Source organism: Musca domestica, unplaced genomic scaffold (assembly GCF_030504385.1).
Source record: "Musca domestica strain aabys unplaced genomic scaffold, Musca_domestica.polishedcontigs.V.1.1 10, whole genome shotgun sequence".
Lineage (NCBI taxonomy): Eukaryota > Metazoa > Arthropoda > Insecta > Diptera > Muscidae > Musca > Musca domestica.
The window spans coordinates 11918168-11990256 of NW_026712115.1; the positions used below are offsets into that span (position 1 = coordinate 11918168).

Sequence of the window (72089 nt, forward strand, 5' to 3'; positions counted from 1 at the left end):
GAAAATGCTGTTTTTTCTATATCTTGTTGTCTTAATGGGATCTGATGGAAACCGCTTTTGAGATCTATAACCGAGAACCGTTTTTTATTACCTAACTGCATCAATATGTTGGATATTTCGGGTATAGGATATCTATCTGCTATAGTTATCTGATTAAGTTTTCTATAATCTACTACCATGCCAAACTTTCTTTTTTCGGAAGCGTCTAGTTTTTTAGGTACTATCCATACAGGAGCGTTGTATGGAGATCTTGATGGTCTAATTATACCGTTTGCAAGTAATTCGTTAATTTGTTTCTCCACTTCTTCTTTTAATGAAGAAGGATAGGGGTAACTTCTAGAATAGACTGGCTTGTCTGAAGTAGTTCTTATTTCGCCTTTCACAATTGTTGTGTATGTCAATTTTTCATCCGGGTCCAGAAATAATTTAGGATATTTTATTGTTAATTCTCTGATTGCATTTTCCTGATCTAGAGTCATATGTTGGGTTCTAATTCCTATAGTATTTACGTCACTAGTATATTGTTGGTTTATTTTTATTTTCTTTCCACCTTTTATCACTAATAAGCTGCGCTCTATGTAAATTATTGCTGAAAGTTGTTTTAAACTGTCGTTCCCTAATATGGCATGAAAAGATTTGAGTGTTGGAAGTACAAAAAATTTTATTGGAATTTCAGTATTTCCAAAAAGATTTGTAAAGACATGGTGGGTAACTTTGATAGGACCTCCTATTGAATTAGCATAAAATTCGTTTTCATTTTTGATAATGCTGTTTGATAGGTTTGGTTGAATGTAGTTTTTATTTGAACCTGTATCTAAAAGAATTTTGAGAAATTTTCCATCGTTAGTCCTACAACTATTATAGGGTAACGAGGATTGCGTTAGCCTAAAAAATGAATATCTGTAAAACTTTCTTCAGAATTTTGTAAGTTTTCTTGATATTCTGGGAAACTATTAATATATTCCTGTAAGGTTTGATCTTGGTTTAGATCATCTTCTATTTCATGTTTTGCCACGGTGTGGAAATTTCTTTGCACTTTTAGAGGTGGTCTAATTTGAAGTGATTGTTGTGGTGGTCTTTTCCCTTGGAAGTTTTGCATAGGTCTTGGTCTGTTTTTATAATTTATGTTACGAGTTCTTATACTGTCGTCAACTTCGATTGGTTGGAGTGGTTTAGGAGCAAAAGGTGTAGGTGGTGGTTGTAGGTTATTTTGGAATGGGTTAATTTGGAATTGATTATTTCTTGACTGATTGTTTTGGAATGGGTTAGGTTGGAATTGGCCATTTCGTGATTGGTTATTTGGGGATGGATATGATTGGAAGTGTCCGTTTTTTGTCTGAAAAGTCTGATTTCTAGTGTCAAACCATGGTTGGTATGGTGACGTCGGTTGATACGAAAATTGTGGATAGTTTGTTTTTGGTTTATTATATCTTGGAGGCAATAGTGGCGACTGAACAAATTTCTTTATATTGGTGCGTGAATTTTGTGCATAGTTAGTTCTAAAGGTTTGGTTTTCCAATTTTTGGCACAATGCAAGTGCTTGTGGTAAGTCTCTAGGCTCCTTTATTGCTAAAAGTCTTGGCATATCGCCATTTAGACCCCTAATGAACGTATCTAAAGCTTTTTCTCTGTATGTTTTAGTTAAAATGTTTGTAGCTTCATTCCCTATTTCTAAGGATGATAATTTATTTAGGATAGGGTTAGGCATCCATATACTTCATGGTAAAATTCTTGGATATTTTGCCTACATTGGGTCAAAGAGGTTAATTGATATTCGAGAGATGATACATCTCTTTTATCGGCGTAATGTGTTAGAAGACAATTTGATATACAATCCCAGTTTAATGGAGTATTGTATGATTCTAATACGTTGTCTGCTTGCCCTGTGATCTTGTTTCTTATAACGCTAATAATTCCGTAATATTTGGCAGTGCCCTTTATCGGTTAATAAATTTGAAGAATTCCCTCAACGCTTTTTTCCATGATATAAATTCCATACTGTTACCTGAAAATTCTCTTAGACATTTTACGATATCTGGAATTTTATCTAGGTCTCCTATATTAGCCCTATGTTCTTGATTTATAACCAGATCCGTCCCTGAGAATTCATTTGAATTTTGATTAATAATTGAATTAAAAATGTTGTTTTGATAGTAGGATCTAGTGCGATTCAATTCAAACACATAAATTTGAACTGACACTTAGTATCCAAATTAATTTCCTTCCAAGCACATGAACTTGAAGGAAGCCGCCTAGATAGTAATTAAAACTCTTAGTTTAGTCACTACAAAAGACGACTGAATTTTCTTTATTTCTGGCTGTCTTTATATACAAAATTTCTTAACATAATTAATTAAAAAATGCTATTGATAAATGCTGATATAAATTAATTGTAATGTAGGTCGGTTACTAGTAGACATTAAATGCTATGTAAGCAAAATAAATAAATGTGTTAAAGAAACTTAAAAACATTGCAAAAGTGAATGAACCAATGGCCAATGAACTAACATAAAGAAAATTAACTGTAACAATAAAATAGTCCAAATATGTGATATAATAATGCTGTATAAGCAGTTTAAAACTTATAAATATGTAGGTGTGTTTGATTTTTGTATTTATTGTTTGTTTTTGGTAATTAAATCTAAAGTATGTTTATAGAACAATAATAAAAAATATTTATGTATGTTTTAACATTCTCCGCCGCGTTGACATTGTTCAATGATTGCGCTTGGGTTGGATGCATGTGGGAATGACTCCATTGTAACATCGATTGTTGATTGATGAGATCTTATAGCTGGTGTAGGTATGAATTGAGATGGCTTCTTAAATTTTGTGTGGATCCTCCAACTCAGCTGGCCAAGTAAAATAAGAATGCAGCAAACTAAAGATGCGTAGCTAACTGCATGATGATGTTGATTTAATGAGTGAATTAATTGTGGTAGGTGTTTTAGAGTTGATTCATGCAACTGTTTTTGTATATTATCCAATTCTTCTTGATGAATCTTGTAAGAGGTGGTATTGGTATTTGTTGAAACCTTTTCAATTTCCTCTTGTCGACTTATATATTGAATGCCTTTCAATCTTACATAGGATGTATGTAAACTACTGGAAGCTGCAAAATGTCCATGTATCGTAACAATTTTGTTTTTTATTACGCAGGTAGGACCAATTTCCATTATTCCGGAATTTTTAATGATGATGAGGTTGGTTTCAGATCCGCATACCATTGAAGATTCAATATCGGCTGTAGTAGCAAAGATCCATTTATTTTGATGATGTAATTGACTCCAAACTGCTGTTCCAGTAATTTTGTGAAGACAGCAATTGCTAGTTGATTGGTTATTGAAGATATTGATCTCGCAAGTGTTAACAAGTGCATTTTTCTTGAGCTTTGACTGCTGACTTCTGCAAATATATTCATCATCGTTTGGTTTGAGGCAGCTTGAAATATCCTCTGATTTGACAAGAATACATTCTTCTCTATGTGCATCGGTAGATATGTATTCCGTTTCTGGTTGAATGGCGATTAAGGTGTCATTTTGTATTGTTGGAACTGCAACTATTTTGAACAACTCAAAAAACTGTTGGTTAACTAAGGGTATCTTCACTTCAAAAATGATTTCATATTTTGTAACTGCCCCTTTAACACTCATAAGCTTATAAAGTTGAATCAAATTGTCACCTGATGTTGGCAAAGCATGTGAAATTGGAAGATTAGCCATAATGACACTAATTTCTTCTTTCAATTGATGAGGAGCCAATAACAGGGGACTTATTTTTCCATGATGAGTATCAGTAAGCACATTAATGATTTCGGCCTGTGTTCTCTGTAGATTTATTGCGGATAACATCAAATGCGTTGATAGAAGTCCAAACAGTTGAGAATTGTTGAATTGGTCGGATTCTTCAGCTATATCGTTATTGTGTTTGTTTTCTTCATGAACTGTCTTAAATAGCAATTTCACCAAAGGATCATTATAAGGCAATATCATTTGGTGTTTCGCATCCATTTGTAGCATAGCATGTTCCAATCTTCCTCCAACGCGAAGAATGCCTTCATCATCCAAAAACGGTGATAAACTGCATAGCGAGCTATGCTTATTAATCTGCTTTTCAGCCTTCAATGCGTTGATATCAGCTGCAAATTCGGATGATTGTACGGCTTGAATTATTAGACGAAGGGAGTCGTCTAATTCGTTGGAAGACACTGCTATATGTTGAGGCCGGTGTGCCTTTTGCATACGTGCATTGCCGGTGAATCTAAGCACGTATGCCAAAATTCTTTGTAACTTCCTGAATGAATTTTTGTGCTCGATCATATGTATTAGATGCATGTCAGAAGCTACTATTGACGTCGTAGCTGCAGTCTTTAACTCCATGCTATTTGTTATATCCTCTTGCGGAGAGAATTTGGTCGGCCATAGTTCTTCCTTTCCATGAAGAAAAACTGGACCATGAAACCATAATCGGCATTTAGGAAGATCAGCTGGCGAGAGTCCTCGGGATAAAATGTCGGCAGGATTTTCTTTTGACTTAACGTGGTTCCATTGTTCTGGCAATGTTAAGTTTTGTATGGTGGATACCCTATTAGCCACAAAAGTCTTATATACGTTGGACTTTGATTTTATCCAGGCGAGTACTATTTCAGAATCAGTCCATAAAAACATCGGACTATTCTGAAGCCTTAGGTCATTTTTCACCCTGGTAGCCAGTTGAGCTGCTACCACTGCGGCACATAGCTCTAATCGCGGTAGAGTTTGCTTTCTCAAAGGAGCTACCCTGGATTTAGCACAGATCAGACGTACAACTACTCGTCCATCTTTTCCAATAAAACGAATATAAATAGCCGCGCCAAAAGCTCTTTCCGATGTATCGGCAAACACATGCAACTGGATTTTCGTCGGGATCTCCCCACAGAATACATGTCGCGGTATCTTAAAGTTGTTGAGACCTTCCAATTCCCTTCGAAATGTTTTCCAAGTGGCACAAAGTTTTTCGGGTAATGCTTCGTCCCAATCTAATGTATGTTGCCACAGCTGCTGAATAAATATTTTTGCCTTCACCACAATCGGTGCAAGTAGGCCAAACGGATCAAATAATTTTGCTAGTTCAGACGTAACTACTCGTTTTGATATGATTTCATTATGATCAATGTTTGTTTTTACAGAAAATTGATCTGTTTGCGGCGTCCAATATAATCCCAAATTCTTTATTGTTTGAGATTCGTTGAGATCCAGGTTCACTTCTCGATCGCTATGTGGTATGTCCTTCAGCAATTTTGGTGTATTGGATGACCATTTCCTTAGAATGAAGCCGTGTTGTTTCAAGATTGTTATTAACTCCTTTTGTATTTCAATAGCTGTACTTAGGCTATCTGCACCGCCGAGACCGTCATCCATATAAAAAGTATCTTTCAGCATTTGTGAGCCTAATGGACAACGCTCCATGTTCTCGTTTGCAATCTTTTGTAAGCATTTTGTAGCCAGATACGGTGCTGAACGTGTCCCATATGTGACCGTATTAAGTTTGTAATAACTGACTGGATGGGATGGATCCTCTCTCCAGATAATTAGCTGATACCTTTGATCATCGGGATGCATTAAAATCTGCCTGTACATCTTTTCAATATCGGTTGTGAAGACGAATTTTGGCAATCGAAACCTCAGCAAAATAGAAAACAATTCACTTTGTACGATTGGTCCTGTATACATTAGATCATTTAACGATTGACCTGATGAAGTTTTCGCTGATGCGTCAAATACAACCCTAAGTTTTGTTGTTGTACTATCGGGCTTGAGAACACAATGATGCGGAATAAAATATTTAGGATTTGATACGGTACACACGTCAATCTTTTGCATGTGTCCTAATTGTTCATATTCTCGCATAAATTTAATGTACTGACTTCGGATATCTTCCTTCTGTAGAAGTCGGCGTTCAAGGCTCATAAATCGGTTATAAGCCATTGCATGTGATTTCCCCAATGCTGTTGGAGATTCTTGAAACGGAAGGCTGACGATGAAACGACCATTCTGATCCGTCTTAACATGTTGATTGAAGTGAGATTCGCAAAGAGTTTCTAATGGAGACATGACCTTTTCAGTTGATTCCACTTCCTCAAGTTTCCATAATTTTTCGATAGCTTGTTCCAGTGATGTTTCACTAGAAATTGCGCATGTTAGCGCTGCTGATGTGTCGTCCGTTGACGATTGTTGAATTAAACCACCTACAATCCAGCCAAGCGCAGTATTTTGGAGTATGGGTTGATGACCATATAGTTTTATTGTGCCTGGTTGCATTAAACTGAAGTAAAACTCAGCTCCGAGTAAAATGTCAATTTTTCCTTGAACGTTAAAATTAGGGTCTGCTAATCTAATATTCTTGGGAATTTGCCAGTTTTGTATATCCAAATCATGATTTGGTTGCGGAGGTATAATTGTGGGCAAAACAAATGTTTCCAAATTTGTGGAAAATTCAGAATTGCTTGATAACATTTGTATGTTTACCCGATGATAAGCCTTCTTCTGAATCCTTCCGACTCCGGAAATAGATAAAGAGGCATCTGCTGTTCTAAGTGACAATTTTTGTATGAGTCTTTCCGTCACAATGTTCACTTGCGAACCCGAGTCTAACACCGCTCTAAATTCGCCTGACATACCGTTAGTCGCTTTGATGATGACTCTAGCCGTTGCTAGAATTACATTTTTCTGATCTTCTGCTGATGCCGAAGAAACTGCAGTAACGTTGACTGGTGCGATATCGATTTTTGTTGGTGGTGATTGATTTGAGGCCTTCGGAGATGGTTGAGACTTTTTTGGCAAATGTAGCAATGTATTGTGCTTATTACTACATATTTTGCAGTTGCCAGAAAAACAAGTTTTTGCTGCATGGTCCGATTTGAAACAATTTACACACAATTTATGTTGCTGTATCCATTTCAATCGCTCACCTTCTGTCATTGCCAAGAACTTCTTACAATGATAAATTGGATGGGAGTCGTTCTTGCATAGTTTACAACTCCTGTGATCCTCCACTGATATTACGGACGAAACAGTTTTGATTGAACCCTTGTGCGTAGATGCCGCTTTTCCAATCGATTCCATTGATTCGAATTGCAGTTCCAAAAATGAAAACAACTCTTTCATAGTAGGAACTTCCTTCGGATTCGCCAGTGATTGCATGAATCGTATGTACAGAGCGTGATCCAATTTCTTTGTGATCAATTGAATCAATAGAGCATCCCAAGACGTTGTGTCGATTTGAAGATTGTTGAGGGCTAGCATGCATTCCTTTGTAGTGTCATGCAGAGCCTTGATGGAGGCCGTTGATGAAGTTCCATTTGGTTGATTCAAAATCCGTTCTACTAGAGTGGAAACAAGAACCCGCTTATTGTTATAACGTTCTTGCAGCAACATCCATGCCGTTTTGTAATTATCCTCTGTCAAGTATAGACGACTGATTAGTTTACCAGCCTCGCCAGACAAATTGGTTTTGAGATACCACATTTTTTGAACACTTGGAAGAGACTGTTTGTCTACCATCTCCAAGAAAAGTTCATAGAACTGACGCCACTTCAAACAATCCCCATTGACTTGAGGAATTGTTACCTTTGGTAGTGGGAGTGAACTGTGTGCTATAATGTCACTCCCTAATTGAGGTGCAATGGTCACGGTTTCGCTGCATTTGTCTTTCAAGACTGCTAGTTTTATTAAGTTGTCTTGTACCGAATCTTCCAGCATATCGTAGTTTTCTTGACTTAATCCAATTTTCGATGGATCTTCAATCTGCTGCAATATTTCATCGTAGAGCTCCGTTATTTGATTCCATAGCTTTTTTATAGTATCTTCTTTGATGCTATACAATTGCTTCGGCTGTTCCGCTTCGATTGTGCCCAAGCCTTGCAAGTGACGACTAAGGGCACTCATTCGAGCATTTATCATTCTGACAAGCCCATCAACACGGGAAGGTATTTTGTCTCCTGCGACAACTTCAGTCGATTTCTCTCTCAAGGTGGGAACTGGCTTACTTTTGGCTGACCTCAGTTTCTTCATTTCCGCGTCTATATATTCCATTGTTGAGCTGAACTTCTCTCCAATTGTTCTATATAGATTCCGAGCAATATACGGATCATCCTCTGACAATGATGGATCATCGCTAATTCTGTTTTCTGCCTTCTCAAAATTCTGCCATAACAGCCTTAGTTCATCAAGTTTGCTCTTGTAGAACTCTTCCGTTCTCCTTTCAAGAGGTGCCTTCTTTATAGTAGAGACGAATTTTTCGAAATTGCTGCCTCTTTCTTCTTGCTGAGAAATAAGCTCTTGGACGTTTGTCATTATTATTTGTTGATTTATCAGCGAGTAGCAGCAGTTGTTGTATGATGATTAGTTACCGGCAATTTCCTCCTGGTTTTCCTCCAGAGCTCCAAAAAGGGGTTTTTGAAATTGGTACGCGTGCGTTACGTCCTCACACCTTGTGGATAACGTCACCAAAAACTTTTCGGTTTAGTTACCGTCAGGATCACGTCGGGGTCACCAAAAAATGTTTTGATAGTAGGATCTAGTGCGATTCAATTCAAACACATAAATTTGAACTGACACTTAGTATCCAAATTAATTTCCTTCCAAGCACATGAACTTGAAGGAAGCCGCCTAGATAGTAAATAAAACTCTTAGTTTAGTCACTACAAAAGACGACTGAATTTTCTTTATTTCTGGCTGTCTTTATATACAAAATTTCTTAACATAATTAATTAAAAAATGCTATTGATAAATGCTGATATAAATTAATTGTAATGTAGGTCGGTTACTAGTAGACATTAAATGCTATGTAAGCAAAATAAATAAATGTGTTAAAGAAACTTAAAAACATTGCAAAAGTGAATGAACCAATGGCCAATGAACTAAAATAAAGAAAATTAACTGTAACAATAAAATAGTCCAAATATGTGATATAATAATGCTGTATAAGCAGTTTAAAACTTATAAATATGTAGGTGTGTTTGATTTTTGTATTTATTGTTTGTTTTTGGTAATTAAATCTAAAGTATGTTTATAGAACAATAAAAAAAAATATTTATGTATGTTTTAACAAATGTGTTTTCCCTCTGTTCTATTTGCTTGTGATACTATTCCTGTTATTGCATTTCTAAGATTGACTGACATACATCTTCAGGTCTATTTTCTGGGGGGTTGAGTAATGGTGGTCGGATAAGATTGTTGGGATTTGACATGATGGAAGATGGGTTTTTTATGTTCGGGAAAAGGATTTTAAAATTAAATCTTATAAACTAATTTTAATAAATTTTTATTTGTATGTATTTGATAAGTCGTTATTTTACTAGTTCTTTTTTCTTTTTAGGGTTGTTTTTATAATTATGGTTTTGAATTGTTTCTTTATATATTCAGTTTGTAGTTTTTAATGAAAATTATTCTTTTCTTCTTGTGTTATTTAATAATGTTTAAATTAAATTGTTTAATAATTGTCTTAAAATTAGAACTTACAAAATGAATATTTTAAGCTGCATCCCACCGCTGGTTCCGATTTTGTCCTTTTTGCGACTGCTACTTGGGATCTTCTTCCAGACACTTATGAGGATGCCCTGCGTTGAAGAACTGCAAGATGTAGAGTTCCGGGTTGCTGTGTCACGATATTTTTTTTAATGTTCGATAATATGCTTCTTCACTTTCTTTTTTGTTTAAAGTCGAAGCAATTAACTGATTTGGATTAGTGGTGTTTCTTTTATTCACTTGATATTTTCCCAGTTAGCGATTTAATTACATTGTCTTTTACTGGTTAAAGTTTTAGAATGTCAGTTAGTGATTTATTTATATATTCTTTTTTTTTTAATTTGAAACACCGTTTAATCGCTATAGACACTTAGCTGAACCCTCGAACGTTGGGCGCCAGTTAATAAAACATAACTTTCGAACGTTGGGCACCAGTTAATAAAACATAAACTTTATTTTATTAAAAAAAATTATTTTTATTATGTTTAATGGGAGTGAACCTCCTTTATTGAGTGATATTTTTAACAACTGAAATAAACTTATAGTTACATTTGCCATTATGGTTATGATTATGTTTACTTAAATTACAAAGAAATCACCTGATGTGATAGCAGACATGGTGTCAGCAAATTTTGGTGAGAACAGATATAAGAACGGATGCTCGTGTTAATGCAAGTATTGTGGGAAATGCTTATTTTTGTTTATTACAAGAAATGTTAATATTTTTAATGATAACTGGCATAAACAGTTAACAACAACATGCATGCACAAGTGAAGCTAATGCAGTCGTTAGGTACAAAATAGTAGCAACAACATACATGCGTAAGGGAATTGAAAGCGCGCGAATAACATTTAGACCTAAGATCTTTGGTTTAAAAAAAATTAAAACGAGTTCTTAAATGAACTTCACGAATTGAGTGTTGATTTCAGACTGACTTTATTTAAAAAATGATTTTACATTAATTGCTTAATTCGCTAAATTTGCTTATTTTGCTAAATTAGTAAAAGTTGTATTAAGTTACTGTCTGGCTTTTTTAGTTATGGAATTGATGAAGTCGTCGAATTTATCTTGTTGTTGGGTGTTTGCATATGTAACTACCCTCCCCTTTAAATCAGAATTCTCTCGAATTCGACTATTTATTTTAAATGTTATTCTTTTATGTTTATATAGTATTACAACGATAATTAATAAAAGTATAATGTTACATCCATAATTCCATTTACTGTAATATTTCAATAGGTATATATTCTTTACATTAATTTCATGATCTTTTACAATTGTTTCAAATGATATTTTATGAATAAAATGTGTTGTTTTATTTATTTTTTTTTTTGTTTAATATTATTGGTATATACATTTTTGGCATTTTTTACAATTATTGTATCTACATCTAATTGAATAATTTCTAAATCTTGAGTCATTTTACAATTATTTTTGATGATACAATGTTTACTTAATTTTAGGTCTTTTAAGTATGTATTTTCTTTAAATGTATATGTTTTATTTTGTAATCAAAAATTTGTTCAATATTATAATCAATTTCACATTTATCATTATTTGTTAGTGGTACAATTGTTCTTACTTCAATTTTAAGTGTTAAATAAGTGTCATAAAAATATGCTGTTCCTGTTTGGATGTATTTAATTTTATGATAATTAATATCGTATTTCATTAGTTGTCAAAATACTTGGATGTACTAATCCATATTTAGAAGATATAATATTGACCTGAATATGTTCTAATTTATTTTTTATTAGTTGGATATTTGTTAACTGTTCTAAATAGGCTGTTCTGTCATTTTCTTCGTCTAAAAATTTATTTATCGAATTTAATTCCGTTTCTCTTAGTATACGATCATTTTGTATTACTGTTTTTAAATGGTTTAAAGTCATATTAAAGAAGTCATTAATTATTACTTGTTGGTTATTGTTTTCTCTTATTTCATTTATATTAAACAATTTATTCTGTATAGTTTGTCGGTCTTCGTCGTCCATTGTGCCAAATAAATATTTTGAAAGTCCTCCTATTCCATTAATTAGTCCACGTCTATGTCTGCAATACTTAGGCTTTATGATTGAAATTTTGTTTTTTATGTCCATTTTTTCTAATTGTAATATGTCTTTATTTGTGATCTTTGATAGAATAATATTTTCTTTCATTTGTTCTACAATGTTTTCAATTTCTTCTAATTTTATTATATGTACTATTATATCAGTTTCCTTTACTATGTCTTGTGGTTTTATACTAATGTCTATATATCCAGATTGTTCAGTCAAACGTGTTGTTGTCATTGCTGTTTGTATTGTTGGTCAGGGTCATTATTATTAGGATTACCCAGATCTGTAAATTTTAATGGTCGTTTAATATTGATAGGATGAATATTTTTTAATTCTGCTTTTTTTATGTTTCCTTTTTTGTATCCTTTTCTATTTTCTATATATTCTTTCCTAGATCTGTTTAATTTATCTATTGTTTTAATTTTATTGTCTTCAATATTCTTTTTTACTTTCATTTCATCGACTTCCTCATGTTGGATCTCTTTAGGTGGATATTTTGTTACCGAATGATATCTCTCATTATAATTTCTAATTGCTCTTTGGATAAGTTGTCTAATTGGTATGTCTTTACTTAATTTGTATAAGATTTCAAATTTTTCTGCAATTGTATTATGTAGACGCTCTATGTCTGCATTTCCTGTATGACTGTTTGGCTTTGTAAGATGTTCTCATTTTGTAAAAATTCTTTTAATCTTATGGAATTAAATTCATTATCTGCTACTATCTTTTTTGGTTTACCTATTCTTGTAAAATGTTCCCCTAATTTTTCTATAATGGTTATAATATTTCTATCATTTAGTGTATAAGCTGTTGCAAACTTTGAAAATTTGTCTATTATTGAAAGGAAATGAAATCCTTTCATTACGTAGGTATCCATATAAATAATTTCATTTTTAGTAGGAGTTTCTGTTTTATTAAATTTTGCTTTAATGGGATGCCTATCGTATTTTACTTCTTGACATATATCACATTGATTTATTACAACTTGTATTAATTCTTGTAATTTTGGATAATATATTTTAGTTTTAATATTATTGTATGTCTCAATAATTCCAGAATGTATACTTTCTCTAATATGGTATAAAGATATTTGTTTTATGGCTTCGACTTCAGTTTCAATATCTTGTGCTCTCATTGTAAATTTTTCGAATTTTAACTGCGTATTATTTGAAAACATATCTATTAATTTTTGTTGTACAATATTGCACTTAGAATAGCTTAATTCAGAATAAATTCCTACCTTTCCTTTTGTTATATATTTCCTAAATATTTCACCCATTATTTCAAAATCTGATTCTGATATGAAAATTATTTTCTTTCCATGGATAGTTTTTAATTCTTCCGTTTTATTATTAGTGATAATCAGTTGAGTCCTGTATTTATTAACTATATCTTCCTTTATAGCAAAATGATTCATTAAATTTTCTTCTGCTGAATGAACTGTTACTAAGGTTAAATTTTCTTCTACATCATTTATTATATTCTCAATTGTTTCTTTATCTATTTCATCATGTGTTTGTGATGATATTTCATCATGCTCTTCATTGTTAATATCTTTGTTTTGTTCAATTCTACTTAAAAAATCTGTTACGTTATTTTCTTTTCCTTTAATATAATCTATGTTGAAGTCATATTCTCCTAACATAAGTAACCATCTTTGATGTCTTGGAGAGATGTCTTTTCCTTTATATTTAGAATGTAAATATTTGATTGGTTGATGATCTGTTAATATTTGAAATTTCCTTCCATATAAGTATAGTCTTAAATAATTTACGCTCCATAGTATAGCTAAGAATTTTTTTACCAGTCGCTGAGTAATTTCTTTCATGGTTATTTAATGTCCTAGATACAAAACAAAATGGATGTCCTTCTAGTGAAAGAACAGCGCCAATTGCATAATTTGATGCATCTGTAGTTAATGTAAACTTTTTCTCAAAATTAGGATATCTCAAAATTGGACGTGAGTTGATAAGTAACTTTAATTTCAATAGGCTTCAATATATGTTGGATCTTTGGTATTAATTTGTATTCCCTTTTTTAGGTATTTTGTAATGGGTTGTGCTACTTTTGCGTAGTCTTTAACAAATTTCCTATAATATCCCGTTAGTCTTAAAAAACTTTTTATTTGTTTTTCTGTTTTTGGTAGTTCCAGGTCTTGAATGACTTTTATCTAAGTGGGATTAGGTTTTAATTCGTCCTTTGTTAGAATGTGTCCAAGGAATTCTGTCTCTTTTTTTCATAAAATTGCATTTGTCTATTTGTACTTTAAAATTTGCCTTTTCTAACGTTTTGAAAATGTCCGTTATTCCTTTTACATGTTCTTTAAGTGAGGTGCTAAATATAAGGATGTCGTCTAGATATACAACTCACGTATTGTTGATAAAATCTTCCATTCATCAAATTTTGGAATGTCACCGTAGCATTTTTTAGTCCAAACGGCATTCTAATGAATTCATATAGTCCATGGGGTGTAACGAAAGCCGTCATTAAATATTGTGCCCTTCCTAGTTTGTCTAAAATTGAATTTATATTTGGAAGCGGGAAACTGTCGTCTATAGTTATCTCATTTAATTTTCTGTAGTCAACAACGATTCTATACTTCTTCTCTCCAGAATTATCCATTTTCTTCGGAACTACAATTAATGGACTTGCGTATCTCGAGCTACTTTTTGAATTATTCCTTGCTCTTCCATTTGTTTTATTTGTCTTCTTACTTCTTGTTCGTGTTCTGGTGGATATCTATATAATTTAGCCTTCATTTATTCATCTGTCGTTGTCCTAATTTCATGTTTTATGTCCATAGTGCTAGTCGAAATGTCACCTTCCATAAAAAATAAGTTTTTGAATTTGTTAACGATTTTTATAATTTTATCCAATTCTTGTTTTTAATGTCCTAATTCAATTCTATTCCAGTCAAATTCTGATACTTCTAATGAACATATTTGAATATTTTTATATGGATTTATAACAAAGTTTGTTATTCGGTTATTGAAAGACATTTTGCTGTCGAAAATATTAATTACTGCATTAAATGCATTCAATAAATCAATACCTATTATAATGTTATATAATATTATTTGTCCTTTTCTACACTCAAATTGCTCTGGTATTTCCGTATATATTTCACTTTTAATTTTTATATCTTTTGAAATCCTTTATATTTTCGTCAATAATGCTAATGCTTGCACTTGTATCTATTAAGGCTACGTAATGTTTATTCTTTATTGTTAAGTTTATCATTGGTAAAAAGTCTGATGTTGTGTTCAAGAATATATTATTTTTTTATCATATCCTGTTTCTCATCTTGATTAAAGTTGTCTTTTATTTCACACTGATTTACTTCTTCATTATTAATATTATTCTTGCTTTCTGTTAATCTATAAAAAGATCCTTCTTGTGGAAATCTTCTTGAATTCTTTGCTTCTATATTATCGACTTCCATTGGCTCAGCGTGGTCTTGCCAAGGTTGATTTCTGCAATATTGACCGGAATATTGCCCTGGGTGTCCTACCTGTGCTAAACGATGAAAATGTTCTGAATTGTTGTTCTGATTTCTATATTTTTTGAAGTTTCCTGAATTATTATTTCTATTTCTAAAATTTCCTGAGTTATTATTTTGATATCTATTAGATTCTGCTCTGTTAGGTTGTCCGTTAAAATGTCTGTTATAATTATTATTATTATAAAAATTATTATTGTTTCTATTGAGGTTATTATTATTATTATTATTGAAGTGGAACTCTTGAACTCTATTCATTTGATAAAAGTTTCCTCGATTTCTATTTTTAAAATTATTATTATTAAAATTGCTATTGATTTTTTGAGATTTAATTTTTTTGTATTCATCTCTGTTACACGCATTTTCAAAGCATCTTCTTGTTAGTATTCTTAGGATGTCATTTATATACTTTTCTTCATATATTTTGTCTAATAACACACCATGTGTCACCTCTTTAACTGTATTAACTAGCAGACTGTCTATATTGGATAAATCTATATAATTATCGTCTTTATAATAAATAATTAGTTCATTCGTTTTATATTTTATATTTTGAATTTCTACTATAAGTTCACTTACCACTTACTTGCGATGACTTTATAGAGTTGATGTGGTTCGATGGTTGGCCTGTATCGCAGCTTTAGCGTCTCCTTGATAAGTTTCCAGTTGTCTGGTACGGGTATACTGCGGCAATAACATTTAGACCTGAGGTCTTTGGTTTAAAAAAAAAAATAAAACAAGTCCTTAAATGAACTTCACAAATTGAGTGTTGATTTCAGACTGACTTTATTTAATTTTAAAATGATTTTACATTAATTGCTTCATTTGCTTATTTTGCTAAATTAGTAAAAGTGTGTTTCGAAACAGACAGGAAGTTGTATTAAGTTACTGTCTGGCTTTTTTAGTTATAGAATTGATGAAGTCGTCAAATTTATCTTGTTGTTGGGTGTTTGCATATGTAACTCGCGTTTGGGCATAACCAACAAGCAACAACATGTATGCGCAAGTGATGCTAATGCAGTCGTGAGACGTAAACAAGTAGCAACAATTTGCTTATACGAAGGATTCCAATGGACGTGAAGAACTAGCAACAATAAGCCCTTTGTTGCTAATACAACGCAGAAGACTATAAAAGCGGCCCGTCATAACAGAAAAAGGACGGTCAGTGAATGTAAAAAGTGGTGGACACATCAGTGAGTCGTGAACAAAAAGCATCCTGCAACTTGTGTGTAGAGTGGTTGGAGTTATACAGAAGACTCAGTCTTTTGTGCGGGTATTTGCAAGATTTGATCCGTGAATTTATCCGTTCGTATAAGTGTGTTTCGTACGCCACTTATAATTCCCAGTTAAGCCGTTTCCTATAAGTGTGTACGCCACTTATAAATCCGAGTTTAGGCATTTGGTATAAATATGTTTCGTACTCCACTTACCATCCGAGTCCGACAGTTTCCAATAGGTGTACTTCGTAGGCCGTTTATATTTCGGGTCCACGCTTAAGGAAGGAGTGCTTCGTACGCCGATCCCGAGTTGCCATATACATTCATCCATCACTCCAAAGCCACAACCAACGAATCACCACTGCCAGCGATCTCGCCTCGACGTGTGTTCTCTTCGCCACGTCTATTTGCCCTTTCGAGCCGCAGGAAGCCCTGAGGATAGTAACCGAGTTCCGTATAAGGTCTCGATGCTAAGCCTACGGAATATTCCCGTTGGATCTCTGTCAAAAACCCAGAATAATAAAAACCTGAAATAAAATTGACCACAGCATTGAGATTTTTAGCGCAATGACGGAAATGCCATCAATATTTCCATTGTATAACCCACTGTGGGAGTTGTATTCAAGGAAATTTCGGACTGACTGACTTTGGATGACTTTTTAACATTTTTTTCTGAACGCGTTGTTACATCAGCGCATTCCAACAGGACTCAGCACTAGCGCGCCCAAGAGTGGTTACAAAATGAGGTTCCTCGCTTCAATTCCAGCGCACAATGACCACCAAAATCTCCGAATACCAATCCTTGTGTCTGAAGTATTTTGAAAAGCAAGGTTGGCAATAAAAACTACCAAAGTGTCAATCACCTAAAGCAAGCGCTTCGCCGGGAATGGGACAAAATACCGCAGAGCAAAATTTGGACAGCTTGTGGCGGTTTTATTGGCCGTTTGAAGGCCATAAGGTGACCAAATAAAACAATTCTAAACATATTCTAAAATTTGATGTTATTTTCCACATTTACTCCCTGGAAGAGAAATGTCTAGATATGTCCACGATATCGTATAGCCCACATACAATGGTACGACCCGATATTCGATATTTTGATATTTTAGGTACAATATTCACCGAAATTGCTTGAAATTTCGTATTTGAAGTTCCTAATAGGCAGAAAATTGTCTATGCATGTCCAGGTCTTAGTGTAGCCCCAATATGACGGTACCTACATTGTTCACCGCATTTTTTAAACCCTCCAGCATACATAGTATGTAGGGTATATTAAGTTCGTCATTCCGTTTGTAACTCATCGAAATAATAATTTTAGACCCAACAAAGAATATATATTCTTGATCAGCGTAAAATTCTAAGGAGATGTAGCCCTGTCCGTCCGTCTGTTGTAATCACGCTACAGTCAAAACGAATAAAGATAGGAAGCTAAAATTTTTGCACAGATCTGTCTTTTGTCTGCAGGCAGGTCAAGTTCGAAGATGGACTATATCGGTCCACGATATCGTATAGCCCTCATATAACGGTATCCCTCGATATTCGGTATTTTAATGATTTTAGCCACATATTTCAACGGAATTGTCTGAAATTCTACACAAGGAGTTCCTTGTGGGCACTTTACCCCCTGAAAGAGAATTGTCTATATAGGTCCACGATATCGTATAGCCCCCATATAACGGTACCCCTCGATATTCGGTATTTTGATGATTTTAGCCATACATTTCAACGGAATTGTCTGAAATTCTACACAAGGAGTTCCTTGTGAGCACTTTACCCCCTGAAAGAGAATTGTCTATATAGGTACACGATATCGTATAACCCCCATATAACGGTACCACTCGATATTCGGTGTTTTGATGATTTTAGCCACATATTTCAACGGAATTGTCTGAAATTCTACACAAGGAGTTCTTTGTGAGCACTTTACCCCCTGAAAGGGAATTGTCTATATAGGTCCACGATATCGTGTATTTTGATGATTTTAGCCACATTATTCAATGGAATTGTCTGAAAGTCCACACAAGGAGGTCCTTGTGGGTATTTCACCCCCTGCAAGATAATTGTCTATAGTGGTCCACGATGTCGTATAGCCCCCATATAACGGTACCCCCGATATTCGGTATTTTGATGATTTTAGCCACATATTTCAACGGAATTGTCTGAAATTCTACACAAGGAGTTCTTTGTGAGCACTTTACCCCCTGAAAGGGAATTGTCTATATAGGTCCATGATATCGTGTATTTTGATGATTTTAGCCACATTTCTCAATGGAATTGTCTGAAATTCCACACAAGAAGTTCATTGTGAGTACTTTTCAGACTTAGATTTGTCTGTATAGGCCCCCAGACGTCCTATAGGTCCACAATATTGTATATAACCCCAATATATCGGCACCTTACGATATTCGGTATTTTTACGATTTTAAGAGAATTTTTAATTGATTTAATTTTTTTGAAAATTTCCTAATTCGTTCCAAATGGTGGAGGATATTCAAAGTCCGGCCCGGCCGAACTTACTGCTTTTTTACTTTTTTTCATGTTTTGTATTTGAATATTGTAATGGCTTATGACAAAAGTTGCTTATGCATGTCCACGTTTTCGTATAGACCCCAATAAAACGGCTATATTCGGTATTTTTAAGATTTTAACAGAATTTTAAACGGATTTTATACATATTTTTTTTCTTAATTTCCAAAATTTGTTCCAAAAAGGAAAATAAAATAAAATTAAAAGTACGGCCCGGCCAAACTTAGCTGCATTTTTGTATTAAAGTGTTTTTATTTGTCTTTTTTCTTTAGAGTGCATGTATGTATTTCAGTCACGTTCTTATATTATATATAAAAAATATATATTTAAAATTCATTGTCTATTAACCAGTCTGTTTTAACAATTAAATAACATATGTACGTATATTGATGACTTAGACGTAAATTTCCTAAAATAGTTTCCTTTGGTTTTAATTTTGAACAAGCGGTGAATGGAGATGCCAGTCAGCATTTTCCTAACCCACTGGATAATTTTGGGTTTCTGTACAATTCATTCATCTGCTTGCTCAAAAATGACGGGATGCTAACACATACATAATGGCATCAGGCCACATGTACTTGCTGTGTCTATAACAACTTCAATTATGAGGTAACACGTTCTATTTGTATGGTGCTATGTTTAATTTTGTACTTTGAATTGCTGGCCAATTGTGTGGCCTTCTCTAGGACCGTGTTGCTGTCGGCTAGAAAATCTGTTAGCGAAATTACAAAGAGTAAGGATTTTATTATTTACCATGAAGGATGAATGGGATTGTGTGTGTGTGTTTGCTTACCTATGACTAAGTGAACCATTAAAATACTATAATTGGAGGTATGATTCCAGATGTTTAGGTGATGAACAGATCTTAAATAAATAGAGTCATTGTTTAAATACCTCTAAAAATAAATGATTTCAGGCTTACTTGACTCCTTCGATATTGAGTAAATCCATTTCGAGATCATTCAATGATACTCCCTGAGGTACTGAATCCAATAATATGTAGATTGACTCCTTAAAAAGGTTTATTGTTGTCATTATGACAATTATTGAAAACAATATTGTACATAGAGGGTCGAGAATCTCCGCCTTAGGCTGCAAAGATAATATAAAATATGGTATAATATGTAAATAATATGTAATAACAAATGACAATATATAAATTTATGCCAAATTAACAAACCGAAAAATGTTAAAATTAAGAGTGTCTAGTCGAAATTAGTTTAAGCGTAAAAAAATCTAGAAGGTGGAAAATTGAAAATATAGAGTACCCGTAAATTTTTTGTGTTAGTTCGAATTTTTTAATCGACCGTCGAAGTTTGCTTTCACTTATCAATTTCAAGAATATTAAAAACTCTGTATTACAAGCTAGTCAATTTTTATACCCTACAACACTATGTGTTGGGGGTATTATAAGTTTGATTGGGCCAGAATTTATGTAACACCTCGAAATAGTGATTTCCCATATAGGAAAGTATATATGGATCTTCCTAGCTCGCCGAGCTGAGTCGATCTAGCTATGTATGTCCGTCCGTCCGTCTGTCCGTCTGTCCGTCTGTCCGTCTGTCCATGTTAATTTGTAATCACTCTACAGGTCGGAATTATGGTCCGATCTTCACGAAATTTAGAATGTAGGTGGGGCTTGGACCAGAATAGAACCCTATTGCTTTTGGAGATGATCGCCAAATGTTTAGGGGTTGAAATGGATCAAATACTGAAAAAATGTCGGATTTTGCAGTAGCTATACAGGTCGCAATTATGGACCAATCGACGCGGAATTTTGCATGTAGCTGGAGTTCAGGGAGGGGAAGAAGCCTACCAATTTGGGTGGGCATCGGATAATATTTAGCGGGTAAAATAGATTATATATTTTGTGTTGAAAAATTTAAAATTTTTCATTAAACCGTGAATATTTTAAATCCCGGCGAAATCACAAAGCCATCAGAAGGTTACTTCCGACCTTTACATTGATGTTAACATCCAACAAATCGGATATATAGCAAAATATGTGTGATATATATGTCTATCAAAGAAGATATGCTTGAAAGATCTCTTATATGTCGAGAACGGCTGAACTGATTTCGACAGTTCTCATTAATTTAGAATGGTCTCTTGGCAGGAAAGAAACAACGTCTAAAAGAATCGCATAAAAATATCTCTCTAAAGATGAAAACATTGATTTTGTAAAATTTTCTCATATTTTTTCAATTTTGTCATATTTTTGGCATATTTTCATTTTGAATTAAACATTTGGTAATATTTCTACAGCTAACAAAACTAAGTAGTTAGGATATCAGGATATCATATACAGATCGCATTTATGGCCCGATCCTTACGAAATTTTACATGGGGATAAGATGAGGGTCATAATAGATGCCTACTCTTTTTGGAGATGATCGCCGTATATTTAGGGGTTGAAATGGACCAAAAAACTGCAAAATTGCAGGTCGTAATTATCGCCCTATCCTCACGCACATTTGATTGGGGGTTACCCGACATTGCAAAAACCAAGCAGTTTTGGATAGCCATCCAAAAATATTCAATGTGTGAAATAGTTTCCCAACTTTTGTAGATAAAATACGAAAATGTCCATTCCAGTGACTTTTTGGAGAATTCACAAATACAGGAAAGACACACTTCTGACTATTTCGTTAACGCTGATTTCGTTGAAGAATATAGTCAAATGTCTGTATCTCATATAGATATGTTTCAGTCAAAAACCAATAATAAATGTTAATCTTTTGCCACTTCTGAGAGATTATTGGTCTTTGGGAAATATTGGTTCCAAATCTAGGAAGACCATTTACGTGCAACATCTACCTATAAATTGGAAATGAGCAAATTAGTTTAAGTTGCTATTATTCGAAAATTAGAGAACGAAACCTGATGGTTTTCTTTTATTATTTGTCACAATATCTTGTGGAATTCTTTCGAGTATCTCGCCTATATAAACTGTATCGTTTATTATAGTGTTGTAGGGTATTGAACGGTCGGCCCCGCTCGACTGTAGCCTTTGCTTACTTGTTTTTATTAAAATGTTGTATTTTTGGCTTGAAACTGTTCGAAACGGTGCGCAATTTAAAGCTTTAATAAAAATCAATGAATGCAAACAAATAAAAAGTGCAGATTTTATTGGTTTTTGTAATTTTCGAAGAATTATTTATTTTCCCCGGGGTAAAGACGGCGGAAAACATTTTTTTGTATTTCACGATTTAACCATTTTTACGTTCGCATTTGTTAAGCGTTTTTATAGAAAATCGACATTTGACTGCAAATTAAAAAAACGACATGGGCGGTTTGTTCTCTTTTTTCACCCACCATTTTCAGAATGGATTTAATTTTTGCAAATCAAAATTTGTTTCACAGTAATATTTTTATAGGTCATTTCATATATGGCAATCTAGAGAGCTACTTTCAATTCTACAAAACTTGTAGCACAGTACCAATATTGTGACTGACTGGCTGATTCATGAACGCTCAGACGATACGGCTGAAGCTAGAATATTGAAATTTTGCATGTAGATAAATGTACAGGGTGAGATAAAAAAACTGCAACAAAGTCAAACATTTTAATTTTTAATTTTTTTTTTAAATTTTATTGAATGAGTGTAAAAATGTTAGAAATAGCAAATTTTAGAATAAGTGTAGATTTGTTCGAATTTGTCACCTTTGGCACGAATTATGGTCTTCAAATGGCCAATGAAACCGTCACACGCTTCCCGAAAGTTGCTCTGCGGTATTTTGGCCCATTCCCGGCGAAGCGCTTGCTTGAGGTGATCGAAACTTTGGTATTATTAGTGCCAACGTCGATTTTCAAAATACTTCAGACACAACAGTTCAACGGATTGGTATCCAAAGATTTTTGTGAGAAACCTCACTTTGTACCATTCGCGTGTGTGGCGCGTGCTGAGTGCGATGGCGCTGATTCTTCTTGGAATGTCCAAGGTCTGCGGCCAAAATGTTTGCGTGCCCAATGCCTAAATACACCCTCCAGAATATTTTCGCGATAATATTCTGATGCCACGGTCGATTAATAAAAAAAATAAAATTTTCTGCTGACCTCTTTGGCAAGTAAACACGATCATTTTGTTTGTTTACAAACTGCTGGACAACAAATGTTTTCTCATCGGAGAAAACCAAATTCGGCAGTTCACCACTTTCGGCCAAGCGATGCAACTCTTCAGCTCTTTTAAATCTATTTGCTTTCTGTTGCGGTGTAAATTTTTGCACTTTTTGGAATTACAAAGGCTTTACCCCGAGCTCATTTTTCCATATTTGCCGAATGGAATATTGCGATATGTTCAGCTCACGAACCATTTTTCGGTCGCTGTGACTTTTCGAACCATTTCTGCTGATGTTGCTGTTTTCTTCCGTCCACTTCCTTGACGTCGGGCTACGCTACCAGTATCACGGTAACGAGCGATGGTACGAGATATATACGATTGATTCGCATTAAAATGCTGGAGTGCTCTAACAATAGCCACTTGTGGTTTTCCAGCAAATATAAAGAAATCACACTATCGCGCTTGAATTCCATCACGAATAACTTTTTTTCTGGAGAATTCTCACCAAAATGCTTTTGTACGCTTGTAAACAATATAACGAGCTGTCACTGTAATAATTTAGCAGCTGTCGGACGAGTGGCTTAAAAATTACAGCAGTCTGAAGTTGGTTACAATTTTTTCATCTTACCCTGTATGTAAAAAAGCTCATATTTTGGAATTAGGATCATTTCTAATTAGTATTTTTTTTTTCGAAAACGGCAGTAACCAAATATTTCATCACATATTATAACTCTAAATAGTCATATGAAATAGAGTTTCAAAATGGATATATAAATGTGGCTTATCATAAAGTGATAAGTCTATTTTAAAAGGATAGTTTTATTTATGCCTTAAAACACTAAGCGTTCCTTTAGACAAAGTGTGCAAAATTAAAAAAAAAAAATGTCCTTTGATTAAAATATTGTGATTTTCAGAATAAGCAGAAAACTAAATGTCATACATACATATATTTTAATAAATATTGAGGCTATGAAGACTCCAGAACTTTGCACCAGGTCACCAATTGCGTGAATCATTGCCGCTCTCAGATTGAGATTTTTCTCGTTTCTGAAAAGAGTATAAAATAATAATAAAATAAACGTCAGATTAAAAATAGCAAATCTAAACAAAAATCTGTCAGCTATATACCTATGTGACAAGTCTTTGAATGGGACAAGTCTGTATGCAAATTCATGCATAGTTTATTTAGTAACAAAATAAAAATAAAATCTGATGAGAATGTTACAAGGTTCTCGAAATATTACGCACCGGTCGTACGTGACATTAATTTAAAATGAAGGCCACATTTGCAAAGTGTCCTTTTAAAGTCATCTACCAAAGCTGGGTGCGAAGCGTTCGTTCTATCTGTTTTGTTTTTCCCCGTGTTGTTTTTTTTTCGTTTTTCACATTCAAATGCCAACATTTAAATAAATAGCCGCAAACAATTTTATTTCAATAAATTCTTACCCATCTTGTTGGTGTTTCAAGCCATTTCCGTTTTGAACCAATGGCAAAGGCCGCTGCTCTATTGATGTTGCTCCTGCACTGTCAACGACAGTGGAAAAAAGTGAATCTCTCCTCTCTGCTGATGCCATTGAATGCTCCAAGTCCACATGGCTACCATCAAGACTGTGTCGGTGTTGATGTCGCTGTAAATCCGGCGAATGGATCTGCGAAGTGTTGTGACTATGACCGTGATGGTGATTATGGCTATGTTTGTGGCCATGATTGTGACTATGACTGTGGCCATGAGCTGCACCTATGCCACCTTCCGGCAGTTCAGTCGACGAAGTGTGTAAAATGGAAATCATACTGGAAATATTGAAAAATAAATATAACTAGATAAATATGACTAGAGTTAAATGGAATGTAACAAGTTGGTGCATTTTTATGCGGGCATAGATATAGAGTGCAGCATTTTTTTCATTTCATTTTTAAATGCAATTAAGTATTGAAAAACAAAATATCAGCACTGCCCTTCTACATTCATGGATTGAAATAGCATTGGTAAAAAATACAGGAAATATTTGCTAATTTTTTGATTCTGGTAAAAAGTACTAAAAGTACTCGATTATGGGAAAACACAGAAACTATGTCCTTGTCGTTCGGGGAATATAGTCTGAATATATCTGAATTTTACTTTACATGGGCGATATAAAAAAAACTGTATCTTAATTGAATATTTTTGATATTGGATTATTCCCGATGCAAAATCCAAAAACGAGAGCAAAAATTCTTTTTGATTTAAACTTAAAAATAATAATATTAAATATTTTTTTATTTTGGCCGGACTCCGACCTCTGTTGGACAACTTCAATTTCGAAAACAAATTTCAATTCAATTTTTGAAAATATTATGGATAGTAAAAAAAAAATATTTTAAATCAGGAAGCTATTGGTAAGGTTTTTATACAGTTTTAATCAGATGACAGCAAATGATTTATTTCACTTATTTTTTTTTTACTGTGGGCTTCGCAATGGCTATTTTAAGATATTTACTCACGTTTTTAATTACGTGGTTAAAATAGCCATATTGATTTCCATTCTTCAGTTTTTAATGGATCATTTGTTTGATTCTGAAATCCAAAGTGAACTTTTATTTATAGGGTAAAATATATGCTAACTCCAAGAGAGGTGTATTTCATACTCGATATTTTCCAGCCATACGGGTTATCATGCTAATATTTCGATCGGTTCATATGTGTTCTATCATCAACATAAATTATATAATGCTTTCAATTTCTAAAAACCATGTTCTCACTGTAAATAGGTTTCGCACATAAATAACAAGAGCAATAACAGCTACAACTTTGTCCATCTAATAAAAATAGAACGCTCACGGACAAGTACATCCACACTTACATGATATTAATTAAAATTCCAATGCCAGAAATGACCATCATGGTGTTGGCATCCAAGTCATAGTCGTTGGCATAGATGCGTTGAACGGCAACCAAAACCAAAGTTGCGGTTAAAATCCAAATGCCCAGGATCGATGCTAACGCGCCCATAACCTCTGTAAATAAACAAAAAGTACGGAGAGTTCAAAATAACACTTTAAACAAATTCTCATTACACAGACACTGGCAACGAATGCATAATCACGGCACACAGCCATCCAGCCAGCCATCCGATCAGCCAGCCATCCGACCAGCCAGCCAGTCCGAATGCAAATCTTTCGGATGCACGCCCGGAGGATGGTGGAAATGTTGTAATGCATACGAATTGCAAAATTCATTTATGTGTCTTAAATAAATAGAAAATATTAGCATTCTATTCGAAAATTAACATAATTCAATGTTACATACATAGACACAAACATGCATGTATGCATAGAAACACACACGTAAGTGTATACGTAATAATATACGAAAATAAACATTTTCCGTGAACGCATTTCAATTTTTGGAGGTTAGACATCCCATCAAAGTTCACCAAATGCAAAAGTTGTTGAAATGAATTTTATTTAATAAAATTTGGTTATACTCGAAATAAAATTTAGAAGGCCATTTAAACAGATGAATTGTTTTTTTTTTTGGTAATATTTACCAAAATAAGTTCGTATTAATTTGTCCTATGGTGCTTCAGAAATGGAAAGCTACGAAATAATTTAACACAGAATGTTAAAAAATTATTTAGTCGATATCTATGTAGTCAGATTTATTGGAGAAAAAATGTTACCCCATGTTGGGGTAAAATGACTCGGCCGATAAATCAAATCTACATTGGGTTTGCAGTTGTAGCTATGTTTCATGTTATATGTACGAGGATTGTTGCGTGTGATCCATATTTCCTGGAAGTTAACATGAAAGTAATTGACATCAGGACGCCAAAATCTTATTTGGCCTAGATCTTTTACACCTTTTTATACCCTCCATACTCCATAGTATGGAGGGTATATTAAGTTTGTCATTCCGTTTGTAACACTTCGAAATATACATTTTAGACCCCATAAAGTATTTATTGATCAGCATAAAATTCTATGTCGATTTAGCGATGTCCGTCCGTCTGTGGAAATCACTCTAGCTTCCGAACGAATTAAAGTAGATTGATTAAATTTTACTCAAATGTATGTTATGTCGGCAGGACTTTTGGTACTGAAAATGGGCCATTTAGGTCCACGTTTTGGTATAGCCCCCATAAACCGGTATGGTATTTTGATGATCTTAGCGACATTATTCACCGGAATTGTTTCAAATTTGGTATTTGAAGTTCATAATAGAGACCACAGCATAAGTCAGAAAAATTGTCTGTGCAGGTTCACCTTTTCGTATAGCCCCCATATAACGATACCTCCCGATATTCGGTACTTTGTTGATTTTAGTGACATTATTCACCGGAATTGTGTCAAATTTGGTATTTGAAGTTCGTAATGGATGCTGCAGTCTATGAAAGGAGATTGTCTGTGCATGTCCACGTCTTCTTATAGCCCCCATATAATGGTACCTCCCGATACTCAGTACTTTGTTGATTTTAGCGACATTATTCACCGGAATTGTATCAAATTTGATGTTCATAATAGATGCTAGAGCCTATGACAGGAGATTGTCTGTGCAGGTCCACGTCTTCGTATAACCCCCATATAACGGTACCTCCCGATATTCGGTATTTTGATGATTTTAGCAACATTATTGACCGGAATAGTTTTAAATTTTGTATTTGAAGTTCGTAATAAATACTACAGCTTAAGACAGAAAACTGTCTTTGCCGGTCCACGACTTCGTATAGTCCCCATATAACGGTACCTCCCGATATTCGATATTTTGATGATTTTAGCGACATTATTCACCGGAATTGTTTAAAATTTGGTATTTGGAGTTCGAAATGGATACTACAGCCTAAGACAGAAAATTGTGTGTGCCGGTCCACGTTTTCATATAGCCCCCCATATAATGGTACCTCCCGATATTCGGTATTTTGACGATTTTAGCTACATTGTTACCGATTTTATTAAGGTTTCGCATTTGAATATTGTAATGGCTTATGACAAATGTTACCTATGCCAGCCCGGCCGAACTTACAGCTTTTTTACTTGTTTCTGTTTGTAGCTAACTTTATGCAAATATATAAAAATAAAAAAAAATCACGGAGTTAAATTCAAAAAAAAAAAAAAAAAAAATTAAATTAAATTTGATAAGCAGAGCGATAATTTTTGGAGATTGCACTTGTCAACTGTAGATCTTATATCTATTTTGTATCCTCCACCATATGTTGAAGGAAATACTCTTCTAGGGTTATGTAAACTGTATATATTGGTAATCAGCGAAATATTCTAAACAATTTAAGTATGTTTGTATGTCACCCTTATTTTTGAAGGGATCAACCTAGGTGGCTAAAGTTTTGGTCCTAAGCGGGTTATTTTTTTTTTTCGTTCGTTCCCTCGCCTCTCACTCTCACCCCTGCCGACCAAGGGGCGACCTCCCCATACGTAGGGGGCGCGTACACAACAAAAACCGCGAATGATGGGTTAGTTGTGAGTTAGTGGTGCCAGCTACAGTCTAGTCCATCAACCGGTAACGTAATAGATAAAAATACACTATTGAGAAAGGAATTAGAGCAACACATAACACATATAACATTTATAACAAATAACTGTGAACATAATATGTTAAACAAAGGTACGCTATGTCTAAAAGTTTTATGGGAAAATGGAATGGAAAGCTACCTTTCGATTCCAGATATTTTAATGGTGTTAAGCGCTTTTTTAAATTTAACGGTTTGGTATAGTCCCCACATAACATCACCACTTTATATTGGGTACTTTAATGATTTAACAGGCATTTGTTTGTAACAGGCAAAAAGAAACGAGATAGACCCATAGTTCCTTTTGATGATCTGCATAGAATGACATTCTGAGTCGATTTATGCATGTCCGTCCGTCTGTCCATGTATTTTTGTAAACAAAGTACAGTTCGCATTTATTGCCCAATTCAGATGAAATTTTGCACAAACCATTTGTTTGGCCCAAGGACGAACTCTTTTGAAATTGGAGATAATCGGTCAAAATTTAGATATAGCTCCCATATATATCTTCGTTCGATTTGCCTTTTATTGTGCACCAAACGTGTAATATCAGGCCGAATAGTATGGAATTTTGCACGTTCGATTAGATTGGACCTGAAAATAAGTATGCCAAATTTGATCGAAATCGGTTCAGATATAGCTATAGCTCCCATATATATTTTTCATCCGGTTTGTTATTTTTGCCCTCCGCAGCCGTAATATGCACTCTGTAACAACAATATTTGGGGAAATATATCAAATACAGCTCAGAAATACATTTGCTAAACTTTATCGAGATCGGTTTAGATTTGGATATAGCTCCCATATATAACTTCGTCCGATTTACCTTTGTTTGTGCACCAAACTAATTCTAACTAGTCTAATAGTGGATGAAATTCGGCACTTACGACCGAATTGAGTCTAGAAGCTAGTAGCGGGTAGCGTGTGACGGTTTCATTGGCCGTTTGAAGGACATAATTCGTGTCAAAGGTGACCAATTCGAACAAATCTAAACTTATTCTAAAATTGGATGCTATTTCCGACATTTTTGCTTTCATTCAATAACATTTTAAAAAATGTAAAAATTATGGCGTTTGCCTTAGTTGCAGTTTTTTTATCTCACCCTGTATATGGGAGCTATAGCTTTATCTGAACCGATTTTCTCCAAATTTGATTTACTTGCTTCTAGACTGAATTGGGTGGGATATACCAAAAGACAGGTCATTTGTACTCATATTAGCCATGTGGGAGCTATAACTTAATCTGATCCGATTATCACAAATTTCAATAGGGTTCCTCCTTTGGTCAAACAAATATTGTTTGCAAAATTTCATCTCAATGGGATTGTAAATGCGACCTGCATTTTGTTCACAAGAATACATGGACGAACGGACTGACATGCATAAATCGACTCAGAAAGTGATTATATGAAGATCCTCAAAAGTAACTATGAGTCTATTTCGCTTCCTTCTCCCTGTTTCATACAAATGCCCAGAGACATAATACCCTTACCACTATGTGGTATAGCGTATGATGTTTGTGTGATACTGACACAGAAAAAACTAAAATCCGTTCATCCTTTCATAATAGATTATCGAGTGCGTACGAAGGCGCAGAACTCGATTCCTGAACTTGTCCAAATGGCAATCATTAAATTTTGAAATCTATTAATATACGCTTTTTTATAAATGTGGACCTTTTACTAATAAAGTTACAGGTAATTGCTACTTATCATGATAGAAGAATACAGGTAGTCGCATCGACACATCTGCTGGGACAATGAACTGTCAAACCAAATTTGCAATTGAAAATGTTGAATGAAAAATTATTCAAATTATAACAAACTCCGATTTGCATCTTATAAGAAAACATATAAAAATCTACTTATTTAAAAAAAGATTTTAAAATTTTTGGAATATCAATGTTCCCCACCGTTGATGCATCTACCTATATTCTTCTACCATGCTAGCTATACACCTAAGTCTGTTTTTACACGGTCTTTTTGTACACGGTTTTGATATAACACGGTTTGAAAATTGAATACTTTTAATTTATTTACACGATTTTATTCCATTTAGCACGATTTGAAATTTTATGTACTTAAAATTTTTTGTCAAATTTAATTTTTGCGAAGTATGTTCATATCACAAAAAAGTATTTATGAAAGAAAAAAGTCTGAAACCATCGATAGTATCGATAGTTTGCGAACACTAGCTTAAAGATTTAAGTGAATTCCCCTTTAGCGCGTACAAACAATTTTTACTGGTCAAAGCAAATGTGAATAGCACTATGTGCATACAATAAAATTTACTGATCAGAGCAATTGAAACGTGTTAATATTTTGTGAACTGTTAATGCAATAAGACGTGTTTGGTAAAGAAAAAAAAACTTCTTGTTTTTCACTAATTTTAATAGGTTTTAGAGATTAGGAACACATCACCCATTTTTGTATAAGATCAATGTCTTTTTTACACGGTTTTTTTTTTTACACGGCTTCTTCTGGAACCAATCTACCATGTAAAAACAGACGTAGGTGTATTAACAAATATGCAGTTTACATCCGTTCTTTATGTTGTTCACAATAAACGTTTCACGGCTTTTTTCTTTTTCGCCTGAAAGTATGCTCAACTTTTTCAAATAAGAAACCATTGCCTTCAATATCAAGAGTGTGCCTTTTAACATATAGAAGGAACAGAACAACGTTTTTAACGACATTTAAGACCAATTTTAAAAACTTGTATCTTTGAATCAATAGTAAACCGGTAAATTGATAGCTCATACGTATATACTATTGTATATTGAAATTTGAAAACAAAAATGATAAATCGAAATGATAAAACGTTTCATTCCATAACAAATTAGTTTAGCACAATGATCGGTTTTCATTGTCATTCTATTTCCTTTTTCCTCACATTTCCTAATATTTTGTACAAAGTACTTAAATTCATCGTATTCCCTATTCTTAACATTAAAGCCACCACACACTGTGACTCTGCCCATCTAATAGGGGTTCCGTTGATGTTCTCAACACACACTCACCTGCCTTCACCTTCCTAGCAAAAATTTACTGAAATGCACTTAAAATTAAGTAATATGTTGTTTGTGTTGGTAATGGTCAGAAATATGAATGTGCATGTGTGAGCCTCTGATTGTTGGTTAGAGGCGATTATGGCAGAGTTATACGTACCTAAGCGTTTGTATCCAAATGACATTTTTGCATCCGGTGGTCGGCTGCCCAGGCAGATTGCTACCAGACCAATAACGAAACTAATGCAATCTGATGCTAAATGTGCGGCATCCGTCATAATGGCTAAGCTTCCGGCAATGTAGCCACCCAGGAATTCAACAATCTATATGGAGAACAGCCGTAGCACCAGGAAGACCACCAGCACGCCCCAGTTTCGAACGCCAGTGGAGGATAGCAGAGGAAGAAGGAGCCGGAGCCATTGAAAAAGTTAACAAACGAGCCGAAAGCATTGAAAAAGAAATTGTTGTTGAAAACGAAAACAATAAATATGAGTGGATCTATGGATATTTGAGCATGTTTGTGGTATGTTCACCGGAATGTAGGTGGTGGTCGGTCGGTGGTTATGTTATCAACATTCTCATACAATCGTTGCACAAGCACATGTACACATTTAAAGAATATAAAACCAAAAAAAAAATGAAACAAAGCTTTGTTGGACATTAAAGTGGTATCAAAAATAAACCGTTTCTAAAAAATACACCATTACAAAGACGATATATCGTAACAACGATTGCGAGTCTGTAGTTAAGTAAAATTAAATACAATTCTAATTTTTTATACTTAATATTCTTCATTAAATCTGTGAAAAAGCACCCCAACACTGAAAACCGCGAACAATATTTTATTGCCCACAAAAGGCTTATTTAATAAGTTCATTCACCAACGTTCGCCATTATTAAGATAAAGTTCATTGATTTCGAATTATTCGAAGAATCGAAATTCAAATCGAATCGAAAAAAGTGCAATCACATTAATGTTTATGCATCTGAGGATGAGAGTGTTTAAATAACGTCCAACAAACATACGTGGCTAAGTAAGAACAATATAACACAAACAAACACAAATACATATGCACGTACACGTACACAGATACGAGTATGGATGTAAGCATGGCTTTGCCGTTGATCTTCTACAACAAAGAGCTGGGAGCACTTACCATAAATATGCAACACATACCGACGGCCCAGAGGATTTTTGATTTAGCGGTCTTAGTGGAATTGCTGCTGAGGTTGGATGCAAATCCTTTTTGTTGGCACAGGCAACCGTATTCCAAATCATCCTGTTATGGAATAGAACACAATTAAAATAGCGCAAAGAATTACTCTACATTGCAAATAAAAACGTAATTACAACAAACGTAACGTAAACTTTAATTGGCATCACGCGCTGGAGGAATTTATGAATAGCTTTGTGAGAATTTCATATTTGTACTTACGTCGTCCACAAACTTACACACACACACACACACACACATCTACGGACGTATAAGTAATGAAAAATACGTTATCATTGTTCGGTTTAAGTGATGTAAATGGAATGATTTTTTTTGCAGGAACGAAGCTAATTGTCTATTTACCATTACGGACCATTGGTAAGGAAAGGAGGAACAAATAAACGTTAACTTTTTTAATTGTAAACAAGATATGTGTATGGAAATTCATCTCCAAAAGTGTAGGAGTTCGAATAATATTACCTGGGCAGTTGTCTGAGTCAAAATTGTGTACTAGTTCGATTCGATAAATCCGTGTGACTTTCCCTCTTTTTGCAATATCTTTGCAAAAAAAAATCCTCTAAATTGTTGTATTTTCAAAATCAAATATGTGTTGGAAACATTTCAAATGTTTTTCAAGTATTGAAAATGAGCTACACAATGCCATGCCTGACGAACTTTTAATATATTTCTAATAATATAAATGTAGTTTACTGAAATACAGTATTTTGATCAAAATCAGTTAATTTGCACCATTAAAAATAATTAACATGGAAGCTGTGCTATAGTCAACGATACAAAACAGGTAAAAGTGATTTGAAGCGAACAAGATGTTTTATATTATTCACCATTTTTTACATAGACTACGCTATACATGGATTTAGCCTATGTTTTTTTTATCTTCGAAGAGAGGGTATATCAAATTTGTCATTTCGCTTATGACACCTAAAATATTCATCGGAGATCCCATAAAGTATATTACACATGATCAGCATAAAATTCCAAGTTTATTTAACTACGTCCGTCTGTTGAAATCACGATACAGACCACATCATTTGACGTAGAGCTTGAACACAATAGTTTTGTACTGCCAAAATAAAACTGTGTCTATGATAGCTGGACTTGAAAATGAGGTATATCGGTCCATGCTTACGTTTGGCCCTCATATAAGGGTACCTCCTGATATGTGTTATTTTGAAGATTATAGTCAAAATTTTACACGGAATTGCTCAAAACGTCCACGTTTTACTATATCACATATATAGCGATACCTGCCAATATTCTGTATTTTGATCATTTTATCAATTTTTTTCATGATTTTATTTTTAATTTGGTATTTAGAGTTTGTAGTTCATAATTTAAACATTCGATGTGTGTATATACATGTATGCCTATACTCAGCATCCTTTGAAAACAACATTCAATTATTTATTTTATATTCAGAGGTTTGCTTTCACAACATCACTTTTGTTTGTATTTTAATTTACCCAATTCCGCATTTCAATGTGTTCAAATTCGTACAAATAATTTACAAATGCTTATTTTGAATTATTTGTATTCCAGCCGAAACTATGGCAAATGTTTATACAACATTTTGAAATACACTGAACACACAGAAAGAACCTCATTATATTTGTGTCTGTCCTTTGCGAATTGATTTGAATTGAATTAAAACAACTCATTTTGTTAATTGATGCAATTGTGCGATGTAAATGTTTTTATTAGAAAACAATCGCAATTATTTATTGAGAGTAAACTTTGTCTTTTTTTTGTTTTCAGCTTTGTTTGCTTAAAACACAATTTGAAAAATATTCAGTTTAATTTTTGTAAGCATTGCGGATTCGAATTAAAACATGACGTAGAATTCCACGTCTAGAGTTCATTTATTTTATATGCCCTTCTGTCAAATTATTGCAATATAATAAATTCGATATAAAGATTAATCTTGGTTTAAACTTGGAATTTTCATTGGAAGTTTTGTTTTTTGTCATAAGTATGGTTTTATCTCTAATAACATTTTTTGATTTGAATTTTTATAATAGAAAAAAATATTAGTGATTTACGAAAAAATCTGGATAGAAAAAAAAAAACATTTACGGATTTAATGTTAAATACAATTTCGTTTCGACAAACTAAAAAATTATAATAATTTTGATTTATACATTAACAGCGGGCGACTGCTTTGGTACCAAGGGCTAAATTTGGGCTATAGAGCAATGTAAATAAGATTCCGTTAAAAATTTAATTTTGTTTTCAAACTGGTACTAGGTCAATCCTCATTTAATTATTAAGTCCAAATTAGAAAAACCTTTTATTGATAAATGTTATGTAGCCATTGATTAAAAAGCACATGAATAGGGTAAGTGTACCAGTAGTCGGCACTTTTAGGATTTTTGCTTTTTTAATCGCTCACCACTGAGTGGAACTTTTCAATTATTACAAAGTTAATTTATTCAGATTCGAAAATTTGTATAGTTTTTGCAATAATAAATAGAGTTTTAATAACATTTCATTAAATTTCATAAATTTGTAGTTTTATTAAAACAATGTTTTTTGCCGGTAGTCGACACCAGTTTCCAATTGTCGGTATGGCATGTTCCAACAGTCGGCATACCAATTTTTTGTAAGAATATTTAATAATAATAATAAATTAATTCATTAAAATATAATATTTTTGTTTAGTTAAACTGATTCGACGTCTTTATTGTACTTTTCTTAAGAATATGGATTGTTGAGGATCTTCACAGACAAAAATTTAATTTTTATTAGAATAAATCATCTTTTCTTTGCGAAATTGTACACAAAGATAGCTGACAATATATTTGTTTCATTTATTTGGGCTTAAAAATAAGAAGTGCCGACTACTAGGACATGCTGAACTTAGGCACACTTACCCTATGTGTTTTTCGGTGGAAAGTAATAGTTGTCTGAATCAATCGTAGTAATCTACGCCAGAAAGATATCCATGAAATAGCTGATGTACATTTGTTGATTTTAGAATACGACCATTTAAAAGTAATTTCAAACTATTCACTTGTTTTGCATCAAATGTTTGATTGAATTTTTGAACGACGTATCATTAAATTTAAATCCCTTAGAACTTGACTTTAATATAAGATACGCCGTTAATTCTCGTTAGAAGCACAGTAATGTCTTTAGAAAATTAAAAGTGCAGTACAAAAGAAACAAATAAAAGGAACGAGCTGCACCTGATATTAGCGACCATTAAGAAGGCCTTTTACAGGATGTTCAGGGTCATCCAGAACACCCTCCATCGCATTGAGATGAGTTGAGATTTAAGCTACTTGGTTTGTTATTTTGATGTTTCAAAATAGTCAGGCTAAAATCCATTTTTGTTGTTTTTATGAAAATTTTCTTTAATTTTTTGGTTCCTCTTCTTTTGACGATCGTCACAGGGATATAAATAAGCTTTCGAATAACTAGTTAAGGTTAATTAAAGTCTTACAACAGCATCAACAATTCATCGTATTAAATAACGTTTTTTCGTTTGCCTGAGCAGAATCTCTACAGGTTTGTTAGGATTTTCCGTGGAAAAATTTGGTTAAAAACAAAAAACAATCTAATAGTGGGCGGTATTGCTATGTGAGAGCTAAAGGAAACCGGGAATCAATGCATACAATAGTCTGGTACCCGCGCTAGTAACCATTACAAACTAAAAACTTCAAGCAATTTCGTGGAAAACTGGGATGGTTGGTATAGAAAATAAGGTGTATTTCTCCACGTTTTCGTATATCTCCCATATAGCGGTACCTGCCGATATTCGGTATTTTCATGATTTTGGTCTAATTTTTCCTCGGAATTCTTCCAAGATTGGTATGAAGAGTTTGTAATGAGGTTTAAATTCGATATTTGTAGTTCATAATGGGTTCTACAAATGGTGTCAAAACTTTGTCCATATTGGTCCACGGTTTCCGTATTACGGTACTTACCGATATTCGGTATTTATTAGTTCCTAGCCATATATTTCCACAGGATTTTTTCAAATTTGTATTTAAGACTGGAAATAGAAATAATCTTTCTAGTAAAATATTTTCTGTCTTATAATGTGACCTCTACATTACGGTTACAGCCACTTTATAATACTTCGAAAGTTTTAACTGCATTCTCCAACCGATCTCACTGGTATTTGCAATTTAAAGTGGAACACGTTTGAATCCAGTCTTTATTTAAAATTGTTTTTTGCCTATTGGTAGAGGGTATTAAAAATTCGGCAAGCCGAATTGAATGTTTTTTAACTTATTATACATAAGATTGAATTCAACGTAGAATTAAGTCTTCCAAATTGCAGCAGATTTAATTTTTAAGCTACCCGCAGGTCGTCAATTGTTACTGATATCAATAATATTTGTGCCAGATATTTTATGCAGCCTAAAAACATTAAGTGATGAATAGGCGACCACGTGCCAACCTACACCATTTTGCGATATAGATTTTGAAGAGGATTTCCTTTTGACAAACTTATAGATCATAATTATTGTAATAATTATACCCAACAACACTATCCGTGGATGTGTGAAAAATACTTAAATGTTCAATCAACCGCAATATTATTAATGCTGTAAGTCAAATACAGCCGAAATCATATACAGACTGAAAGAGCACTTTTGACTTTTATATTTATGCTGATTTCGTTGTCTATAAAGTCAGTTATGAGAAATATAGCAAAATATATACAGAAATTAATTTTTAAAATACTATTTCGAATACCCGTTACCACGACAGAAGGTGGAAATATATGACAAATGCCTATTGGTATAACCCTATTATGAGACTTTACGACATTATTTCAAGAATGAAATGGCCCAAGTGGGATAATATCTTAGGAAATTCGTTCATTCGTCAAATCACATCACATCTACATAAATGTAACAGTTCAATACAGTATTGTAGGGTATCAAATAGTCTCAAAATAGTATCAAAATAGTTTTTAAATTTAGAATTATAAAAGATCAATGCTTTGATATTGCACCAATTTTCTCTCCAGTGTAAATTACGTTTGCAACTAATTTTTCTATGACAGTACACACAGAAATGTCTAAAAACGGAAATATTTATTTTTAAAATTAAATTTTTTTCTACAACTATCTTTCTTCCCTGCTCACAACCATCCATTTCATATTCGGACACTCATGCTCTGTACCAACGTTATCCATTACTTTGTAAAAAATATTTTTATTAGCCTACTGGTAATGATAAAATGATACTTTAGTGTGTTGTTAGGATCTTGTGTGTCCCACATTTTTACTGCGTTTGAATTATTACTATTAAAAAAGCACAAAAGCAAGTAAGTTCGCCGTGCCAATATTTAGTACGTTTCACCAGTTAGAAGAAGAAAAATGTAAAAAAGTTCGTTGATAAATGCCGTTAAAATGCTTGGAATATCCTAATATCAAGTGTTACAGTTATGTTGAATTTTAAGTAAACGTGGACCTCTATAGCCAGTTATATGGCAGCGAGGACGGTGCCTCTTACGAACTACAAATATCAAGTTTGGTATAGTTCTGTTGAAAAATGTTGCTAACATAATAAAAATATCGAAAAATGTCGTTATATGGGAGCCAACGAAGACGTGGGCCTGTAAAACATATTTTCTCTCAGTGGATGTGGTACCCATTACGAACTCAAAATACCAAATTTAGTACAATTCCGGTGAAAAATGTGACGTAAATCATAAAAATACTGAGTATCGGGGTTACTGTTATATGGGAACTATACCAAAAATTGGACCTATATGTATGTACAGTTCTCTGAAAGGATGTTTCCTACATACTGGCAGAACATATTCAAAATTTACAGCAAATTAAGTTGGATATTGTGACTTAAACACCAAAAACCTTAAATTTTAAACAATTCTGGCGAACAAGTGTGACACAAACAATCAACATATCGAATATCGGAGGTAAAGTTTTAAAATTATACCTTAACCCTCAACCTATCCCAGTTTGTTAAAATATGTTTTGACTCACATTATGGTTATTTAAAATGTTGACACTTTATGGAGGAGACACCGCGTGAGGTACCAGATATATTTATCTAAGAGAATGAAGAGAATCAGACATCTATAACCATTTTTTTTGGAATAATTGTTAATTATTATTTAAACCTTTTGATAGATTGCATATTCACCTCTGATCATAGCATTTATGACAGATATATGCATTGCAAATTCTGAACTTTTGTGGGAGAGGTACAAGAAGGGGTAGGCCGATATCGGGGAGGTACCAGAAGAAGTAATCCCACATATTCCATCTTCATTCCTGGTCTTGTGTTGATAGAAATGTTGCGATGTGCTGAGTTTGAAAGGAATCGGATGCTCATTTCACGATTTTCGAGCTTCATGGCTATTCAAAATTTTGACCCGTTATGTGGGAGGTACCAAAAGAGGTAGACCGATATATCACATATCCGGTTCGATCTCTACCATTATATCTTGTGTTGATGGAAATATTGATATGTACCAAGTCTGAATGGAATCGGATGTTAATTTCGCGTTTTATGAACTTCAGGGATGGAGTGGACCGATATATTTCATCTTCACAGCAGATCTTCTGTTAGTAGACATTATTGGATGTGTGAAATATGAGAAATAAATAGTTATAGAAATATAAGAGTTATAATTATTCAAAATTTTGACCTTTTGTGGGGGAGGTACCAGAAGGAGTAGACCGATATATTCACACCAGACCTAGCACTGATGCAAATATAAGGATTTGCAAAGTTGGAGTAAAATTGGATTATCTTTTTTCTTTCTGTGCAGTAAAATATTTTTTTTTTGTTTTGAAAATTTCGACCTTTTGTGGGTGACGTACCAGAAGAAGTGCACCGATATTGCTCATCTTCGAACTCGATCGAGTGTTATTTATATTTGAAACAATTCCCAAATTCCGCTGCTATAACCATAAAAATACTGAATATGGGGAGTATACGAAGACGTGGACCTGTATAGGCTGTACAAAATATAACTAAAGTCAACAAAATGCCGAATATTGAGATGTACCATTATGTGGGGGCCATGTGAAAACGTAGACCGACATGGTCCATTTATAAGCTGAACCTGCCTACTGCCAAAACACACATATGTGCAAATTTTTAACTTTCTATCTCAGTTCGTTCCAAAGGTAGTGTGATTAAAATAGACAGAAAGGCGAATACCGCTATATCGATTTAGAATTTCACTCTGATCGGGAATATATACATTTTGTTGAATCTGACGTGATTATTTCTAGGTGTTACAAACGAAATGAGGAGGATATAAAAATTGGCCTATTATTTTCACCTACTAGTAATGCAAAAAAGTAGTTTGTTTACAATATCTTTTAATGGGTTGTTCGGCTCTTACGGCTCCCAAATTTTCGTTGGGTGTGAAATAGTACGACAACCCTCAACTTGCCGATTGCAATTATGTTAATTGAAGACATTCCAGCGCGTGATTTTTTTCTTAAATTGAAAACATTTATGAATGAATGCATACATTGTTTTATACATACATAAACATACCTACACACATGTACATATATGCACCATGTAAACCTATGTAGGCTGATATTTATTTACCTTTTTATTGTAGCTTTCAAAGTGATTACTGTTGTTGTTGTTGATACAGTTGTCAGCATCGACGGTACTGCGTTGAAGTAGTGGTATTTCCATTGTGTTGTCGTCAAAGTCGAGCCCTGCAATAATTAAATTATTGCTGCCGCTGCTGTCCCCGCTGTCATTAATAGTTGTATTCCTATAGGTAGCGATGCCATTCATATGTTTGGCACTGTTGTTGTTGCTTGTGGGGTGTCTGGTACTGTTTTTGTTGTTCATGTTGTTTGCATTACGTTCCCGGACGACGGTGTCGTTGTACTGAATGAGATCTTCCACCTGATAATGGCTGTTGTCATCGTTGTGACGATGACGGCGATCATCATCACTGGTGGGGAATATCGCAAAGTTCTCGTCGTCTGTCAGTGTTGCCGTAGAATCGTTGTTTGATAATTTCTGGTACTTTGACATGATGGCGTGTTGCTTGGGTTGCCGATCCACACAATTTCGATGTTCTAGTTGTAGACGTTGTAAATGCTTGGATATTTCGTGTTTTCCTCATTTATTTGATTGTTGACGTTAACAATTTTATTAATTTACACTGGTAATTTATCGGCAAGTTAATTATTTTGTTGCTGTATGTTTATTTATATTATCGTCATTCACATTGAACGTTATAATGTTGTTGTACGCTTTTGGTGTTTGTTGCTGTTAAATTCATTAATTTATTATTAATATGCAATATATCGGTTGGTTTGTTGTTATAAATAACTGTTATTCGCTTTGAAAAATATAATTAATACAATCTGATTACACCAATGAATACAATTGTGCACAAATAGACATAGGTATATTTTATGTGTATTAATTTTCAGCAGTAACAATTCAAAATCTGCTATATTAATAGGGATGCGTTTAAAGCACTTAATAAACCGATTATCGTTTCCAATTTCAAGTTTTTTACTCAAATTATTTGTAAGCCGTAAGAAAAAAGGCAATCCGCCATGGATTATGATACGTTAACCCTACTCGTTCGCACATCTTATATGGATTTTCCTGTTTTCCGCTTTTCACAAGATCGCGAGAACAATATGACACTAATTATTCGACAGGTTACAATGACTTTGTTTTATAAAAAGTATATATTTGAATTGTTATTAGCGTTTTTACTCTTTGCTTTTGGCTTCACATAGCTTCATTAACTCGTGTTTTCAGCGATTATTTGGCGGTTTTTTTCTCAAGTGGAAAACACTCATAAATATGCATAAGTTCGATGTGAAATAAAACATGATAACACAATTTTATACGAAACTTCAAAGCGCTAAGCAATGGATATTAAATTGCAATAGCTTTGAGGTAGTTTTTAAAATAAAACAAAATTTCATGCTACTTTTAGGTGCCAATTGAAAAAAATCTGAAGAAAAATTGTCCTTTTAAAGTGACACTGTGTTGCATCAACACTCGTAATGTAGGCTTTGACTCTAAAATTTTGGAAAGATTTAGACATTTGACGTCTTTAATGACCTATAGCAGAATTTTATGACAAATACTATTGTAGAATATTTTGAGCTGCTTTGATATCGATTAAAGGGAGGTTTTAGCAATATTTTCAAAAAGGACCAGAAAAGACCTCTTTGTTGACTAGCTTGATGGTTAAAATTGTCGATCAAAATAATCCTGGTGTTTTATTTAGAGTATGTGCGATGCAATCTTTCAAAACGCCGATACACGTGCCTTCTATTCTTAGCTCTATTTCATAGTCTGTAGGATTATCCCAGTAGTTATTGAAAAAATTGTATTTTGTCGCACTGTGCTATTATGTTATGGAAGTTGGACATTTAAAATTTGCAAAAACAACAATTTGTCACTTTGGGTTGATTGTGAATATACTTCATATCAGCTGAAATGGGTTTAACAGTCTTTACTAACCGAATCCGAAATAATTTGGCAATTATAGTTATAAGAATATAGCAACATTCACAAGTTAGAACTTGGTCTTGTCGATTTATTTAAGTGGAGCCACCAGGAAGATTTAAAGAAAATCGGCGAGTACTAAAAGGAAAGGGTCGACATTGATCTTCTGGGCATACACAATACCTCTTCATAATATATCTAATGTTGATAGTAAATGAAAAGTCGTAAGAACCTTTGTGTGACCTCTATAGGAGAAGTGTTTCATATCGTTCATATCGTTTACCGAAAAATAATCCCCAATTACGTAAATTGAAGTCGCTCTAGTCGTGTCCGTCTGGTATCATCCGAATTAATTGAAGTTTCATATATCGTAATATCAGACTGGGATCAGGTGTGAAATCCGAAAACATCGTGTTCAAATTTTGAAAAGCCCTTGATTTTCCTCTGGATATAATAGATAGGATATATCAGTTTACTTCTAATAACTAATCTTGGTATAGCTCCATATATCATTGAATCAAAGATATGGAAGATTAGAGGTTGGACATTTCATATTCACCAAATGGATATATTTTTTTTTGTTTCGATATCATGACAAACACAAACACATCTAGCGACAATTTTTCAAACTAAAATCTTCGGTTATTTGGAACTAGTGTTTTTACTATTGGAATTCCGTTGCCTCTTTATATTTTCTACACAATCAAATGTTTCATAACATTTCATTTACAATTTTAAATCTTTGTTTGCTGATGATTTTCACTTTCCATATCCGGTATATGCGATGTTGGATTTAAATCATTATTTTTATTTTTAATGTTTAAATAAATTTGGCGTACTTTATTTTTTTAATTTTTGGTTTGTATTTTTATTGTGGTTTATATTTTGTTAACCAGTGTAATTCATGTTGACAATTTTCATATTAATTCATTATCATACTACTGTGAAGCATAACGACACTTTTATTGTTTACGCAAAATAACCGATAAACAGTCGTGAAGGGCTTCCAAATTCCCAAATCACACGATTACGAAAATACTTTGTTGATCACTGAGTGCCCGCCAATATAAAAGTGAATATAGTCGTTTTATCACTTAATCACACCGAGTTAATTACATTTGTTTTGATGTATGTATGTATGTCGGTACTTTAACGATTTACGACAATGAACAAAATATAAAAAAAAACGAATACAAAACAATCGAATGGGTGATCACACCCTGGCGCGTTCACATTTCCTACTGACTGAGTACAATCGCCTCTGGGGAAGACAAAGTGGTTTTTCGCTTTGCCTACTTCCTCTGACTAGCACTCAAACCGCTCAGTTTGATATCCCACATTATCGTTCGTTGAACACAGTCGCATGCTTATCACATGCATTGAACATTTTCTCATAAAACCGACTGCAAAGAGAACAATGTGATCGTGTTGGTTTGTTTAGTTGTGGGGTGGGTGGTGTTTACCAGTGTTCCCACATTATTAGTACGCTCAGGTATTTTACCGATTTTAACATTTGCAGAACATAAACGGTAACAACACCTCGAAATATTCGTTGTAGACCTATTTTAAGGGGTTCGTTCATGATCAGGGTAAAATTCGTGTAGTTGAAATCACGATAGAGCTTACACTATTAATTTGCAAGGTCATGGATTTTTGTTATTAAAAATTGAATATATCAGAAGTTGCCGTCTCTACGTTCAGAGCCATTAACCCGTCTTCCTAAAGCAGCACTAAAACAAGTGTATGCATTGGAAGCAATGTAGTTGTTGTGGACAAAAAATCCATCACTACAAAAAAACAAAACGTTGCTGTGAAAAAGATCTGCCAATAGAACTTGAGTCGAACCTGGAGAGTTTCTAGTGTATAATTCGCATATGCTAATTTGCAATAAGTTCGAAATATATACTACTTTCCAGAGAACGGCCCTTGTAAGCCATCATCCACATCAAATATGCCTGATGAGCCGCTTAACCAACGGCGAAACGCGTCGCATAGTGGTGAGTGTGTGATAGTGTCTATCTGGCTTTCCTTTTCACTGCAAATTTCAGATCATTAAGCTCGTCTCGAAAGAGAAAACAAACACTTGAATATATCACGTTTATAGCATTCTATATAATGGTGCCACCTGATTTTCGATACTTAGAAGGTTTTGGTTTCCATTTCCAACTTTTTTTGATATTTCGGTATCTCAATGGGTAGTTTAACGCTTCGTGAGAAATATTCTAATTAGATCCAGTTTTGACCCACATAACGGACTCAATTTAACTCATATCCGCTGTAATTTAATATTTGGGTGCCCTTGTGAATAGATTTATCTTTCGCAAAACATATTTAACATAAGTATAAATATTCGTTTTTAAAACACCTGGCAGCACTGATAGTGAATCTCTCTCTCTTTCTCGTAAGCGATTATAAAACAAAAATAATCTACCACACTTCAATAAAAGTGCAGTCGGTTTGTGAAAACAGAACATAAATAGCGGGCAATGATTAGTTTACGACCAAAGCGATACACATCCCATTCATCACTTTAGGACGAGGTGAATGGTGTCGGTCTTGCAGGAGGTATTTTTAAACTAATTCTAATAAAGTTCAAGGCCTATGAACACTCACGTGACAACGAAATTTATTGGGCAGAGATTTTATTTTTGAAGTCCCTACGAAAGATAAACTAAAATAAAATTTGCTACATATATTTGATCTACTTCAAAATGTACCTACATAAGTATTAGAATAATAATTTTTTTTCAATACGAGTAGGGTGTCACTTGCCCTTGTGCTAAGTCATTGAGTGTTATATCCTATAACACTGTGTGTTGGGGGTATTATAAGTTTGATTGGGACAAAAATTATGTAACACCTCGAAATATTGGTTTCCCACATAGGAAAGCATATATGGATCTTCCTGTTTCGCCGAGCTGAGTCGATCTAGCTATGTATGTCAGTCTGTCCGTCTGTCCATGTTAATTTGTAATCTCTACAGGTCGCAATTATGGCCCGATCTTCTCGAAATTTAGAATTGGGGTGGGGCTATTGCTAGAATAGAAGCCTATTGCTTTTGGAGATAATCGCATAATATTTTAGGGTTGAAATGGAAAATTTGAAAATTTTCATGATTTTGCAGTTGTTCTACAGGTCGCAATTATAGACCAATCGATGCGGAATTTAACGTGGGGCTAGAGCTTAGGACTGGGCAGAAGCCTTCCAAATTTGATTTTGATTTGGTCATTGGGTAATATTTAGTGGGTGAAATAGATCATAACATTTGTTTTAAATAAAAGTCAAATTTTCCGTTGAACTGACAGTGACGTAGATGCAGATAGTAAATATATCGGATATATATATATATATATATATATATATATATATATATATATATATATATATATATATATATATATATATATATATATATATATATATATATATATATACAAAGGAAAGGGATGCTAGCTAGAATGCTTATATCTCAAAAATGGCTGGATATCGCATAAAAAGATGCTAATAATGATAATTATTTTTATTTTTTTACATTTTTATCGCAATTTTTTAATTTTACTTATAATATTGAAGTGTATATTTTGTAATATTTTTCCCCTTACAACACAGGTTGGGGTTATTATATGCAGATTGTAATTATCGTTCGATCCTCACGAAAATTTTCACAAGTGTAGGGTTAGGGGTTAGGACACGAAATCTCGCTAGGCGATATCCGAAATACACAAAAGACGAACTTCTGGCATTTATGCTGATCTCGTTGACGAATGTAGGCAAATATTGTAGATAAGCAAATCATATAGATGAGTCTAAATTTGGAGATACAGAGGGGCCTCTTGCTTTAGGAGATGATCGCAAAATATTTAGCTGTTCAAATGAACTAAAAAAAATCTGAATCTAATCGACACGCATGAGAAGAGAGGGAAGAAGTCTAGTATTTTTGGATGACCATTGAATTATATTTAGTTGTAAAATGGACCACAACAACTAACGGAACGAGGGAATGCGTAAATATTGGACAAATGTCCCTGGTTAAAATGCTAAGGGTAATAACAGGGCAGTTCTCCGTGACATAATTTCAAAAACGAAATCTTCCAAAATGGATATGGACATAAAGGGACTTCTAACATATTATAGTGTCCCGCACGACTATAGCTTTTGCTTACTTGTTTGCTATACACTTAATTATTAACTTATTTTATTATACCCTCCACCATACTATGGGTGGTATATTAACTTCCTCATTCCGTTTGTTACTCCGCAAAATACGTACGTGAAACCTAACAAAGTATTGATCAGCGTTAAATTCTTAGTCCATTTAGCGATATCCGTCCGCCTGTCTGTTGAAATCACTCTATTTTTTTGAACAAATTGAGATAGAAGACTAAAATTTTGCAAACATGTGTATTTTGTCAATAGGTAGGTCAAGTTCGGTGTTTTTATGGTGTTAGAGACATTATGGACAGGAATAGTTTCAAATTTCGTATTTAAAGGGTTTTAAAAGTTTTTAAAAGGGTTTTAAAAGTTCGGGCCGGCCGAAATTAGCTGTTTTTATACCCTCCACTTTGAAAAGGAGGGTATATTAACTTTGTCATTCTGTTTGTAATATCCCTAAATATTCGTCGTAGACCCCATAAAGTATACATATTTATATTCAGCATAAACTTTTAAGTCGATTTAACGATGTCCATCTGTCTGCCTGTCTGTCTGTTGAAATCACGATACAGTCCTCATTATTTGACGAAGAGCTTCAAAATTTGGCAGAACGATTTGTATTGTGTCTAGAATGGTTGCTACTGAAAACGAAATGTATCGGTCTACGTTATGGTATAATCCCTGTATAACGGTACCTTCCGACATTCGGTATTTTGGTGATTTTGCCGCATTTTTTCACGGATTTGTCTAAAAATTGGTTGTTATAGTTCGTAATGAGTTCTAAGTCTGCTGGCGGAAAATTGTATGTATAGGTACACGTTTTGGTATAACCCGTTACCTCCCGATATTCGATGTATTGATGATTTTTGCCACATTTTTCCACAGATTTGTCTAAAATTTGTTATTTGTATATCGTATTGGGTTCTAGCTTTGGTGGCGAAACATTGTATATATAGGTCCACGTATTTCCACATTTTTTTCCAGGGATTTGTCTGAAAGTTGTCATTTGTAGTTCGTAATGGGTTCTAGCTCCGGTGGCGGAACATTGTGCATATATGACCACGTTTTCGTACATCCCCCATATAATGGTACTTCCGATATTCCGTATTTTCATGATTTTTTTTGCCATGGATTTGTCTAAAAATTGGTATTTTTAGTTTATAATGGATTCTAGCTGCTGTGACGAAACATTGTATGTATAGGTCCACGTTTTTGTATAGCCCCATATAACAGTACCTCCCGATATTTGGTATTTTGATGATTTTTGCCACATTTTCCCACAAATTTGTCTAAAAAATGGGATTTGTGGGTCATAATGGGTTCCAGCTCGTATGGCGAAACATTGTTTGCATAGGTCCCCGTTTTTGTGTAGCCCCCATATATTGGTACCTCCCGATATTCGGTATTTTGATGATTTTTGCCACATTTTTTCAAGGATTTGTCTAAAAATTGGTATTTGTAGTTAGTAATGGATTCTAACTGCTGTGGTAATCGAATTCTATGTATAGGTCCACATTTTCTCATAATGGTACATCCTGATATTTAGTATTTTGATGATTTTTGCCACAGTTTTCCCATGGATTTGTCTAAAAATTGGTGTCTTTTTTTATAAGTTTAACTGCATTATCCAAACGGTCTTAATGTTATATGAATTTTAAAGTTGAACACCCTTGAATTCTGATACTTTAGTTAGTAGTTAGTAGTTCGGACCGCCCGAACTTAGCTGTTTTTTACTTGTTATATATATATATATATATATATATATATATATATATATATATATATATATATATATATATATATATATATATATATATATATATATATATATATATATATATATATATATATATATATATATATTAATAATTTAACATTACATCAAATGCACTTTAACTTTATTTCAAGCTGTTTGTTTCCTATTAAAAATCAGAAATTTAATGTTCAAATCTCACTGGTATCGAATAAGAGGTGATCATTTTCCAATGAGTTTGCGGTTATTGACAATGCGTTTTTGACATTGTCTAAAGTTATGGATTATAAGCGCTTCAACATATATACCCAAAGTACGATTCAGATGATCTCGAATGTGTTGGTAAAACTGCCGGTCGAGATTATACAAAGAAAAATAATTTTTTTAGATTTGTAAGGTTTCCTTTTATAATAATTCTGTTTTTCTTGCATATCAAACTGGTCAATGATAAGTTATGGTGTAGCGTAACAAACATATAAACATATAAATTGCTATACAATCGTAATCGATTTTTAAGAGCTGTAGGAAAGTTTGAATATATACAAGTCAGAAAAAATCATGAAATCTATATTTGAATTAATGTTTGAAGATTATTTTATTAATGTTGAAGACAACTGCACCTCAAATGGTCCATCCCATTAGTCCATGCCTGACATACTCTTTCTAACATTTCGGATGGTATCTCACAAATAAATCCTTTAATGTTGTCTTCCAATGCGTCAATTGAAATAGACCATATATATTTTCGGCCGATTTCACATATTCGGTGCATAAAACACGATATGATAGTCCGATTCCAATGAAATTCGGCATGAATGAGCGACTAAATTTGGTATCAAAATAACGTTTGTTATGCACCAATCGCGATATATATGTTCGATTCCAATGAAATTCGGTATCGGTATGTACCTCTAATTTCAAATTCCTTCACACCTTCCATATGTGTGACGGAATTTGGTGTAAAAGTTAATTTTTGTCAAGTTATATTGAAATCGGTTCAGATTGGGATATGATTTTATTTAGAAGCATTGACCCACAACCCTTTGCAATGGTATTAGGATAACAGTAGAACACTAGACAACAATTTAATTGAGGGTACGATTATAAGGGGAAAGTATGCTGCTACCTCGAATTCTCTAATTGCAACAGAAACTTGGCATTTCCTATGAAATAAGTAAATACGAAGTACAAACCCTTCGTGTATGCGGACTAAATTTGGCATGTTGCTCCTTTTCGCATGGTCAGCTGTTCCTGACATATTCGCGTTGGTAGACCGAGCTATTTGCTTGTTTACGCATTAATTTATTACATTAAATACTTTTTACTACACCACAAGGTGGTCAGGGTATTATGTCTTTGTGCATTTGTTTGTAACGGGCAAAAGGAAACGAGATAGACCCATAGTTCCTTTTGATGATCTGCATAGAATCACTTTCTGAGTTGATTTATGCATGTCAGTCCGTCTGTCCGTCCGTCCGTCCGTCTGTCCGTCTGTCCATGTATTCTTGTGAACAAAATACAGGTCGCATTTATTATCCGATTGAGATGAAATTTTGCAAACAACATTTGTTTGGCCCAAGGACGAACCCTATTGAAATTGGAGATAATTGGTACAAATTAAGATATAGCTCCCATATGTATCTTCGTCCCATTTGCCTTTTATTGTGCACCAAACGTGTAATATCAGCCCGAATAGTATGGAATTTTGCACATACAACCAAATTAGGCCTGAAAATAAGTATGCCAAATTTGATCGAAATCGGTTCAGATATAGCTATAGCTCCCATATATATTGTTCATCCGATTTGTTATTTTTGTCCTCCGCAGCCGTAATATGCACTCTGTAATAACAATATTTGGGGAAATATATCAAATGCAGCTCAGAAATAACTTTGCTAAATTTTATCGAGATCGGTTCAGATTTGGATATAGCTCCCATATATAACTTCGTCCGATTTACCATTTAACGTCTAATATTTGTCCAAATGGGATGGAATTTGGCACATACGACCGAATTTAGTCTAGAATGTAGTATGCCAAATTTGGTGAAGATCGGTTCAGATATAGTTATAGCTCCCATATATATTGTTCATCCGATTTATTGTATTTGTAACCCACATATATTTTTATCGCACCAAATGGGCAATACAAGTCCGAATTTAAAAGATACAAATGCTTCAGCATATTTAGTCCTTTGAATTTTAAATTATAATTATAATCATAGCGTGTATGATTGAATTCTCCCATAAAAAATTTTAATTATTAAGTGGAGCTCAACTAAATTAGCAAAGTGATGTAGGGTATCATAAAATTGGCCCGCCCGACTTTAGGACTTTCTTTACTGGTTTAAACTTTTGAATTTGTTTTATTTATTTTTTTTAACAAACAATTACTTTTAAATAAAATATAAAAATTAAGGTTTTTGTTAAAGGTGTAGCGAAGCGCGGGTTCAGCTAGTATATACATATATAGTTTAGTTTAATTCGATGGAGATTAAATTTAAGGACTTTATGTTTTATTGTAATACGGAGTTTATTGAAAAGATTGCCGTTTTGACAATTTTAACCCTACAAACGACGAATTTTAGCTTAAATTGCTTTAATATAATAAATACAATTTTAATTAAATTTGGCCAAATTATGTTCACATGGAAAGTACTGTAGGCAGCATACAAGTCACTCCCTTACTATGTATATCGTCAAAATAAGTAAATGTTTGAGTTTATCATTCGTTGACATTTTTCCTATCATTTGAATAAAAAAGACTCCCATAATTATTCCAAAAGAAATTCCGGAATTCCACATGCGAACCAATTCCATACTCAGTGTATATAATCCATCAAAAATGAGTTTTCTAAAGAAGATTGTAAATTAAAAGGAAAGATCACAAAGAAGATTGAACAAGAAATTATATGAGCAAACAATTAAGATGAGTAAATTGGCAGTAATTCTCCTAAATGTTCTAATTATACAAAAAACCTTTGTGAAATTGAAATACATTCATGCCAAGGAATATTAAATTCATGAATGTATGTAATGCTCGAGTACAAATTTTGAATGAAGACACGACACGAAAAGAGTAAAATCTAGCAACAACCAGTTTCAACCAATTTCACATTAAAGCCTTCACAAAGCAATCTGGAAATTGATGTATGCTTGTTCCATCCGATTACATTAAAATCGCACAAAAGCCGTATTAATTTTTCAACAACGATCGTAGTTGGCATGGGACTTTAACTGCATTCGCTAACCGATTTTACTTTTATCTCGAGCTTAACACGTAACTTTTTCTCCCTCGAATATTGAATCTTGATATTTTTATTTTTAAGTTTTATATTACTTTATAGCAGCGTTCGAAAATAAACAGTACACAAACATAGTGACCTGTACCGGTACAGTATCGGAACAAAGTATGGCTGAGTGTTTAAAATCAGTTTTATGATTTCGATTTTTTTTAATGTGGTGCATTTGGTACACTACGATTTTTTAATGCTCCGATTGCGGAACACTACGTTTTTTAGTGCTCTGACTGCGGTACAGTACGATTCTCGTTGTGCTCCGGTACAGTATCACTAAAATATTTTATATAGGTTGTGCTCCGGTACGGTACTTTATCTTAGTGTACCACTCCGCCTCGGGGCGGTACAGAACTCTACGGTACGGTACCATACTGTTTATTTTCGAACGCTGCTTTATAGTAGAGTGTATCAAAAGTCCGGCGTGTAAATTTATTTTTTAAAAGAGAAAAAAATACATATATTATTTTTACACATTAATTCAGGAATTTCATGAAATATAACATATTGTTGCCACGCAATTTGTAATAGTATTTATAACAAGTTAAAAAGTAATGAGTTCGGCCGGGCCGAATTTTGAATACACTCCACCATTTAAAAAAAAATTGGAAATTTTCAAAAAATAAAAACCGTTAAAAATTCTGTGAAAATCTTAAAAAAAACGAATATAGCCGTTATATAGGGGTCTACACGACGTGGACCTACATTGTTGCCATAAGCCAATACCAAATTCAAATTCGAAACATGAAATAAACGGTGAATAATGAACCTAAAATCATCAAAATACCGTATAAAGGGAGGTACCTTTATGTCGGAGCTATACGAAGACCTAGACCTTCATATACAATTTTGTGTAACAGGCTGTAGCATCCATTACGAACTTCAAATATGATATCTCAAACAATTTCGGCGAGTATTGTAAATAAGATTGTCAAAATACCGAATGTAGGGAGGTAATTATATGTGGAGCCTATACAAAGTCCTGGAACTGCATAGCCAACTTTCTATCATAGGCTGTAGTATCCATTACGATCTTCAAATACCGAATTGGAAACAATTCCGGTGAATAATGTCGATAGAATCAAAAAAATACTGAATATCGGGAGGTTCCGTTAAATGGGGGCTATACGAAGACGTATAGACAGACATTTTTCTGTCTTAGGCTGAAGTATCCCTTTGGAACTTCAAATACCGAATTTGAAACAATTCCGGTGAATAATGTCGCTAAAATCATCAAAATACTGAATATCGGGAGGTACCGTTATATGGCGGCTATTCAAAGACGTGGACCTGCACAGTCAATTTTCTGTCTTAGGCTGTACTATCTCTTTGGAACTTCAAATATCAAATTTGAAACAATACCGGTGCATTATGTCGCTAAAATCATCAAAATACCGAATATAGTGAGGTAGTTATATGTGGGGCCTATACAAAGTCCTGAACCTGCGTATACAACTTTCTGTAATAGGCTGTAGTATCTATTACGAACTTCAAATACCGACAGACCTTTTGCGAGGAGGAACCGTAAAGTGTGGACCGACATATCCCAAATTTCATAGGATCTATGGTTGATAGAATTATTGAAATATACAAAGTCTGAGGAAAACCACTGACTCTTTTCGAATGTAATGAGACATATAATTATTAAAAATATTGACCCCTTATAAAGGAGGTATCAGAATGGGATAAGGGATAAGGGATATAGCCCATATTCACAACATATATTGTGCTAGTAAAAATATTCGGATGCTTATTTTGCATTTTATGAGGGTGATCGTTATTCAAATTTTTGATCCGATGTGAGGGAGGTACCAACAGGAGTTGATTGATCGATTCCATTTTCATACAAGATCTATTATTGGGAAATATATATATATATATATATATATATATATATATATATATATATATATATATATTAACATTTAACGTTTTTGCTATCTCACCCTGTACTTGATAGAGTGGACCGATATTGTCCATTTTCGCACCTGACCAGCATAAATAAAAATATAAGGATTTTCAAAGTTTGCCTAAAATTGAATGATCCTGTCATACATTATTATTTTGACCTTTTGTGGGGAGGTACAAGAAGGTCCGATATTGCCCATCTCCTAACTCAATCTAAATCTGATATTAATATTACGATGTACCAAGTTTGGGACAATTCGGATACTACCTTGATAGTTATCATGCCTTCCTTCTTTCTATAAATCTGTTGTGTGAATGAAATTTAAACTAAAATACCCATTTATCACAGCCATAATTTTATTAATTTATTACTCGTCAGAAACAACTATGAATTTAACAAATGTTCTCCACCCAATTTTCTTTTGTTGGTATTAGTAGAAAATACTTGGTGTCCAACAAAAATATTTCGAGTTAACGACCCTTTGATTTAAAAATACCAAAGATTGGCAATGCCTGAGGTGGCATTCGTTTTTTGACAAAGGAGGTATAAATGTGTCAATTCATTTCATTGATAAAGTAATCGTGCGTCTGAGTATATTCTGCAAAAGACTTAATTTATTTTCAGAACGCCGGCACGTAATTGATAAGAACGGTTTATGATTCCGGGGGATCAATTTAAGAGCTCTCGATACCATTGTTGTTTGGTTGAAATGCATTTGTTTTTTGCTACAAACCATAAACCAGTTCTGCGCTTTACTCTTCAGAAACGATTTCTGCCCAAGGGTGCACTCATGCACTCAATTTACGGCTTATTTTCACTTTGTACAATAGAACACATGTTTTAAGCGAATAATAATTAATTCAGCTTTAAACACTACGTACCGCAGTATGTGCGTGTTTCAATATTTATTTAATTGTTTATGCCTTTAAAAGCAACGCTTCAAATGTTAACTGTAAAAAACACCTTTTCGTGGAAATATCTGTGTGCGAGTGGCAAACAATTTAAAGAAACCCAATCTCATTCTCTCTGTGTAAACACACACACACGTAGATATGCCAATAAATTCGAGGGTTTTAAATTCAGTTCAAGTTCAGTATCAGTATCAATGGTAAATGCAGGCATTTATTCAGCGTGGCAGGAGCGAAAAAAAAATCACATGAAATTTAATCGTTATTTCACCTTTATTATCTTCTCATGTTTACGACTACTTGTGTCTTCATTAAGGGATTTTTCAATTTCCTTTCGAGATTCATCCGACCGACATTTCGGGTGATTGTATATACCTACTGCAAGGGATGGTTGTTAAAGCCGGAGATAGGCTTTATCGCACGTACAGCGAGCTGCGCCTTCATTGAAAAAAGGCGAATTCCGCACACATTGAAAATAAAATGCCTATTTTTATACTCTCAAAAGTCATATGGAGATGCTTGATTTTTTACACAAGAAATATTTAAAGATTTGCAGCATTAATGGGAACAGTGGTTTTTCTAAAAGAAATGTGTTACTTTGATAGCCATAAAAACCAAAATTGTATTCGCAATGAAATTGACTCTACTTTTCACAAAATCAAAGTGGAAAATTATTGATTTTTCTACCTTCATTAGAAACCGGGTAATGACTAACATTTATTTTAGTATCACACTGTGAAACGTGCTCAACATTGTCTTTATGGCTTAGGCATAGGCTCAACGTCGAACAGACGTTATGTCTCTCCAACATATCTCAGATAAGATTTCAATTATTTTTATAGTTGTTACCCAGGCAACCACAATTATTTGAAATTGTTATTGTCGACCCTATTTCGAACTTCTAGGCGGATATTACTGCAATTAATCGAGCCAATAGTAAAAGGCTTTTAACTGGTTTAGCAGGGGGCACAAATGAAATATTTTCAATTGATTTTCGGTGGGTTAGAATTGGTATTTACAATGTTATGACAAAATTTGATAATCAGATATCCATTCGCAAGCAGCTTTTATTCACCTTGGCAAAAGAATGGAGTAACATTCCTTCAGTACTTTTGTTTTGTTTTTCTAATTTTCGTGTTTTTGTTTGTCATGCGATTTATTGACTTCAGTAATCAGTGATAAATGTTTATCTAACTTGTTGAAATGTTTGTTTAGACCGGAACATAAAAAATTATATTTCAAAAACGTAAAAGGCCATTTCTTATCGTTGGAAATTTATCTTTATGATGAGAATATAATCATTACTCATTCCTTTAAAGTCGGCATGAGTTAGATTATATCTATGAATGTTTTTTTTCGGAATGTTGCTATTGATAGAAGTAAAAGAGAACGTAACTATAACAATCTAGACCTTCACAGTGTTTGCATAAAAATGAATTAAGAAGTCCGATTTTATTTCGATTTTACTTTTAGTTCTCTCAAAATAACTTCTTATCAAGAAGATAAGGCTGAAAGATTTGGCTAAAATGTTGTAAAATGAATTAAATGTGGCTATAGGTTTGGGTTGTGGTGCTATAATATCCTTTCTGGAATAAATTATAGTCCATGAAATTACACTGTGCAACACAAAGCAGCAAGAACTCTGTAGATAATGAAAGTGGAGCTAAAACAGAAGACAGTAGAATCAAAGTTTTTGAGAATTAACATCGCAAAGTAGCCTTAAGTAGCCTTCTTAAAGTGGATCTTCCTCAAAGTTTAGAGTGGACTTCGTTCGAATATTGAATCCAGATATTTTTATTTGTAAATGGTAGCTGGTATTTTTTATTACGGAATGAAAAAGTCGGCTGGAAACTGTGGCAAGACCTTTAAATGTTTAGAAATGCTCTTAGAGTAACAGCTAAAGTTGCGCTTGTCACTTTAAACTAAACTGAAGAATTTTTAGAGAGGAAATATCTATCTACTGATAAAAATTAAAACCAATGCAGAGGGAAATTGTAGCTGAAACTTTAAAAGTACCGACAATCAGGAGGACCCTTAATTAGTAACAGAATAGCCAAGTTTTAGCTAATTGTGTTGAAAATACGAATACTAACAAAGGTAAAAGCAGTTAAGTTCAGCCGGCCCGAACTTTTTATACCCTCCACCATTTAGAAAGTAACCCATGTAAAAATATTTCTGTAAATGTCGGAATTCCAGCATTCGAGGGGTATGCGTAACTTCTGTTATTAGGAACATCTAATGCAAATATCAAATAGTTATGTATAAATTTAGGCTACAATCATCAAAATAACGAATATCGGTGGGATAGGGGCTATAGAATAATGTTGACTTATATAGAAATGTTTCTATATTAGCAAAAGAACCCATTATGGAATTCAAATACTAAATTTTAAGCAATTCCGTTAGAGAATGTGGCGTAAAACGTTAAAATACCAAATATCAGGAAGCTATATGGTGGCTAAATAAAAACGTGGACCTACAGGGTGAGATAAAAAACTGCAACACAGTCACCATGGCCGGCGCTTGAGTTCTGGTGGTCAACCGAAGGTTTACATTTTTAGCTGACCTCTTTGGCAAGTAAACACGATCATTTTGTTTGTTTTCAAACTGCTGGACAACGTATGTTTCCTCATCGGAGAAAACCAAATTCGGCAGTTCACCACTTTCGACCAAGCGATGCAACTCTTTAGCTCTTTTGAGTCTATTTTCTTTCTGTTGTGGTGTAAGTTCTTGCACTTTTTGGAATTTCAATGGCTTTACCCCGAGCTCATTTTTCAATATTCGCCGAATGGAATATTGCCATATGTTCAGCTCACGAGCCATTTTTCGGCCACTGCGACGCGGATTTCGATCAAGTCGCTTCTTTTTTTTTCGAACTACTTTTGCTGATGTTGCTGTTTTCTTCCGTCCACTTCCTTGACGTTGGGCGACGCTACCAGTATCACGGTAACGAGCGATGGTACGAGACACAAAAGATTTGTTCACATTGAAATGCTGGAGTGCTCTAACGATAGCCACTTGTGGTTTTTCAGCCAAATATAAAGAAATCACACCATCACGCTTGAATTCCATCACGAATTACTTTATTCTGGAAAATTCTCACCAAAATGCTTTTGTACGCTTGTAAGAAATATAATGAGCTATCACTGGACTAATTTTAACAGCTGTCGGTCCAGTGGCTTAGAAATGACAGCAGTCTGAAGTTGGTTGCAGTTTTTTCATCTCGCCCTGTATAAAGACAATATTCTGCAACATGAGGTTGAAACCGTTATAAACTCAAAATATCGAATTTGAAAATATTCCGTTAGAAAATGTGGCTTAAATCGTCAAAATTCCGAATATCGGGTGGTATAGATATATCGGGGTATACGAAAACCTGGACTTGTATAGACAATGTTTTGCTACTGAAGATAGAATCCAATATGAACTCTAAATATATGGGATCTATACCACAATTTGGATCTATATTTCTGAACTTCAATACAGACCTACTTCATTCCTTTGGAAACCTAGTGCGATTTCCACAGACGGACAAATAATCTTAAGTGCATCAAGGATATTTATACTCTGTTTAAAATGTTTCTTTTTCGAGGAGTTACAAACGAAATGGCAAAGTTAATATACCTTATAAGAAACAAGTTAGAAAGTATCAGACGGCTTTGATTTTGACCAACGCTACGATTATTCAAACTCTTGACCCTTTATAGGGGAGGTTTTGAAGGAGTGGGCTAATATTTATTTCTTATCTGACGTACGTTTGATATACATATTGTTCAATTGTCCTTTTTCGCACCCGACCTTGCACAAATAAAAGTATTAAGATTTCCAGTTGGAAGAAATGTTGGTGATTTTTTTACTTTTTTCTTTGGAAATTTTGAACTTTTGCATGGGAGGTGGTGAAAGATGCCATTTCCTAACTCGATCTAAATTTGATAATAATTTTACTATGTACCAATTTTGGACGAAATTGGGCACTCTCTTCGAGACTTATCGTATAAAAAAAGAAAAATAAAAAGGAAAAAAAAATCACCGATTCCACTTTGAACTTTTAACAATGCTATGTTTCAACAAACAATATATCCGGTGAGAATGGACGAGGTTTAATCATTCTTGTACCTTTTCCACAAAAAGGGTCACATTATTGGTTATTATAACCCTTATAATATGCGAATCATGTTAGCGATTTTCTTGAAACTTCTTATATCTCAATATAAAGAGTCAATATTTTGAATAATTGTAACTCTCAACATTTATACTAACATTTGATTTAAGATGAGATGTGTAGGTCCAATCTTTATTGACAAACCGACTGATACCTTTTAACTTATTATTTTTAATAATTAAAAATCAATAAATAATGAGCTAATTCTACTTTGGACAAAATCTTAAAACTAAAGAACTTATGCTAAATGGAGACAACTATTTACATTTTTATGGAATCAAATCAAACAAGTAACCACCATTTGGAACAAATTTGGAAATTTTCAACAAAATAAAATCCGTTAAAAATCCTGTTAAAATCTTAAAAATACCGAATATAGACGTTAGATAGGGGTCTATACGATAACGTGGTCCTGTCATAAGCTATTACAATATTCAAATACGAAACTTGAGAAAAAATGTGGTGAATATTGTAGCCTAAAATCATGAAAATGCCAAATATAATCGTAGAGAGGAACAGTTATATCGGGGCTATACGAAGACCTGGACCAGCATATACAATTTTTTGTCACAGGTTGTAGTACCCATTAGGCACTTCAAATACGAAATCTCAAACAATTTCGGTAAATATTTTACCTAAAATCGTCAAAATACCGAATATAGGGAGGTACTGATATATGGAACATATACGAAGACCTGGATCTGCATAATTCCCATTACGAACTCTAAATACGAAATTTTAAACAACTCCGGTGAATAACGTCGCTAAGATCATAAAAGTACCGAATATTGGGAGGTACCGTTGCATGTGGGATATACGATATCGTGGACCTATATAGACATCTCTGTTCCAGGGGGTAAAGTGCTTAGAAAGAACTTCTAGTATGGATTTTTAGACAATTCCGTTGAAAAATGTGGTTAAAATCATTAAAATACCGAATACCTATAAAGACAGTGCTCTTCCAGGGGGTAAAGTTCTCAGAAGGAAATCTTTTTGTGGATTCTTAGATAATTTCATTAAAAAATTTGGCTACAATCATCAAAATACCGGATATCGGGGGTACCGTTAAATGGGGGCTATACAATATTGTGGACCGATATAGCCGATCATCGTACTTGACCTGCCTGCAGACAAAATACTGATCTGTGCAAAATGTTAGCTTCCTATCTATATTCGTTTTGACTCTAGTGTGATTAAAACAGAAATTCAAATATGATGAAATAAAATTCATCTTAGAATTTTACGCTGATCAAGTATATGTATACTTTGTTAAGCTAAAATTATTATTTCGATGAGTTAAAAAAGGAATCGAACTTAACATACCCTCCATATTATGTATGGTTAAGGGTATAAAAAGAATGTTCACGAAAATTGAGAGCGATTGTACACATAAATCAAAAAAGCTGTTCTCTTTGTTATGCTTGCCGAGTGTAATTGGGTCGCAAGCGTGTGAATAGCTCAAAAACATGTTCCAAAGAAAAGTATCGTTAGCATAACATAACACTGTAACGCATTTCCTTTTCTGTATGTTGGACTTTGTATCTACCCGCTTGATTAGCGAGTCCACAGCGCTTCCCCATAATTTCTCATATAATTAGAATATGTATATAAAACAATTATTTGTTAATGAAATATTATTAGAGAAAAAACAAGTAAAAAAAAAACATTAAGTTCGGCCGGGCCAACATTTTAATACCCTCCGCTTTAGGGTAAAGGAAACATTAGAACCCATTGTGTCCCACAAATACCAATTTTTATATATATTCGTGGGAAAATGTCGCAAAATCATCAAAATATTGAATATCGGGAGGTACCCCTACCTATACATACAATATTTCGGCAACGGAGCTAAAACCCATTAGGACACAAAAATACCAATTTTTAGACAAATCCGCGAAGAAATGTGGCAAAAATCATCACCAAATATGGGAGCTACACCAAAACGTGAACCTATACATACAATGTTTCGCCACGGCAGCCAGAACCCAATATGACCAACAAATACCAACGTTTAGACAAATCCGGGAAAAATGTGACAAAAACCATAAAAATACCCCATATCAGGAGGTACCGTTATATGGGGGCTATACCAAATCGTGAACCTTTACATGCAATGTTTTGCCACCGGAGCTAGAACCCATTATGACCAAAAAATACCAATTTTTAGACTAATCCGTGAAAAAAATGTGGCAAAAATCACCAAAATACCGAATATGTGGAGGTACCGTTATATGGGAGCTATACCAAAACGTGGTTGATCGTTAAATCAACTTAGAATGTTATGCTGATTATGAATATATATACTTTATGGGGTCTACGACAAATATTTAGGGATGTTCCAAACGGAATGACAAAGTTATTATACCCTCCTTTCCAAGATGGAGGGTATAAAAACAATGCAATATTTAGCAGAAGTTCATTGTAGTCAGTAATTTAAATGTAGTTACTTCTTATCAGAAAAGGTAACAAGTGTAACACTTTTACATAAAGTTGTATTGCCCACATACTTTTATCACATTTGTCCTAAAAAACAAAAACAAAAAAAAAAAAAATAATTCATTTGGATAAGAACAGTATATTCGCAATTTGTATCGTTGTATCGTTGCATTTTTAATCGAATTTGTATAAATATGCACCTATGTTCTTTTCTCACCGCATACGTACGTGGATTGCCGTAAATTTTATCTATTGCAAAATCAACGATATTTAATTTAATCATCATCTAAAAATATAGTCAACATATAAAAATGATAAAATACCTAAAATATTTGTAATTTTGATTAGGGTTCAGTAATATGTTGGTGTCGCGATATTTTAATAATACGTACTCTGATATGTCTCCGACAAAGAGATGACAGCTTAAACCTGTTGTTTGTTTTCCATTTAGAATGTGGGATGAAGTTATTAAAATTTGATAGTGACATTCATACCCGTGTCATTTTCGTAACGAAATAAACACGTGTAACGTATCACTAGTCCCAAATTAAATCAACATTTGTACACAATAGAACATTTCAAATACAACCCTTTGATTTGGGGACATCCGCAGGATATACATTTGAATGACACGCATGGAATATACGCATTTCTTTGATGTATAAATTCATTTCAATTCAAACTAGGTATAAGACTTTATCGAAAAGAGAGATAGAGTACAAATAAGAAGATTCGAATATCTTATTCCATTAATTAAAACTGCTTTAAAAACACTTGAAACATATTTCTTACTATGTGGTTGCTCGTAATTGTAATTAATATGTTATTTTAAACATTCGCCACTCTGCTTATACCTGTAAACAGTTTGTAGATAATTTAATAAACTAAAAATTGTGCGACATATACGACTTTAAATGTTTTATACATACACTGAACTATATATATATTGAACTATGTTGAACTATACATATAGCGATACCCCCTTTGGGCATATGCCTATTTTTAGCTATATCTACCTTATTTCGTCTTATTATTATAATGCTTATATATTCCTCACATACATTGTCTATATAGTTCCACATTTCCCTATAGCCCCTATATACACAGACAGACAGACTGACATGGCTAAATCGTCTTCGAATTTTACTCTGATGAAGAATATATATATTTTGTTGGGTCTAAGATCATTATTTCGATGAGTTACAAACGGAATGACAAAATTAATATATCCTCCATAGTATAGTGGAGGGTATAAAAAATGTGAAATTCTTTCTTATCCAGTTCCCAACATACAAATTTCTCTTAGGTTACTCTATATTTTCAACATACAAGAAAAAAACAGTAAGGAAAAGTCAAAAGTCGGGCAGTGCCGACTATATGATACCCTACACCATGCTATTTAGTAGAGTTCCCGTAACAAAATAATTTATTTCAAGTAGATCATATCATCTTCCAACATTTGGCTTTAGAGCAGTTATAGTTTGCTATAGAGTGCCTGATATTACTTGGCGATGGATTATATTAAGGATATATATGTGAGGGACTTAAACACCAAATCGGATGAAATATATATATATATATATATATATATATATATATATGGGAGCTATATCAATATTCGAAATCGCTTAAGATATCTTGTAACATTTAGTAAGGTATTTCCGAGTTCAAATTTTGTTTGCAAAATTTCATCTCAATCTGATAATAGATGCGACAAAAATACATGGACAGACGGACGGCCTGCCATGCATAAATCGACTCAGAAAGTGATTCTATGAAGATCCTCAAAGGTAACTACGGGTCTATCTCGCTTCCTTCTCCATGTTACAAACAACTGCACAAAGACATTATACCCTTACCATTATGTGGTGGTTTAATTTGTCCCCCTTTGACATTTTGTACCCCCTGCATATTTCAATGTTTGTACATTTGATTGTTTGTTTATATGTACTTTTTAGACATAAATAGCGCTAAACGGATTTTCCTGCAAATTTCCTACATCCTACACTACAGCATTGCCTGAAAGTAAAATAGGCTACACAATTTTTTGAAGTTTCACTTGTAACTGGAGATATAGCATCAAAATAAAAGCTACCTACAAAAAAATTAGATTTTGTGTGCACATATCTATTGATCGGTTGTAGATACAGACTCAAATTTGGAATATATAACGGAATATGGTACAAAAATGAATTCGCCAAATTATATTGAACTCGGTTCAGATTTGGATATAGCTCCCATACATATATTTTTGGCCGATTTCATGCATCAAACACGCCATGTATGTCCGATTTCAATGAACTTCGGAATGAGTAACGGAATTAGTACCAAAATAAATTTGGAATGTGTTCGGAAATTTGGTACAAAAATAAATATGCCAAATTATATTGAAATCGGTTCATATTTGGATATAGCTTCCATATATATTTTCGGCCGATTTCGTGTATTTGGTGCACCAAACACGCTATATATATTAAATTTCGATGAAGTTTGAATTGTGTAATGGAATTTGCTGTTCAAAAATAAATTTTGTCAAATTATATTGAAATCGGTTCAGATTTGGATATTATTTTATAAGAAACATAGAATTACCACGCCTTTGCAATGGTATTAGGCTAACAGTAAAACGCTACACAATAATCTAATTGAGTCTTTGATTATTGCGGATGTATTGCAAAAGAAATATCAATTAATAAATCCCAAGAACACTTTTCTGCTTCTTCCTTCTATATTCAACCTCTGTGACCTGATGCAAAGAAATTCACTAAAAATAACACTCGTATATTTACCCCATCAAGTTCTTTACAGATTTCAACCAAAAAATAATATACGATCATTAACAAACGAACTTGTAAGTATAAGAATAGCTATGGGGTTTTTCTGTTACCCATAATCTTTCAAGTTTATAAAATTCAAGTAAATCGATCCAAAGACTTAACAAAAACAACCCTATTCCTCCGTTACAGTAACGCGAAAAACAAGAATGTGATCCTAAAAGTATGTTATAGATTTAAATAGTTTAAAGTGAGTTTAGTGTTGCCAACCTTTTGTTCCCTAGAATAACTTTTCATTAGTATTAATGGATAGAGGTTATTTACGCACACCATAATGTCCCGGAAAATAGCCCGGCGGGAAAATAAATTGGTTTAAAACAAGTAAAGAAATTTTTAAAGCCGGCGGCTAATTTAGAAGAGATCTACATAACAATTAAAAGATTTTATGGGAGAATTCAATTATAATTAATTCAATCATAATTATAATTTAAAGTTCAAAAGACTAAATATGCCGAAACATTTATATTTTAAATTCGGACTTGTATTGCCCATTTGATATATATAGGAGCTATATCCAAATCAGAACCGATCTTGATAAAATTTGGCAAAGATATTTGTGAGCTGTATTTCATATATTTCCCTGAATATCGTTGTTACGGAGTGCATATAACGGCTGTGGGTAACAAATCGGATGAACAATATATATGGAACCTATATTAGTTATATCTGAACCGATCTTCACCAAATTTGACATACTAGCTTCTACACGTTTGGTGCACAATAAAGGGTAAATCGGGAGATATACACAAATCCGAACCGATGACGATAAAATTTAGCAAAGGTAATTCTGAGCTGTATTTGATATATTTCCCCAAATATTGTTGTTACAGAGTGCATATTTCAGGACTAAAATTACAAATCGGATGAATAATATATATGGGAGCTATAGCTATATCTGAACCGATTCGATCAAATTTGGCATACTTATTTTCAGGCCTAATTTGGTTGTATGTGCCAAATTCCATACTATTCGGACTGATATTACACGGTGGTGCACAATAAAAGGCAAATCGGACGAAGATATATATGGGAGCTATATCTAATTTTTTACCGATTATCTGAAATTTCAATAGGGTTCGTCCTTGGGCCAAACAAATGATATGTGCAAAATTTCATCTGGATCGGGTAATAAATGCGAACTGTACTTTGTGCACAAAAATACATGGACAGACGGTAAGCAAAGGCTATAATCGTGAGGTGCCTACCATGTGATACCCTATGTTAGAAGCCCCCTCATGTCCAAATCCATTTTGGAAGATTTCGCTTTTGAAATTATGTCACGGAGCACTGCTCAGATATTACCCTTAGCATTTTGACCAGGGACATTTTCCCAATTTTTAGGCACTCCGTCGTGCTGTTAGTTTTTGTGGTCCATTTTACCGCTAAATATGGCCATCCAAAATGCCAGAATTCTTCCCTGTGCTTAACTATCTTCTCAGGCATGTCGATTGGCTTCAATTGTGTGATCAGGATTTTTTTTCTGTTTTTGGTTCATTTGAACCCCTAAATATTTTGCGATCATCACCAAAAGCAAGAGGCCCCTCTGTGTTTCCAAATTTAGACTCATCTATATGATTTGCTTGGCTACGATATTTGGCTATATTCGTCAACGAAATCAGCATAAAAAAGCCAGAAGCTCGCCTATTGTATATTAGGATATCGCCTGTGAGTAATGTTGGTATTTTTGTTATAAAAAAAATAGTGGTCCATTATACCCGCTGTCTTAAATTCTAACTTCATGCAAGATTTCGTGTCCTTTGGTTTCTATTTGTGACCTTTATAACGGCTGCAAAATCAGGAACATTTTGAGTTAAAAATAATAGGCTTAGTATTTCTGAGCCTAACCCTACCCTTGTGAAAAATTTCGTGAGGATCGGACGATAATTGCAATCTGTATATAAATAATAACCCCAACCTGTGTTGTAAAGTGCAAAAATATTACAAAATACACACTTCAATATTATAAGTCAAATTTAAAAAATCGCATGCGATAAAAAATATGAAAAAATAAAAACATTTTATGATTTTATGCCAAAAGGGCATTCTAAATTTACAAAAATTGTCAAAATCGCTCCAGCCATTCTGGAGATATAACATATATATATAACATCCTTTGTATATATACATTGTATATATTTCGCCATATATATCCGATATTTTTACTATCGGCATCTACATAACGGTCAGAATTGAATTGTTCGTCTATTTGTGACTTCGCCGGTATTAAAAATATTAGCGGTTTAATGGAAAGTTTGACTTTAATTTATCACAAATGCTATGGTCTATTTCAACCACTAAATATTACGCGATGACCATCAAAATTGGAAGGGTTCTGCCCAGCCCAAAGCTCTAGTCCCATGCTAACTTTCACTTCGATTGGTCTATAATTGTGACCTGTAGAGCAAATGAAAAATCAGGAAATTTGTCAGTTTTTGGTCCATTTCAACCCTTAAATATTATGCGATCATCTCCAATAGGGTTCTATTCTGACCTTAACCCCACCTACATTTAAAATTTCGTGAAGATCGGGCCATAATTACGACCTGTAGAGTGATTACAAATTAACATGGACAGACGGACATACATTGCTAGATCGACTCAGCTTGGCGAGACAGGAAGATCCATATATACTTTCCTATGTGGGAAATCAATATTTCGTGGTGTTACATAAATTTTGCCCCAATCAAACTTATAATACCCCCAACACATAGTGTTGTAGGGTATAAAAACCACAACTATTTTTTTTTTGATTTATTTTCTTTACGCCTACTAACTATTTTAACATGGGTATGAACTAGGCAGTGGACAATTGTCCATTCCTACATTACTTTGAAACTAAATATAAACTAGTTACTTTTAAACCAATTACTTTTAAGCCAATTTTTAGTCAGTTAAAAAATATGTTAAAAAAGTTCAAATAGTTTTTTTTTTCATATTTATTTATTTATCTTTTTTTTTTTTTGTTTTGATAGTCAAATTCTTTATTTTCTATTTGAAGGGGTTGTGAATTTACAGATACACTGCTTTTTAGGCATATGTACTTATGTATTGATGCTAGCAGCACTAGCTTCCCTGCGGGGAAATTAATTAGTTAAAAAAACAACTAGTTATTTTTTGATTTATTTCCTTTACGCCAACTAACTATTTTAACATGGGGATGAGCTAGGTAGTGGACAATTGTCCTTTCCTGCATTACTTTTAAACTAACTATAAAACGGTTAAAAAAAAACAATTTCTAACCAACGGTTTTTTGACCGACTTGTAGTTAGTTCAAAAAGAACAATTTATAACTAGTTGAAATGAAACCAATTTATATCTAACCATTTTCGACTGATTTTTTGTCAGCTTAAAAAAAATACCAATTCGTTTATTAAAATTCAATTTTATTTATTATAACAAATGTATATTTCAAAAATTATACAAAATTATTTTACTGATTTTTTTTCAACGCACACTTTGTGAACATGTCTTTTTTTGACGACATTAAGAGCTTTTCGAAATTCTTTGTTTGGGTCTTCCGTCTGTGATCGCAAGGCGTCCATTAGACATTCGAAAACATTTTGATAATCTTTCAGTCGTTTCTTACCATGCGTCCCATCCGTATTAAAGTCAATTATGATGTTCGTTGACACAACTTCAGAAATCGATCTATGAAGTGGTCCTTTTAATAACGTCTTTAACTCTTTAACCTGAAAATAGAAATTTATTTACCATTAGAAGAATATAAACAACAATGCTTTAAAGAAAAAAAACTTACATATGTTAAACGATTATCATCGTTTATCTCATCATTTAGGGTTTCCAAATCTGACAAGGTCTGTATTGGGAAGGATTTCTTTATGCTTTTCGTGTGATTGTCCTATTGTACCAATTTTTGTGTGACAACTTTTTGTGAGGCTAAAGCTATCGTAATTGCCTCATTGTTTAAACGCATTGTGGTCTTTAATTGATTGATACTTTCTGAAATGTAAGAAGGTTAAAAATGCATACAAATAATGTTGTTGGTTTTTTACCATTTAATTCATTAAATTTTGCCACCATTGTCTTAACGAGGCTTCTACAGGAGGGACAATTTAAATTAATATTTTCTTGGTCGTTTTGTCGGTTTAGATCTGAAATAATAAAGCAAAAATTTGAATCATAAAAATTATAAAAAATGGTTTTAAAATAAAGTATTTTTGTTTACATCATCGCCTGAATATCCTGGTATACCGTTCTCTATATCAATAAATACATTTTCACTTGATTCCTCCCCTTCCACACGCTTTCTTTTATTTAATGACTCCGAAACCACACTATCTTCACTTTCATCCAAAGGCATACCAGAATTTAATAAATTCAAGTACTCCTCCCTTTTAATTTCCTTAAATGAGGTTTGCTTGGAAGCATTTTTAATATTTTTAAATTATCCTTTATATTTCACTTTTTTTCACCACAAATAATGCGTCTTAATCGATTGAAATCTAAACACGAACGACTTCTTTTTTTTCTTTTCATCGCTCAGCAAAGTGTTTTGTTATTGTTTTTTATGTATGGTATGCAATTCTAACGGTTTTTTTTGCTTTTGGTGTTGTGATTTCTTGAGAAATAGAGAACTTTTATGTGTTTTGTTTTTGCAATTTATTTTCGTTTTGGTGTTTGAAGTGGCTGATATCCAGAGAACTTTTCAACCAATTTGAAGTTAGTTGTAGAATAATGCATTTATAACTAACGATTTTCTCAACAGGTTGAAAAATGCACCGCTAGTAAGTTAGTTAGTAAATGCATTATTCTACAACTAACTTCAAATTGGTTGAAAAGTCATCTGAATATCAACCAGTTGTGATTACTTACCTTCTGATCTTCAGATGACTTTTCAACCAATTTGTAGTTAGTTGTGGAATAATGCATTGATTACTAATGATTTCTTCAACTGGTTGAAAAAAGTCCCGCAGGGTTGTATTATTGTACATTGCATTTATATCAAAGTATTTTTGGAGATGTATTATGCTAATTATTGCAAAGTAGTACCAGTCATCTTTGTTTTTTAGACCCGTTTTTTCGTTCAAATTGGTTGACTTCTAGATGATTTTACAACCAATATAAAGTTAGTTCACAAACATTATTCTACAACTAATTTGTAGTTAGTTGAATATCAACAAGTTGTGGTTTCTTATCTGGTTGATATTCAGATGACTTTTCAACCAATTTGTAGTTAGTTGTAGGATAATGCATTTAGAACTAACGATTTTCTCAACTGGTTGAACAAAGTCCCGCTGGGAGGGTATATTAAATTTGATATTCCGTTATAATGCCTCAACATATTTGTTGTAGTCCCCAAAAAGTTCAAAATATTTAAAAAATATATTTTAAATTTATTTAATGACGTCCATCTATTTATCCGGCACATTATTTGACGTTGGATATAAAATTTGCACAATTATTTGCATTATTTTTAGAACGGTTGGTATTGGTTTTGGTATAGCCCCTATATAATGATTCCTCCCGACATTTCGTAGCCACATTTTTCATCGGAATTGTATTTGAGATATGTAAAGGGCTCTATCTCCCCTAACAGAATATTGTCTATATAGGTTCAAGTTCTATAAAAGCTCTCATAGATAACGCGGTCCTAAACTTTTTTTTTTTTTTTTTTGCAAAATACAGATTTTTTACATATGTCGTAGCTAGTTTGTTCCGCCTACTTCATTGTATTCACTGTCCAACTCACAATTACATTTGTTCAATCTTATTTTCCACACAGTAATAATTGGACAGACTCCCAACCAAACAGACTCGCGTTTAGGGCATAGAGGCTTCCCTTTTCGGTAATTGTGTTATGGGCCTTAAAACCTAATACACAATGTAACTCTTTTGTGAAATGTCCAATTCCAAAGAACAACGAGAAATGGACAAACATGTGGTTGTTACTTTGCATTTTGCATATTGCAGTATGTTTAAACATCAAGTCCAACTTTTCTGTTGTCAGCAAAAACCAACAAATATGCCTCCAAAGAAACACTTTTGTGCCAAATTTGAAATCTATTTGAAATTGTAGCCTGATTCAGATAATAAAATATATAGATAATGTTCTACTAAAAGGATTGTTTTCTGTTGCGAGTCTTTAATACCAAATTTCAAAAGACTCCCTGAAATGCATGCCCTTAATCGTAAAAATAGCAAATATTGAAAGGTATCAGGTAGATCGTGGACCTATTTCTATATACAATGCTCTGCAGCAATGTGACCGCTGGAAATTTTCAAAAAGTATCACAAAAAGTATCATTTCTTGAAAAAAAGTGGCATATATCATTTTAAATGGTGGCACAATTTATTTCACATTTTATTTAAAAAATAACAGTTTAGAACAAAACAACAAATTCATCTATATAGTAATAATATATGTATGTACATATTGCATATTTAACCAGTAAAGTCAAAGTCAAAGGACTAAATATGCCGAAGCATTTGTATCTTTTAAATTCGGACTTGTATTGCCCATTTGATGCACAATTAGTTTGAAATCGGATAAAGATATATATGGGAGCTATAGCTATATCTGAACCGATTTGGCAAACTTATTTTCAGGCTTAATTTGGCTGTATGTATTCCATACTATTCGGGCCGATATTACACGTTTGGTGCACAATAAAAGGCAAATCGGACAAAGATATATATGGGAGCTATATCTAAATGTTGACCGATTATCTCCAATTTCAATAGAGTTCGTCCTTGGGCCAAACAAATGATTGGTGCAAAATTTCATCCGGATAGGGTAATAAATGCGAACTGTACTTTGTTTTCAAAAATACATGGACAGACAGACAGACGGACGGACGGAGGGAATTGCATAAATCGACTCAGAATGTGATTCTATGCAGATCATCAAAAGAAACTATGGGTCTATCTAGTTTCCTTTTGCCTGTTAAAAACAAATGCACAAAGACATAATACCCTGACCACCTTGTGGTGTTGGGTATAACAAGTAAAAAAGCTGTAAGTTCGGCCGGGCCGAACTTTGAATACCCTCCAATATATGGTACAAATTTGGCAATTTTCAAAAAACTTAAATCCATTAAAAATTCTGTGAAAACCTTAAAAATACCGAATATAGCCGGATATTACAACTTTTCAACTTTTGTCATAAGCCTGCACAGACTATTTTCTGGCATAGGATGTAGTATCCATTACGATCTTCAAATACAAAATTTGAAATAATTCCGGTAAATAATGCAGCTAAAATCAACAAAATACTGTATATCTGCACCTACAATTTTCTGTCATAGGCTGTAGTGAAGTGATTAAAAATGTCTCTTAACAGTTGTTCCAGAAATAAACAAACAACAATGACAACTTTGAGCATGCGAAAACCACTTACAAACACCTAATATAAGAGCGTTCGCTCTGAAATTTGCTATCGCAAATTGGAAATGGCAGCGTACGACGCTTTTCATTGTTTCATTTCATTTCATTGTTTTAAATACAGCGTTTAGATTTAAATATACGTAGTTTAAAAAATAGGTGGCACAATGTATAAAAAAGTGGCACAAAAATTCAAAAAAGTGGCTCATTTAGGATCAAAATAAAAAAGTGGCACAAAGGTATCAAAGCCCAAAAAAGGTGGCAAAATTGATACTTTAGTGGCACAACGGTCACGCTGCTCTGCAGCCAGAGCTAGAAAACTATAAATGCCAAACGGGGACCTATACAGACAATTTCCACCAACACGTTACAAACTGTTAATATTAAATTTGCGTGATTTTCGTGTAAAAATGTGGCAAATAATAACTGAATGTCGGAAGGTACAGGAAAACGTGGGCCGATAAACCAATACTAACTATTCTAGACACAATATAAACTATTCTGTCAAATTTCAACATCGCACATCGTTAAATCTATTAAGAAATTTATGCTGATTATAAATACCTATACTTTATGGGCTCTTCTATAAATATATAGGATGATTATATAGAAACGGAATGGCAAATCTAAATTACAAAAGTTGTTTCTTTCACAGGAAATCAAATTTTATTATTTATCAATTCAAATACAACACTGCTCATCATCTGATAACCGATTTACCGACTATTTTTTCATTTCCAGTTTGAAAAGGGTGTTTAAACCACACGGACGCAATATTTTAACCACAATCATGGAATATCTAATCAACAAATAGAAAATCTCAAATCCACTGTAGAATTTGCAAATCAATCGATTGGGGCGAAAATTCCAAATTTAGATTTTCAAAGTGCGGTTTGCTTTTGTACCTACAACCGAGATGAACTCGATGAAAATTGATTTCGAATTAAGGACAGTGCTGTACGTGCCTTTTTGGCCAAAAATAATATGCATTTCATTCCACGATGAGAATTTCGTATGTCATCCGGCAAATACCATGAATAACAGCGTTACCGGGAACACCTAGCCATGATTTGCGAATAATCTCGCCCACTTCGAATTACAAATAGTGTTAAGTGAAATTTTGATGTGATTATTGTGCTGCAGCACATTTTCCCATTCACGGATGATGCCAATGAATGACGTTTCGCATTTGCACCCATCGGCCTGACCTGATGATTCATAAATATTAATAAACTCGTGTAGAGATGGGCAT

General features: G+C 33.5%; 2 protein-coding genes across 8 annotated transcripts; both read right to left on the minus strand.

Moving 5' to 3' along the window:
* Positions 1–2687: 2687 nt before the first annotated feature.
* On the minus strand, positions 2688–8333 carry LOC131804577 (uncharacterized). The gene has a single exon (XM_059127630.1). The coding sequence runs from the start codon at positions 8331–8333 to the stop codon at positions 2688–2690; it is 5646 nt and encodes a 1881-aa protein (XP_058983613.1).
* Positions 8334–19038: 10705 nt separating this feature from the next.
* Positions 19039–43320, minus strand: LOC131804151 (zinc transporter ttm-1-like). Of its 7 annotated transcripts, none has more exons than XM_059126595.1 (10): positions 43164–43320; positions 40161–40841; positions 32532–32654; positions 31535–31697; positions 25708–25861; positions 24314–24658; positions 23812–23914; positions 19729–19898; positions 19600–19670; positions 19039–19518 (listed from the first exon to the last, which is right to left on the minus strand). In XM_059126595.1, exons 2-10 carry the CDS (start codon positions 40602–40604, stop codon positions 19409–19411), a joined length of 1683 nt encoding a protein of 560 aa, XP_058982578.1. In that variant the 5' UTR covers positions 40605–40841; positions 43164–43320; the 3' UTR covers positions 19039–19408. The 7 variants fall into 7 exon arrangements, with proteins under 7 accessions (XP_058982578.1, XP_058982589.1, XP_058982573.1 ...); XM_059126606.1 differs by having other exon boundaries at positions 42987–43301; XM_059126590.1 differs by having other exon boundaries at positions 42887–43301.
* Positions 43321–72089: the final 28769 nt, after the last annotated feature.

What these genes read in the sequence shown, in the direction of transcription:
- LOC131804151 (XM_059126595.1), bottom strand. Translation starts at nt 40,604, where the DNA reads ATGTCAAAGTACCAGAAATTATCAAACAACGATTCTACGGCAACACTG. An exon ending in GGAATTTTAATTAATATCAT is followed by an intron (nt 24,659 to 25,707) that starts GTAAGTGTGGAT and finishes CAATATTTCCAG; the next exon opens with TATGATTTCCATTTTACACA. An exon ending in CTCAATATCGAAGGAGTCAA is followed by an intron (nt 19,671 to 19,728) that starts GTAAGCCTGAAA and finishes TATTTATTTAAG; the next exon opens with ATCTGTTCATCACCTAAACA.
- LOC131804577 (XM_059127630.1), bottom strand. Translation starts at nt 8,333, where the DNA reads ATGACAAACGTCCAAGAGCTTATTTCTCAGCAAGAAGAAAGAGGCAGC.